The sequence below is a fragment of the Electrophorus electricus genome, chromosome 4 (genome assembly GCF_013358815.1).
Source record: "Electrophorus electricus isolate fEleEle1 chromosome 4, fEleEle1.pri, whole genome shotgun sequence".
Classification (NCBI taxonomy): domain Eukaryota; kingdom Metazoa; phylum Chordata; class Actinopteri; order Gymnotiformes; family Gymnotidae; genus Electrophorus; species Electrophorus electricus.
In genome coordinates, this window is record NC_049538.1 from 16,940,237 (window position 1) to 17,012,325 (window position 72,089).

Below are 72,089 nucleotides of genomic sequence, written 5' to 3' on the forward strand. Positions count from 1 at the left end.
TCTAAAGCTAACATTCAGTCCCACAGATTACAGAGATGCAGGACACATTTTGAGGGAGGCCCCTCTTTAAAACTAGCATGACATAAGACATTTGGCTTGGACCCAGTATAGACCCCTGCCACACATCTGGATTTGCACTAAGCCCCTAAAAATGAACAACACTGGTTAAGTCCAACTTTATCCTTTATGATATGTAAAATAGGCCGGAAAAGCCTTATCCTCAAGTTGATATACATTTCTTGTGACCATTTTAACATTTGCATGAATGAGTGCAGGAAACATTGATGTGCTTCACAGTGTGTGGTCCAGGTACCAGTCATCATAAGTTTAATAATATTAACTAGAGTGGAAGTGAACAGAGTAGAATTTTTTTATTGTGTCATAAAGCATGTGACTGTGGTGAAGAAAAGTTGCAGTGATGCTAGTGGCCTTGAAGATACTAAAGCGGAATGACTTGTGTGAAAAGGAAATCTGTCCATGTGTTACTAACAGCATAAATATTTGTAAGTCACATCCAATTTATTTTTAAAAGGCTTAATAATGTGTTATCTCTAAGTCACATAATGTTTCTTCAACACAGGTGGAGTTTCAAGTTTGCAGCTTTAACTGACCTCTTTTACATATTACAGCATTTAGCTCATGCTTTTATCCAAAGTGATTTACAATTATGACAGAGTACAACTGGCGCTATTGAGGGTTAAGGGCCTTGCTCAGGGGTCCACCAGCAGCAACTTGGCAGTGGTGGGGCTTGAACCAGCAACCTTCTGAGTACAACTCAAATACCTTAACCACTGAGCTACCACTGCCCAAAACTTCAAGTGGATAAAGATCTCATTCACACTACGGATGTGTTATGAGATTGGAAAAATGCAGTCATTCAATACGAGTGTGAATGTGCTGCTCTGGCCCTTCAGCTAGATGCCTGCTAGTAAATACAAACTGCCCTTTCACTGGTCCATTGTGAGAAGGTGGTCTCCATATCACCAAGATGTTCCTTCATGAGGTTAAAGCAGTGGAACAGGGCACTCACTGAACCTAAGCATGCAACTCAAACCATTTGAAATAATGTGACCTGATCTGCCTCATTCAGAAACATACAAATCTCTCATGCTGACAGTCAGATCTACCACAAACACTGCCTTTAATACCAGTAACCCGATAACGAGACACTAGATCACCAGATTTCCATAAACATTCCACTACCAGAAGTGAGGTAAAGAATGACACTCACACTAAGAACATAATGACAGACGTATGTTCCACACTGTGAAAATACAAACTTTAAGAATACACCTTTTAAGTCCATAAGTGTAGGTCAGTATACACATTATTTGTTTAAAGAGAGTCATGACTCCTAGCGGTTCTAGACAAGCGTTTCACTGTTCAACTTTTGCTGCATTCCCTTCATGGCAGGTGAATCTGTGGCCTGTTGAAGTCAAATGAGACAGTTCTGTAATACTGTGTCCAGGTACACTGGACAGAGATTACAGAACCATGACCATGCTCTTATAGCTTAATGGAGAAGGAGGAGTGTGTGTGTGCAAGAAGTCAATGGGAGTAACTGAGATTGGAGCCAGAGAGAAGGGATACAGAGAAAGCAGTAGAGGGAAAGATTAAAAAGAGCGATAGAGAGAGAGAGAGAGACAGAGAGAGATGAGCTTCAAGATTTGATAGCAGGCACAGATTTAAAAAAAAAAAAGTTTTAAATATCAAAGCTCTCACCATAGATTTCCAGAGGTCAGTATCCCATTATCTTCAAAAATATAATGCTTTAGTAATACAAATCCAGCTGTTCAGAAAAAAATTAATCTTAAAATATATTTCATTGAATTTTAGTAAAATAATTTTTTTGAATTTTTATTATGTATTTACCAGTCTCTAAATGCAATAGAAAGGCAAAAGAATTCAGTGGAATTCAGTGACAAAAGAATTCAGTGGAATTACAGAGAATTCTGTTTTCATTTCAGAATAGATATGCTGTGTGAGGAATCTAAAAGGTCTCTGAAGTAGGTACATGTGTGCGCACACAAACATCTACAGAAACATGCACGCACATCCATACACACACACGCACACACGCACTTCTCCGTCCAGTGCCTGCCTGGCTTTAAACAACTGTACTGAAGTGTATACAAATAATACAGTAGACTTGTATGGAATAGGAGTGCCATCTATAGACAAGGTCTGGTAGTACAATATTGTACAGTCATTTAAGGAGAAGCCTGCAGCAACTAAAAGAACTCAGGGTTCCATAAATATAACCCAGGTCACCTACAGAGAAGCAGTCACCAAAGCCTAAACAAAACACTGCAAATCTCAGTTCCTTTTTCTAATATTATATATGCAAATCATGAATGAAAAAGCAAAATTACAACACCTCACCTAGGAGGCTGCCAGTGTAGCGCGAGCCCTTTCCTGAACTTGGACACGGAGCTGGCAGCTTTGCACATTCGCACCAAGTAGGTTGGGGTGCTGCTCCAAATGCCTACCATGGTAGGGGAGGGTGGTGCATTCGTAACAGGTGCAGATATTGTGGCAGGTGGAGTGGTGGCCTGAGACGACTGAGGCCACAGCCAGGTATGTGGGGTTGGCATGACACTGGCATGTTCACAGCGATTGCCATGGAAACCTGGATGACACTGACATATGTTGGGCTGCTTGCACACTGCTCTGTTATGGCAATGAGGAAGACACCTCGCTGAGAGAGAACGACAGAGAGAGACAGACAGAAAGGCAAAAAAGAGGAGAAAGAGAGGGAGGGAAAAGGGAAGAAGAGGCAGGCAAAGAGAGAGAAAAAGAGTGAGACACAGAAAGAGAGAGGGATGGTCAGACAATAACGGACAGTCAATATAAACATAACAGAAAGGGAAAAAGAAAAGTAAAAATGACTGATCATACACAAAATATTCCAAAATGGCATATAATTTATAACAATTATAAGAGTCATTTGACTTGTACACAGCTTTTCACAATGACAATGCAAAATGACATTGGAGAGGTCCAGGCTTGTAACCCTCAATGAGTGAGCCAGAGGTGGCAGTAGCAAAAGCTCCATTAAGACATCCAACACTGAAAACCTAACCTCTTCCGGACAGCAACTAAAAACCTAATTTGTGTTTCAAATGCAAAAATCTTATTTCTGCTGCTACCAAACACCAAATTCTTTGCACAGTTGCACTTTTCACTTCCTGTCATTTCAAAATATGGACTGAAAACAAGTTCTTTAGTGAATTTAACAAGGATCTTGGAGTGAGTTTAACTGCTTTCATGTTAAATAGGCATTTTTACACAGTGTATAGAGCAATTTTAACATCAGATTTCTCATACACAGTGGCAATGCATGTTAAAGCCTTCTTCACGTTTTTTTTCCTGTCAAGACACTAAATGTCCAGTCTATTTCCCTCCCCACTTGGAACCATGCTGGGATGTTTTAAATATTGCAGGCATGCCTAAAACATCCTGCAGTCATGTGCATGATGCTACGGTGGTTCGCACAAGCTAAACAGGAATTTAGAAAATGTGCAGATTATGACCATGAAATATCATAGATGTGATATAAATCTTGGTCTCGCTACATCAGATAGATGTTTGTCCTGTAGTAAAGCATGGAAAAGCACTGTGAATTACCTGGGTTGCCCAAGGAAGATGGGTTCCCATTTAAGACTTTCCCCTTCCAGGGATTCTTCCTGAATTCCATACAGAGAGAGTTTTTCCTTGCCATTGTCACCTCTGGTTTACTCAAAAGGGATCTGGACCCATACATTTGTAAAGCTGCTTTATGAGAACTTATATTGCAAAGAGCACCATATAAATACATTTGACAACTTTGACTTGGCTTGGGGGGATTTTACAGAAGGGAAATACCATTGCCCCTCAAAGAAGTAAATATGTAAGACACAACAAATATGACTTTCATATGAGAGGAGTTAAACATTTTGTCAAATGAAAAGATTCTCAGCAAAAGAGTTACATTCTTTATCCAGACATGCCTTATATTCAAAACAACTTATGTAATACTTTTGAAGACATGAAACCATGTTTTATAAAGGCCTGTGGGCAAAAGATGGTTTGTTATTGGTCTTCTAAACAGCTCTAAAATATTTGGCAAAGTGTGAGGAAACAGGAGACAGAGCTCATGGTGTGGTCCATTAAGTCAGCCCACACAGATGGCCTCCCATCACTGAACACTTGATTCCTATAAACAATAGCTTGGACTAAAGCCTGCAGTGCTGCTCTACCCACTCAACACTGATCTGTTACCTAAAGCTTGTTTAATTCAGTCCTCTGGTGTCCTGGAATATTTCAGTTGTCATCTATAGAGCAGCACTGAAATAAATAGAGACATGATTAACATGTTTCTGACTTTTGGCATCTTTAATGGGGTAAAAAAAAAAAACCTCCATAGACTTCCCTGATGCAAAGTATGAGATGGCATCTTCTCAGATTACACCACCACACTGCATTGAGGAGCATCAAAACCTGTTCGGAGAAGGTGGCTAGTATTTTAGTCTGCCATACAGGCGTGCAGATGGGGCAGTGGATCATACGTAACATGTTGCACACCTGCGACCACAGAACATGTTCAACACATGATATATTTACAACTCAAACCATCACAGATGCAGAATGAATCTCTACAAAGGTAAGCAGGGGTGGAAGATGCAGGAATCCACTGTGGGTTTGGGTTTGCTCTGAAATACAGACTGGGTTCAGTTTGGCAATGGTGACATTTCTGGTTTGGCAAGCAACTCCATTTTTGCTCACTTTAATTTATTCCAGATCCACTGAGAGATTTAAGATGCAGTGCCCTGACTAAGTATGTAACACAATGATCACAACAGTGCAGTGGCCAGATAAATAAATGTAAATGTAAAAACAACAATCTAAAAGAAGGATTTAATGAGTAGCAAACATACTAAAAACCATTTGTTGTAGTTTTCATTTATTTATTTACTGTTGATTAGATTATCAGGAACCTTCAGATGTTAAAATGCAATATAAGAATGATATATGAACAATTATACAAAACAACAACAACAGCTAAATGCGTTTTTAATCCAATTTCAGTTACTCACGTTTTGTGCATTGTTTTGTCTTGAGTTGAACAATCCATCCATGGCAGCACCTAGTACCACACACATTAGGCCTGCAAGTGGAGGGTAACGGAAACAATGTGAGTGAATGGAGCAGACAACACTGACCCCTTCATATAATTTTAGCTGTACTTTTCTTTTGAAGTTGGTCTGTTATGTAGAACTCATTTTTGTTCTTGCTTGATTTGGCTGGCAAGTGACCCTCCTCATGCACCCATTAAATGAGAAACACAGTTCAAATTGGCATCTTTGTTCATTCTTGTGTATACAGTGCAAGTCTGACCTCTACCCTCACTCTAAATTAATTGCACCCTTATACAGGCTGTACCAATTTAAACAGCACAATTTTCAAGCAAGCTGTTATGAATGCAAGAATAACCCAGGGTGGTAACTGTCCTTTCTTCCTGAGTTGAATTCATGTGGAGTAGAAAGGCACCAATGATTGAAAATAAGGGGGCCACAGCTCAGAAGCCCCTCTCAGCAGGCCTCTGTCCTGCCTGCCTCTATCCACATGAGATATTGGTTTTCCCACCCTGGATTTGGCAGGCTTGGTCTTGATCCACATCGTGTGAGTAAACACTGAGGGATTAAAGAGTCCTCGCCATCTCCTTGGCCAGCTTCTGTTTGCTTAGTGACTTCAGGAAGAAGGAGCAATTAGCACTCGAACAGAAACTTAGGTGACAATCGCTTAGTTCCAGGGAAAAATAAATAAATAAAAGCCTACTACTGGTGTGTATGAACCAGGGCTTTTTTTCCAGCTTCAGAAGGGATTTGCTAATTAGTTACAGTTTAGTGGCTTTATTGAGGTTTGGCTTTCATGAGGCACACAAGCCTTTCCAGCATGCAATAGGACAGAGAAAGACAACTGATGTAAGCTGTAGTAACCTACTGTGCCCACTCCAAGACCACCAGAGGTACCGTGAGTGATCCAAGTATATGTGTATTTATTATGCAGACACATTTTTTTAAAGAATGCATTTATGGCAGATTTTTAGAAATTACAACAGGACGTCCTTTGGGTTGGTTCTCTAAGGAAGTAGAATTCAAAGTAAGTGCTGCTGAAGCTGTATGTGAGAATCTTCATTGCCACCAAACTGTTGTGCAAACATTAGTGTTAGTTCAGGTGTGCAGTCACCTGAAAGGCTTTGAGCTGTCCTGAGATGTTGGCATTACAAAAGGGAGTATCCTCTCAAATTCCAGAATGCAGAGCTGTGACCCTCCTCTTAGGTTTATAATGTGGGACTGACACCTAAACTATACATTCCAATCTCACACAAGCAGTGTTTACATATTTTACAATTAATGCATAACTTCACTGTTATAAACTCAAAGGCATCAGGAGTTTCCTATAACTAGCTCATCTTTAGAAACCTTTGCTCATATAATGTTCAAATAATTAAGGAAAAAAAACCAAAAACAAACCATTCAGATAATAAAAGAGCCATTGTTTCGGAATTGCTTTCCTTTCTACATCCACCCTATGTTCTTTGCCCTCAAATGAACAGTTGATTTCTCTGTTCTTTTCTGTGGCAACAAGTCAGCAATAACATTTTTCAGGCATCAAAATCAAAAACAGTGAGCTCTGCCCCAGATAAAGCAGCACACAGCAATTATCCATAAATCACCCCGATTCTGTTCCAAGGATATAGCAGAGGTCCCATTACAATATGTAAAAAACAATAAATCCTGTACTGCTCATGCTCCAATCTGATCCATGAGACACAAACATAGAATAAGATAAAAGCTGGTCTGTCCATGCTTTTGGAAGGAGGAAACTATAACATGTCAGACTCTCTTTGAAGCTTGGGAAGTCTCTTGACTGTATTTAAAATAAGGCCAGTTTCAAAGTGTGTTGTTATCTGAACTACTGATGCACTACTAGGCTGGTTAGCATGGCCACACTGTGTAGTGATTCCCTCACTCTTCAGTGACTGTGAAAGAAGTAGCCATGATTAGCCAACTCCACGTTTCCAGAATAGATCACATGCAGATGTACTGACTTTGGACAATGTCCAGCGCTGAGCGATTGAGAATCAGTGTAGGTTTGAAGAGGTTAGGCTGTTTCATAAGACCAGTGATGCACTGACAATGAACTTTCACAAGAGTTTAGTAACAGCTCAACCCTGTCCTCAACTCAACATGGAATCAAATCTAAAAACCACAATTAATCTAAACAGGAGGGCGAAGCCATTTCCTGGATTTTATGACAATAGCAGAGCAGTCAGTAGCAGTGAGACATTTCACCAGTTCGATAATCAGGAATTCTTTTCATTGCTTGAAGGATTAGCATTTCCAGTGTGAGTTTAGAGCAATATATGAACAGATCTTGGGCTCTTTGGTTCAGTCATGCGCAAAAAAAAATAAAATAAATAAATAAAATAATCAAAAAAATAAATAAATTAATTAATTATATATATATATATATATATATATATATATATATATATATATATATATATATATACACTTGGCATACACAAGTCCAGTGCTCAGACTGCTGTGGACCTGCAGAGTCTTTTTAGCATACATTCATTATTTCATCAGATTGAAGCAAAATGATTTTAAAGTAAGGTGACCAGGAGCCTATGCTTAACTGTCTTACATGTGAAAGAATGGCTGTGTGTAAAAACACCAAACAAAAAGGCAAGTGAAGGGTTATCTTATGCACTGGTGGTTAAGTGACCCAATAGCAGTGACAGAACCAAATATGAAACATTTGCAGTTACATTGATAATCTTCTTCTTCACCAAGTTGGATTAATGAATTTCAAAGTCATGTTTTAAAATATTTTGTAGAAAAAGGTTATGGGCCATAAAAAATGATGCCATCTTCAGAAAGCTGATATCACCAACCAATAAATGACAAAATGACAAACATTTAAAATTGTATTTATATTTATTAATTTACTTTAAAAGCCTAATTTTAAAATCTTAATTTTACATTGTATGCTTTAAAACTCAAAATGACTTAAAACTAAAAATTGTATATATGCTTAAATAAAACAAAATAAATAAATGAAAGGCTTTTAATAAAACTTACCCATTTAAATCTATCTCTATGCGTGTTGAATTTTTCCTGTTTCCGTTACTTTTTCCCATCGTCCTACGTCTGAGCTCATATTGGGACAGCCGACGCTGCACTTTGTAAACTGAGTAATTAGCTGCAGGTGACTGGTAACTGAACGCGCTCACCGTACTCGATAGCGGACGCTGAGATCTCTCAGATGGTACTTGTGCTCTGAGTGACAAGGTTGCCCCCGATAGAGTAAAAAAATAAACAAATAAACATCCAAATAAGTAAAAGAATGATTTCCTCGAGTTTGTCATTGTATCCACGTTCAGGCCAGAGTGCATAACTAGATGCTGTTCAGAGATGTACAATTATCAGTTTCAGTTGAAAATGATGTCGTTATTCTTTCAGTATTAATCTTTTAAATCTTTTTTCTACAAGTTTTTGTTTTAAACAAGAAATCGTAGCAATTAAACAGGCCACACTAAGCGATGCACTAAACTTGGTAACGCTCCAAAGAGTCCCAGTACGAGCGGCGAATTCTCATCGGTGGGTGTCGTGGTCTTTGAGCCAATAGGAGCGATTCTGGCTTGAACGCTACGGACAACCAATCAGATTTTAGATTGACGTGGGCGACCGAAACTTCATCACAGTCTTCGAACCCAACGTATAAATTTGATGTGATTTCTGTAGGATATTTCCTTAGTTTTTCAAATTCGATTACCGTATAATCGAATTTCTGTAATGTTTTAATATATCTTCTAAGCATTGTAGTGACCATAACAATCGAATAGCTAAGGAATAAAAAGAGGACACAGATCCTAACACGTTCCTTTTTAATTTTATTTTAATAGTGCCAGCACCACAACTAAAAGAAAAAAAAGACTCGTTTCTAGTGTGAGTCAGAGTTACTCTAGAAATTACACTTATATATGCTTTTGTTAAAGCTTATATCTCTTCCTTTCAAAACATTTTCTTCACATGTCCATTACTAGAGGTGCACTGTAAAACCTTTGTGTATTGCTTACCCTTCTTGTAATCTAGTGCACAATCCACAAAGAAATTAGGATTAGAGGAAACAGGGTGCCAACATTTGATAAATATTATGTAATATGCACCATTTTGATATTATGAAAATTAACTAAGGGGGATAAATTATAACTTATATTATACAAATGATACTCCAGTGCTTCCAGTGCACAAGAAATGCATTAGGGAGGAAGTAACATGTTTTATTCTTTTCAAACCATAGACTTTAAACAGCTCTTAAATATGGTTAAAAACAACCACTTAGCATCTTAAAGAGCCTCTTTATCTCAGATTTCAAACTCAACTTTGAGCTGTTTTGCTTCTGGTGTTAAAGTGCAGACACTGAAAAAAAGGAACTGTAATGCATGCAAACTCTCATTATAAACAATGTATTTGAGTTATGAAAAGGCACTACATGTTGGCTTTTAAAACAAGGTAAATCAAGGAAAAATGGATTGATGTTATTCTGTTATTTATCTATTATTTTCACCATTATCCATATTTATTCTGTACAGTCAGGTGTGTTAGAGTAGGATAAACTTCTCTTGCTACTTTCTTGGGCTCTGCTGATTAAAGCTGGTGCTTGTCATTTCATATATGGCCCTTTTATGCCCACTAGGGTCAAAATTAGTTGAACTTTAGATGTAAGGTATAAATCATTGTAATATCAATATCATCAATATGATATGTCCCCATGGTTCTTAAAGATTAAACAGCTTTAACCTTTAAAAAGGTGCAACATCTGTCTCACCCTTTTGTTCCCACAGTGATTCCTGATACTCCTGTTCTAATCCTGCCCACCTTGCATTCAGAGCCGTTGCTCCCTGCCCCTGAGCATCTATGCTGGTGAGGCAGGAGGTTGTAGGGGGTTCCTCCTTCAATGCTCATTGGCTTTCAAGCAGCAGTTATCCCAGTTCCCCACATAACATGCAAAGGTGGTGTACATCATCTCCCGTCTGACTGGGTGGGCTCTGGCATGGGCCACCCCGATCTGGGAGCACCAAACTGATGTAGGCTCCACTGCAGCAGAATTTGCTGCGGCCCTTAAGCGGACTTTCGACCTTTTCTCTGGAGGGGATGATTTCCCGTCTCCTTAATATGTCAGGGGAGAAAAGCAGTGGCTGATTATGCGATTGAATTCTGCACCGAGGCGGCCGAGAGCGGATGGAGCCCCAGAGCGCCGATGGCTGCTTTCCACCAGGGCATCAGCGAGGACCTTAAAGATGAACTGGTCCACCGTGATACTCCCGCCTCTCTCGACAACCTGATCGATCTGGTCTTGCGTATTGACAATCATTCGCGGCAGAGGCATCGAACATGGGGACGAGAGATCAGTCAAGGCTGTCCTGAAGCTCTGTGCACCCTTAGTCCTGTTCATGTGCATGACAAGCAGGAGGAGTCCGGATCCCAGCCAATGCAGCTAGGACACACCCGCCTTTCCTGAAGTGAACGTGATGCTTGGTTGCTGGAGCGGAGGTGTCTGTACTGCGGAAGCGTGGGTCATCTCCGCCCAGGTTGTCCTGAGCTCCAGGGAGAAGACAAACATCCATCAGGGGAGGGAGGACCTCTGAGGGACTCAACCAGTCCTCCCTGAGCTCAGGGGTTGTTTCTCAGGACCACAATTGTTGGGGAACGTCTGAAACACGTCTCCAGGCATTTGTGGACTCTGAGGCAGTGGGCAACTTTCTTGATGCTGGGCTGGCCAACAAGTTTGCCCTGCCACTGGTCCTACTGGATGAACCCCTAGCCATTGCTGCCATTGTTGGCCGGGCCCTTGAGCCAGGGGTTGTTAATCATTATACCCATCCAGTCAGGTTCGAGTCGGAGCACACACTGAACACATTGTACTGTTCATTATCCATGTTCCCAACTTGCAACTGATTTTGGGGTACCCCTGGCTTCAGTGACATAATCCTCAGGTAGACTGGCTGAGCTGGTTGGTGCTGTCATGGGGTTCGATGTGTCAGACCTCCTGCCTGCAGCCAGCCAAACCCTGCTCTGGGGCTGGTCGCAACCCAGACGGTCTGGATCTGTCTTGAGTCCCCCAGTAATACTGGGACCTTGGGGAGGCATTTAGCAGACAGAAAGCCCAACTATTGCCCCCCCCCTCCGGTCATACGACATGGCCATACACCTCCTCCCGGGCTCCAGTACCCCTAGAGGCCACTTGTTCTCCCTTTTGGGTCCTGAATGTCAAGCAATGGAGGAATATATCCAAGAGCACTTAGCCCTAGGATTCATCCGACCATCTGCTTCCCCGGCTGGTGTGGGTTTTTTTTTTTGTCGGGAAGAAAGACGGTGGGTTACGCCCCTGTATAGGCTACCAGGGCCTTAACAAGGTGACTGTCAAGGACCATTATCCTTTGCCCCTCATGACCTCAGCATTTGAGGCGCTGCAACAAGCCTCCATTTTTACCAAATTGGACCTGCGTAGTGCCTACAACCTGTTGAGAATCCGAGAGGGAGACCAACGGAAGATTGCGTTCGTCACCCCCTCTGGGCACTATGAATACCTGGTTATGCCATTTGGGTTGATGAATGCACCTGCCGTCTTCCAACGGTACATCAACGAGGTCTTAAGGGAGGCCCCTGACACATACATGTTTGTCTACTTGGACGACATCCTAGTATACAGCCAAACGGTAGACGAACATGTCACCCATGTTAGCCGGGTCCTCCAGCTTCTGCTCGAGAACCACTTCTTTGTCAAGATGGAGAAGTCAGTGTTCATGCCCGTACCATCTCCTTTTTGGGATTTGTCGTCTCCCACAATAAATTGTGCATAGACCCCGGACCCCGCCAAGGTGCGGGCTGTAGAGAACTGGCCTAGACCCACCTCGGTGCGTCTGGTCCAATGCTTCCCGGGCTTCACGAACTTCTACCACAGGTTTGTGAAGAACTTTAGCGCAGTTGCAGCCCCACTGATCATGTTGACTAGGAAGGCGTTGGGTCAGTTCTACTGGTCCACCGAGGCCCAGCAGGTGTTTGATGAACTGAAACACCGTATGATCAAGGCCCCTATTCTGCAGCTCCCTGATGCCAAGCTTCCGTTTGTCATTGAGGTGGACACATCTGAGGAGGGCGTTGGTGCAGTTCTGTCCCAACGGTTCAGAGAGGATGACAAACTGCATCCCTGTGCCTACTTCTCTCAATGGCTGTCCCCAGCAGAATGGAACTACGACGTGGGTGACCATGAATTGCTGGTGATCAAGCTTGCACTCGAGGAGTGGAGGCACTGGCTGGAGGGGAAAAAACACCCCTTTCTGGTCTGTATGGACCATAAAAACTTGGCCTACATACAGCAGGCCAAGCAACTTAATCCACACCAGGCCAGATGGGGACTGTTCTTTGCTCGGGTTGATTTTACCATATCTTACTGGCCGGGCACTAAAAACATTAAACCAGATGCCCTCTCTCGGCAGTGGGAATCCTTGCCGCCTTCTGCTCCACCCTCGACCATTATCCCTGGGGTCTGCATCGTAGCGCCAATCCAGTGGGGGGTTGAGAAGGCAGTACGTCAGGCCCTCCTTACTGAACCAGACCCGGGTGAAGGCCCGCCAGTAGGGCTTTATGTCCATAAGGTGGCTAGAGCTCAGGTCCTCAAGTGGGGACATGCATCCCCCTTTTCTGTGCACCCAGGAGTCACATGGACGCTTGAGTTTCTCTATTGGTGGTTTTGGTGGCCCCGCATGGAACCCGACGTCCGAGCGTTTGTGAACTCCTGTCGCAACTGCGCTCAGTGCAAGGACCCCAGGACAAGGCCTGCTGGTCTGTTGCACCCACTAGCTGAGCCTTCGTGCCCTTGGTCTTACTTGTTGCTCGAATTGATTACAGGGCTGCCCCCATCAAGGGGCAACACGGTGATTTTGGTGGTCGTAGATAGGTTCTCCAAGGCTGGCCACTTCTTTGCACTGCCTAAACTGCCATTGGTGAAGGACACAGCTAAGTTATTTCTTACCCAGGTGGTCCGTCTTCATGGGCTGTTTAGCGACATCGTGTCAGACCGCTGGCCTCAATTCACCAGCTGGTTCTGAGGGCCTCCTGTCGGTTGTTGGGGGCGGAAGCTAGCTTGTCCTCCGGCTTCCGCCCCCAATCCAACGGCCAGACAGAAAGGGTTAATCAGGACTTGGAGCGCACCCTCCGCTGTCTGGCCTCTTCCTGTCCATTCTCTTGATCTGAGCACCTATTATGGGCAGAATTTGCCCACAACACCCTGTGGCACTCCTCCTTAGGCATATCACCATTTGAGTGCTAGTACGGTTATGATCCACCCATGTTTCCCGACCAAGAGGCTGACGTGGGTGTTTGATCTGCTGAGCAGACGGTCAGGCGCTGCCACTTCACCTGGTGACAGGCACGCAGGGCTCTTTTGTCTGCCGTGCTGCTCAAAAACATTATGCCAACAAGAGACAGCAACCAGCACCGACTTATCGGCCAGGGAAACGGGTTTGGCTATCAGCCAAGGACCTGCCTTTGCGTGGTTATACCCGCAAACTCACCCCTCGCTACATCGGGCCATTCAAGGTTCTTCACCACATAAACCCTGTTTCTTATCGCCTTGCCCTTCCCCCATCATTGCGTGTTCACCCCACTTTCCACGTGTCTCGCCTTAGGCCCGTGTTGTGTTCAGTGGGCCCCTCCAACCCGCTGGGTTCAAGCATGGTGGACGATGCACCGGCGTATATGGTACAGCGTCTGTTGGACGTCCGGCGGATTCATGGTGGAGTCCAGTATTTAGTGGACTGGGAGGGATACGGGCCCGAGGAGCGCTCCTGGGTCCCCTCCCGTCACATCCTGGACCGTGAACTCATTCGGGCTTTTTGGCGGGATCGTGTGGCTGGCCTTGGGACGTCAGGAGCCGCCCCTTCCAGGTGGGGGGGTACTGTAAGGGTTGGCACCAGGCCGAGGCCCCCTTCGGCCACCAGAGGGAGGCCTCGAGTCAACCATACCACTAATCAGGTTTAACACCCAACAGCTGGTCTAGAGCTTATATAAGCCCAGTAACCAAGTCATTCAGTGCTGGGTCTTTGCTAAAGTTTTGAGCCAAGCTCCTAGCCAGTAACTTCAGGTATTGAGGTCTGTGAGCCCTCGTGCTACACCTCACTTCTTGTCTGTGAGGGTGTTTGTATTTGTACACATCCCCTATCCAGTTTTCCCTCTTGAGTCAGTCTGTCTCTCTCCTGAGGCTTTCCTTAGCCATTCAAGTTCCTCCCTGTCTTCTGGTTTTGTTTGGGAAGTTTTAGTTTGGTTTTCCCCAGTGCATCGGGGTTTCCATTTCTTCCCATGGTGTCCTTTGTTCTCCCCTTTTCCATGCTTGGTGTGGTGTTTAGTTCTTTCCTTTTGTTTTACCTGTTTACCAAGATCTAACTGTTCTGCACACAGGCCCACCATTATTAGAGTGTGGCATACCTGGGTTTAAGCCCACCTTACACATTCTTCTTTTGCCCCAACATTATATATTACTGGGGCAGCAGTGGTGTGTGCTGCAACTCTGCGCTCATTTCTATGTGTTGTTCTGGAATAAAGTGAGGAAAGATGGAATAAACTAAGGAACCGTTTCCTCCTTAGTTTACTTCATGACATACGATGAAACAAGTTTTTGTAAACCACATGTCACGCCCAGGGAATGTACATAGCACAAGCTTCGCGCATGCGTCCGAAATGTTTGCCCACCTGACAAAGATGGTTTACTGGGGCAAATAGGGATAACAGAATATCTCGGAATTTCACCATATTTGCAGTCATGTAAAATAAAATATTTTGCGGCAAAATATAGTTAGCGACCTATGACACTAAAAAGCTGGTAAGCGCCAATGAAATTTATCGTCGTACGATTTCATTATGTAGTGTCTGTTTCAACTGCTGGCACTTTAGCCAGCTAGCTTGCTACTGGAGGGCTAGATGACTAACTGGTTTCTTTAGTGTAGCCTTGCAGCTATTTCGCTGGCTGTTAACTTAGTTACTAGCTAGCTGGTTAGCTAACTAGCCCACTTTCGAGCAAAGGCGGATCGAAATGTAAGGTAACTTAACTAATACCTAACTGTTTTTTTCACATAGTTTGCCAAGATAGCTAGGTAGCTAACTAGCTACTGATAAGAACCCATTTTTCGGCAGTTAGCGTCTTGTTTGTACATTTGCTTGCTTGCTTGCTAGCTAGCTAAGCTAACGCTACCTAACGAGATAACTTGCATCGAATTGTCAACCTAACTGTTATATTAGCTATTTACATTTGGGTAAATGTATACAATCAGTGCTAATTAGTAGCAACTAGGCACTTTGTTATAAGCATTGCCGCGAGGGATGTTACTTGTAAGTTAACATACCTAAGATCAGTCGCTAGCTAGGCTGCTTGTATATGGAAAGTAGCTTTATAACCTAAGATATTTGGTTCGCTGTGTCATTTTGGTTTTCGATATATCGATATATCTGGCTGCTAGTTAATCAGCTATCTGTCTGGGATTTCGGGCTTGGTTTGTTAGTTTACAGTTATTTGTTGTCGTAATGAGCAGTCTGAAGTTTTAGAGGCTAAATATGATGTAGGATTACTGCGTAAAATGTCCGCTGGCAAAGCAAACGTTGCTGGAATAAGCACCTTGGCCAACAGGTTTGGTGCGAATGACTTACGTGGGAAGGCCAAAGCCGGTTTGTCCAGATCATCTTTCCCTGTCACACGTTTATGCTGGACAGAAATAACTTTACATTCAAATGGCGTTTGTATGTTATAGCAGTCTCACTCGAGCCTCTATTTATATGTTATAAGGCTGAATATCAAGTTCACCTCAGCAGTGTTCTTGCAGTGTTGCTAAGAAGGTTGAAGTCCTCTCACTATTGCAATTGTCAGATCCAGATATTTGTTTGGTAGATGGGTTTAAAGATCTCTCACTTCTTATATATATTGTGTGTATGTATATGTATATATGTGTGCATATAAAGGCCACTTAAAATGTCAAAAAGGGAAACAAAAACTACACAGTATTCTTTTGCCAGGACACTTGGTTGACAGTAATGTTAAAGCATCCTATATGTAATATTCATATGTCCATAACATTGTCTCATAATGGCTAATCATTGTTGATGTATGATGGTCACATGGATGCATGGTTATTTTCAGACCCATTTGACCCATGAATATAAAATAATGCATTCTTTTGGAAATCTGGAGGTGTTTTGGGTGAGGGACAATTTTAGATACACATCCTGAGCTTGAAAAACCCAACAGGGTTTCACATCTTTATATAAATATCTCAGTGTTACATACTTTTATACCATTTTCAAATGCATTTGCCCATTCTGCCTTAAATAATCCATTAAGGTTTCAGTTGTAATTCATTAAAATAGGTTCACTTGGGCATTTTTAGTGCATTTTTAGTGTCAAGGAAACAGCAGTCGTTTGTTCCTACTGTTTAGCACAATTTTCTAAGTCAGACATGTTTTTAAGGACTGCTGAATATTGTTATTATTACATTTGGTGGATGCATGCACAGACTTGCATGTGGGAGGTTTGCCACCATGTTACCATCCGCTCATCATTAATATTTGAATACTGACCTGAAAAACTGACTGCCAGTCAGAGCTTTTTACACAGGCTGATTGTTGCAGCCCTCTTTGAGAAACACAAGGCTGCCGGTACATCATCCTCTCTATCCAGTTAACGTTCCTATGCTGACTGAAAACAAGCAGCATAGGCAAGCCAGTGCTAATACAAAGAGGTACTGTTGAGTCACTTGGAAAGGTTGAGTCACCCTGCCCATCTTATTGGAGAAGGCAGAACTGCATTAAGTTACTGTATAGTATTCATAGTATTAATGGGAAAAATAAATAAATCTATATATATACACACACATATATACACATACATATATAATGTGTGTGTATGTGTATATATATGTATGTATAGGTATACGTGTGTGTGTGTGTGTGTGTGTGTGTGTGTGTGTGTGTGTGTATATATGTATGTATGTGTATCTATATATATATATATATATATATATATATATATATATATATACATATACATACCTATATGTGTGTGTGTGTGTGTGTGTGTGTGTATATATATATATATATATATATATATATATATATATATATATATATATATACACACACACACATATATATACACACATATATATATATATATATACATATTTTTATATATATATATATATATATATATATATAACACACACTATATATATGTTTTTATATATATATATATATATATATATATATATATATTTATTTATTTATTTTTATTTTTTTTTCTTCTTTTCGCAGGCTTGTCATCTAAACCATGCTGAAGTGGTTTTCCACCGATGAGGGTGGCTCTACCCAGGGGGTAAGTAGGACATTCGGAATGTTTTTAGTGTGCACGTCTAGATGTTATGTGATTATATGATTTTTAAAAAATGATTATTATTAATATTACCTAAACAAAGGTATTCTTGTTAGCCGTTCATCTTGACTGCATGGCATAATTGGATAATTTTGTTTGCAGTCAGATTTTAAGATTTTAAGATGTCTTAAAGCTTTTAAACAGTTCATTATTGCATTGACTAGCCTTGGACAATCGAGGCTTGTGAAGTTTGCTGCAGTTAGTGGTACCAAAGTTTCGACCATCCTGCCATACTCATGGTACCAGCAAATTGTGAAGCAGCACTGGTTAGCAGACAAGTTTAAGGCCCCATAAGGGGGTTTAGCCAGTGAATGTTTAAGGTGAGTGCTGATGTCACTGCTTTGACTCTGTTGGTCTGCCTTACTGATAAGGTCTTTCGCTTCTTGTGGTACAGTCTTTTGTATTCTAAACCACTATGGAATGTGTGTCTCCTGTACTGACAGAGTTGGGCTGGCTATGTGCTGCTGTGCTTACCAAGAGTGCTGTCTGATCCGTGTGCTTCTATGACTAATAATCCCTCAGCTGTCCACTGGGTCATTTTCTGTTTAACTTTCAATCAGGTATTCAGGTGATCAGGCATTCAGTCTTTTGGTAAAACCCCCAGATCAAATATTAGGTTCTTCATTGTTTGGCATGTGAATATGGCTGAATACAACAATGATAGTGAACTAAGATGGGTGAACTAAGATGGGTCACTAATGCTAAGCATAGTGTTAAAAGACATACAGTTTTCAAAAGCTGTTAACAAATGACTTATAATAAAATATGATATTTCTGTCCATTTTTCCTTTTAGACTTAAGACATCTTTCAGGTGTGGAACCTATTTTAGGTTCCCCAATGGAAAGCTATCATTATAAGCACAGACCGAACATTTGGAATAAAGGGACTACCACACCTAATTAACCCTTTCACCCTCCATGTGCTATTCCTTTTCTCTTGCCCTCTCTCTCAGGCCCCTGGGTCCCCACAGGAAGGTGCTGGTGGTGGTGGTGGTCCCCCTCTGTCTGAGGTAACTGAGCGATTGGCTCATCTGGAGCAACTGGTAGCCCAGTTAAAGGAGATGATCAGGGAGAAAGATGCAGCTCTCCACACTAAAGATGAACAACTCAAGGTAATTAGTCTCTTCCACAGAAAAAGGCAGAATAGGGCTGCAGAATGTTTAATTGCTATATCTGTACTGGGTTCTGCAGTATTACTCTTTCCTCAATATGGAATTGAATCATTAGGAAATTTTATTTTCTTCTGACCAATTTAACACTTTCCAAATGAGTCAGATAAAAATATTAATTTGATCTAGTATTTATTCTAAAAAACTTTAGCTTTAATGTCACATTAGTGTCACATTAATTGTTCTGTTGCTTATGAACATATTTTTCAGTAATATTTTGTATCGTTGTAAGAATGAACAATACATCAGTGTCGTTTATGGGATGTTTATCTGTGCATGGTGTGGATGTTCCTTTGGCCTGGCGGCTGGAATACAATGAGCGGCTTTATGCTTCTGATTACAAGATTAACCATTGTGGAGAGACTCCCTACAGTGTGTATTGGTACAGAGCAAAGTACAATCTAAGGGCAGGAACAATCGCGTTTCAGTGTTATCTGCACACATGGTGTCTTAGAAAGATTAATTGAAGTGTATTATGCACATACAACATCCATTCACTCAGGCAGTCAGGGTTAATAAGCAGATTCTTGCATATTAAAATCACAAAGTATGGGCATGTGCCTGGTTATGCTGTTTAGCTCAGAGCTTTAATTCATCGTGGTGTTCCACTTTCAGTGTTTTAATTGTAGACTTATTAAAATTCTAGTGCTTACACCATTTGTGCATTTGTCACAGAGATGCAGGAAATGTGTAGTGGAGTGATTGCAACTTCTTACCATGGTGCTGCTTTATAAATCCCCCAGGCTGAAAAGGAGTCATGCGAGGCCAGACTGTCTAAGATGCGCCTCCAGAACAAGGCAAAAGTCACCTCTCTGAACTCTCAACTGGAGGAGCTCCGGAAACAGCAGAGTGTGGCTGCGGGCAAGGCTGCGCCTCTCCAGGTTAAACGGGTAAGAGAGCGCTCTGGTAAACCGGCAGGGGCTCGTGCCTACTTCCTGCTTGGCTGCATTCACTTTTTTTTTTCTTTCCACCTGGAGTGGTGAATATAATTCCACATAGTATTTGTGCATGTGTGCGCGCACGTTCTGGCTGATAAGGTCTTCCCTCTTCAGAGTAGTAGTGGTGAGGCGGGAGAGGCCGAGCTGGTCGGAGCCAGCAGGGGAAAAATGCTCCTGCTTAAGAAGAAACTGGAGGAATTGGAGCAGCAGCTGGCCCAGCGAGACCAGCAACTTCACCTGAAGGTAACTACTGCAGTCCCAGCCAAAAAGAACACTGTGGGTTTTTTTTGTTTTTTTTTAAATATACAGTTTTGGGATGCTGTGTGTGTGTGTGTGTGTGTGTGTGTGTGTGTGTGTGTGTGTGTGTGTGTGTGTGTGTGTGTGTGTGTGTGTGTGTGTGTGTGTGTGTGTGTGTGTGTGTGTGTGAATGTCGGTGAAGTACACAATGGGAAGTGTCTTGCTTCAGCAGCTGATGAAGGACATTTGTCTGACGTGTGCTGTTATTTTGGAAACCTCGTGTACTTCACCTCCATTTTGCATACATCTGATCTTTAAATAAATTACACTACAGTTATTCCCTGGAACCTTGTTGGTTTGGCACTGTATGGATCTGGGGGTCCCATAGGATCTTAGCCTTCTTGTTCTTCACCTCTCCCTGGGGTTCGTCCCATTTGGACCTGGGTGTGTCCAATTCATTCCTTGCATATGTTTCTGTATATGATCCCTGACACTTGGTTGTATCTCTCATTGTATGCTTTCCTTGCCAGTGTCTTGCATCCTTCGTTTAGGTGCTGGATTGTCTCAGTCTGCATATATGGTCTTGTCTGGTGTGATACACCCCTGCTTCAATCAACTTGGTGCTCAGTGCTTGATGTGCTGCCATGATTAGTGACTCTGGGGTTTTCTTCGGTCCAGTCTTATCCAGCCATTGTTGGGATTGTCTTATGTTAGCTACCTCTGCTACTTGACAGTTGTACATTCCATGAAGGGGCTTATCCTGCCATGGCACCTCTTTCTTCTATAGTGACCACTTCTCCCATCTGACTGAGACATTCTGCCATGAGCTCATCCTTGAGGGTCATTGCTTTGATGTATTTATGAATGTTTTGTCTCACCTTGGACAGTGGATTTTTAGGCCCCTTTCTTAAGGCTGGTGTTCAGTGTTTGGATGTTGGATCATGGGTGAAGTGCCCCATGCATTATGAGCAGTTTTTTGGTTGTATAGGTGTGTTGGTGTATGTGTGCGCATTGTGTAAAATTATTATTTTAAAAAATCTCCATTGTCTAATGCAAGAAAGAAGGCAATGAAATGAACAACATTGTGATTGTCAGTATGAACCGCTGCAATACAGAGAATTGCAATTAATACACAGACAGGAAGAAAAAAAAAAGACTCAGTAAATATATCTCAAGTGTGTTTCAGACACAGGAACTGGAAGCCCAGAGAGAGCGTGGCATCGAGATGGATGCCATGTTGGTGGAGAGAGACAAGCGTCTTGTGGAGAAGGAGGCCTACATTGTTCACCTGCAGATGGCAGTATCTGGAGAGTATACCGTTACTGCAGCACAGCCAGTACCTCAGGACTGCAGGGTAAGGAACTCTAAACAGGCTTCACGTGGGGCAAAACTGTGCTTTCCCAGGGCTCATTGCTGACTGGTGCAGCCACTCTGACAGTTCTTCTGTGGCAGGTTATTCCTCCCATGCTTTAAGTAGTGGGTATGTGACTGCAGGAGCGTCCGGTGGATGGTGGTGACTCTGTGCAGGAACTGCAGATGTTGGTGCAGAGCCTGACCAAGAAAGTGGGAGTTGGAGAAGAGCGCTACAGCCTCTTGAAGGAGCAGAGTGACAGCCTCAAAGAGCTGCTGGTAAACGAGCGAGCACAGTTTGAGAAGAAGGAGAATATGTACAAGCAAAATGTGAGTTTTAATCATTCCTGTCTTCATTCGTTCATTCACTCAGTCTTTTAAACTTCTACTCCATTTTGGATTAAATGATTTTGCTGTTGTGCATTTTAAAAACCACAGATCCAGACGTTCAAAGACATAATTTTGGAAAAAGACAGCAAATTAATGGAGATTAACCAGATGCACGAGCAGGAGCTCTTCAGGCTTGCAGCCAAGTCAGATGCAAGCTCAGATCTTGAGCAGGTAAGAGAGTTTTGGGGATTCTGGGAAGAGAGATTTTATTAGGTGAAATTGTAACCTGATGCATTGAGACCTGAAATATGTAGGGATGGTTGGTTGTAATGCAGGTTACCTGTAACAATAGTTACCTTTTAATGCTGCTTATGCACTCAGCTCCTGAAGGCTCTTAAACAGAAGCTACATGAGAAGGAGGAAGTGCTACTGGGCAAAGCTCAGGTGATTGATGTCCTGCAGGGAGAGGTGGATGGCAGAGACCAGCAGATCAAGGTGACAAATAGCAAATTATACCTCTGCTATAGAAAAGAACTGTTCTTCCCTCTTCTTCCCATCCCTCTTCTTGTTTCAGTTTCATTATTTTAGTCTTATCCTCAATCCATTAGTAATAGATACCACCATGAATACAGTGTTTTTATTTATTTATTTATTTATTTACTTATTTATTTATTTTGATGTATTGAAATCCACGTGCACAGGAGTCTAAAGCTGATGAACAGCATAATCAGGAGATGATTAAACACAGGATTTTTACTAATTTTATTACTAATAGTAATAATTACCAATATTTAAAACTAATGATTATGAATTGAGGGAAGTATAACTCCAAAATATTTTGAAAAATAACTAATGTTTTATTGCCTAATTTTGCCTTGAATCATAAACTGTATTATAAAATCTTGTGTTTTACTTATAATATGTATGTCTGCCTTTTTATGGCATGAGATGGATCTACACTTCCTTGTGGTCCCTGTGTTTCTTGCCACCCGTGTGCGTGTGCAGGAGCTTCACGAGCAATTGCTGCGGCTGCAGAGCGAGCGGGAGAATATGCAGTCCAAGCTGGAGGCCGAAAAGCACATCATGCGTGCTCAAGTCCGTGACCTCATGGAGAAGCACCAGGAGGACGTGCGCAGGGTGGCAGAGAAGCATGAGAAGGAGATGTCAGAAAAGGTGCAGGCTCTGCATGAGCAGCTGGAGGTAGGGAGGCTGTCCTCAGCTCAGCAAGCGCCTGATGGCCCACTCCCTGACATGGCAATGACCCAGAGACTCGAGGAACTACAAGGTATTCATTGTGGGCATGTGTGATTGACTTAAAGATATGTCTTATTTACTGGATTGTTTGTTTTAGACTGTTTGTGTGCATGGGTAGACCATCTTAAGAATTGAGTGTTATGGAACTGAAGAGACTGAAGTGGGTGGGACAGAGGGGCAAGCACTCTGACTATGTAGCTAAATGTAGCTACTCCTATGTAGCTACTCATACCAGTACAACGCTTACTACCATCCTACTAGCATGTCAGTGTCACTGCTGTGTTAAAAATGGTCCCTCCACTCTATTAATATCCTGTTAGCAGTGACCCTGTGGTGAAAAACTGGCAACTGGTGAATGGGGCTAAATTAGACAATGAAATGTTTGTGGCAACAGAAACGCTACAGACTGAAACTACACCTATGAAATGTACCTATTAAATGCATGTACCTAATACACTGTTATTGACTGCAAGTGTTTCTAGTAAAGTATCTGCAATGTTGTGTGCAAGAAATATAGTTTGTTCCGGTTAGAGAAATATGTTTGGATAGTTTGGTGTTTCTTTTTCATGTATTCAAGGAATTGCATGTTAACATGAACTTTACATGAAGTGCTTTTTTGGGAACGGGTAGTTTTAAATAAAAAGGAAAGCGGAAGTGCTGAGAGAAACCCCTCTGTTGTTTTATGTTGTTGATTCCCCTCTTTTTATGTGGGTGATCAGCCCAAGCTAAACTAAAGGCAGATGAGGCCAGCAGGTCAGAAGCCAAGTTCCTAAAGATAAAAGCTTGGTCCAAGTCTCGCATCAGACAATTTGAAGATGAGCTGAAGAAAGCTCAGGTGAGACATAGAGAGCATTTTCAGTGCAGAAGAAAGAGTACTACAAATATACAAGATGGTCACCTTTAGGAATAGTTTATAAGAAGTAAAGTTCATAGTTTGTTTAGTGTTAACAACATAGATACTGTGACTTTAACATCTTACTGTTGAACCCCAGTCTGGTAGTGTCGGCACTGATCTGACCACCCTGCACAGCCGAGTTAAGGAGCTTGAGGAGGAGAGAGAGGAAATGTTGTGTAAACGTTTACAATACGATGAGCTCAAGGCCAAAAATGGTGAGGAAAGAAACAAAAACAAAAACCAACCCTATATTGCTGTTCTTTTTGTATTATAGAATGAAATGCATTGCACATTTGTTATAGTTTTGGATTTTGAGTTGTTTCTTTTTGAACCAATGTGTGTAGATATTCTCGAGGCTAAACTGATTGTGTATGAGGAACAGCAGAGAAAGATGCAGGCAGACCTGGAACAAGTTACCAAGAGGGCTGCATCCCAGGTAGGGCGAAGCTCACCGCATTCCCTCACATATAATGCTGATTACACTTCAGCGCTGGGGGTTAAGAAACTGGACAATTTTGGTGTTTCCCCTCTCTAAGATACTGGCATTGGCTCTCAAAAGGCTTGACAATCTTTTCTTGAGTTACTTTATTAATATGTATTAATGAAGGGGAAATTATGGGCCCACCAGTGACTGGGACAGAAAACCGCTGGCTTGGATGAAACCGACTTTTCACAGAGCAGTGTGGTGTAAAAGTGTATCTTCTCTCTCTGTGTGCTGTGTGTCCTGCAGACAAGTGAGTCTGGCAGCGTGGATGATGGGCAGAGCCAGGTGCTGGAGTGGCAGGACATGGTGACCATGGTAGCCGAATCTGAGGCAGCACGGGACCAGGCTCGGGAGGAGAAGAACGCCTTGGCACTCCGTATGAGCCACATGGAGGAGGAGAGAGAGGGTGAGGAGAGGGAGGGGGAATGTTTATATTACCTGATCAGAAAGCCATGTATCTGCTAGACAGTTATCACAAGAAGCTGCATATCGCTTCTCACCAACCAAATCCTACAGTGGGCAGTACACTTCAGCAATACACAAATTGAAATACAAGATACTTTGGTGTGTGTGCATAGCAAGAGGTTCAGTATCACTGTTCCTTCTCAGTGCATGGTGTTAATTTTCAGAGTTATGCAAATTGTCCTTTTAACTGACAGCCAGTTGCATGGGTGAAAATGTTATGTTCATTTATTCTAGCAAGGTGGAGTAAAGACTAAAGGAGGAAACCCAGTTTGGTAAGATCAGTCAAGAGATCTCCAAATTGCGCTCTAGCACTGCAACTCTAGTAGTGTCGTAGAGAACGGCTGGTTTGATTAAGTGGCAGCCGATAAAACTCTTAGATAGAGAAGTGTACTGCTAAACTCGCACTTGTAACTGGTAACTGATGTGGCATTTGATATGGAAGCACTTTCAGGGCCCTGCAGTTTTAAACCACCATTAGTAGGGCAAATGTTGCTTGTGCTGCCTTTGTAAATAACAAAATTCATTAAGTAATATGTCATGCACAGGTAAAATAACTTGAAAATTATGATTCTGGAGTGTTCGTGTGGTTGTATTAAACTGAATATTTAAGGATTAACATGAGCTAGAATGTAACTGAGAGAGAAAAAAAAGATAGAAAACCATGTCCTTTTGGTATTTTTAGTTTATTCCCAGACTATAGTCCCTGCCATTTGTTTGGCCAAAGTTAAACTGTTGGGACAGCAGCATATAAACTACATAACTCCCTTGTTGATTTATTTTATTTGTGCTTTAGCATTTTTGTCTACAATTTTATGATGACAGATTATCATCTTTGTGTAAAATAATATTGGCTTTAGTGTGATAAATAACTTGTATCAGGCAAATCCTGGAACATTTTCTTCTTTTAATGTATTTTTCCTAAGTGACCAGTTGGTCTCAAATCTTCCCAAAACCCCAGCACCCTTCATAACTCATTCTTTGTGGGTGCGATGGAGTCATGGTCATTTCTGTTTTATGCCCAGTTTCTAATTCATGCTACATTTCTCAGTAAACAAGTGTCCAAAATAGTGAAGTCAGGGGTGTTTTATTGGGGAGAACATGATGAACATTTTGTAATGATTCATTTTGCATACCCCCATGAAAAGTCGATCCAGATTCAGCATGACTCTTTTTGGTTTTTGTTTTGTTCTTTTCTCCCATCTGTGAGACAAGCCCTGGCTCCAACCTCAAGCCTCCCTCCCTCCACCTGTCATCCTGCTCTTTGTGATTGGTGCAGCCACAGAGAACAGTTTCCCGTCAGTTTTGTGCATGCAGGCTCTTCTTGCTCCAGTGTCCGTCTTCCTGCTGTACTGCCCGCTGATTCCCAGAAGCCCTTTCCCTGCGGAATCTCTTGGTAGTACAGTGGCGGCTGATATCTGGCTTCATCTCCTTTATTTCTTTTTGCCCTGTCCTTTCTGTTTTCTTCCATTTCCACTGTTTTGTTTGTTCCCTCGACCTGATGTCCCCTTCACGAGGCCCAGCTCTAAACTGACCTGCTGCATTAACAAGTGTCAGATGTCTGGTGTTGGGTGTTTTAATATTGTGGTCTGATAATAAAGGCTTAGTAACTGTGAGCCCATCTTTGAAAGCTTATTACCAGTGATTAACCAGTTATTTCTCATCTTTTAATTCTGGGCACACTTTGTAAATCCAATCAAAACTAAACCCCAATTTTCAAGTAAATAAATGATTTACTTGGCATGGCAAACCTTAATTCCTGGAGGCTCCCTTCAGAAATATGTCCAATTAGCTCTTTAGATCCTCTGTTTTGGATTAGTTAGTTGGTGAAGATATAGATAACTGTTCACCTCTTCAGGTTCAGGGTTTGCCATGGTTGAATTTGCCTTGGTTAAAATGCTATACAGGTTAATGGTTAGGACTTTTTACTTGATTTGAGAAAAGTGCCTGTGCTGAGGTCTGGGGCTGTTTCTTTCACATCATTTAACAAACACAAGTGACACTCGACACTGCACAAATCCTAACTTCAGTGTAGATAAATTTCTTCTTTAAATAGATGCAGGGCTGTTTAATCTTCCTGAGGACACTTGCATCTATTATTCAGGTGGATGTGTTGTGTCAATCTGTTTTATTACCAGTTTCTAGAAGCTGTAATATTTATTGCTTGGGAGCAAAAAGTCCTCTTTCTGATAAATAGCCCTGCATAGTGTTCCATATTGTTTTGTGAGCTGTTGATTAGCTACTTTTGCTTTTAGTATATTCTAATAACACCATTATTGTATCAAAACTCTTAAAAACATCGCAAGCACCCTGAGGCATTTAGTTCTTTGTATATAGTTTTAAGTCATTATTTCTTGTTTTATTTATATGTTTATTATTTTTTAAGGTCATTACAAAACAATAATCTGTTAATAATCAATAATCTCATCAATGGTTCTCTTTGATTTCACACTTCACCCTGTATAATTAATTATACAGGTGTCTTTAAAGGAATACTCCAACCTAACCTATCTACCCCGTGTATGGTTATCATGAACAATAATTTTTAACACTTTCACTTCTACTTGGGCTTTGAATTGGGTTATCTCCTATTTTCTAAGGGCAGTTAATGAGAGAACCATTAACATCTGCCCTTTTATTATTATTTTATTATTATAAGTGTGACTTGTGTGAACAGGTTCTTTTCTACCTACAAGGAAATGTGTCAAAATTGTCTGTGGTAACCATTTACACACAACAGATACGATTGGGTGTGTGGGTAATTTCTTTTAAGCATAGTTTTGACTTAATTGATCATAACCGAATCAGTTCTTTCAGTTTCTTTTCCACCAAATCCTTCCATTAATCTTTCACTGTTCTTTTGACCAGTACTTCCTGATGCCACAAAACAGATGGGAATATGTTTTGTGCAGGTTATTGGTAATGCCATGGCACATTACACATTAGACTCTGATGTGGTTGTGCTTCCTGAATTTCTCTTCATCATCCAGCACACAAAATGCTTAGCTTTGCCCTTATTCAAAGCAGACAAGAATTCCTCTTTTCCGAGTGTGTGAGGAGAAAAATGGAATCAAAACACGTTCTCTTGCTGATTTTGTTGCTTTTTGAGAATGCTGATTGCCCTGCTTCTCACGTCTGCCTTTTTTGTTAACTGAAGTCTGATTATGATGCCTGTGAAGAAAATGTGCATGGTAATATACATCATCACACTGACCCATTCGTCACTGTTTTACACAAAGGAATACATGTCCTCATATACTCCTTTCACTCGGGTGTGACAGCATTTAGCCTTGTATGAAATCTAGTTTTCTTGGTCCTGGCTGTGAGTGTCAAGTCCTTAAGAGTCTAGTGTGGGTGTGTGCGAATGAATGAATGTGGATATTGGAACGTCTCCTTTCCCCCCCTCACTCTCCTCTATTTTTTTCAAAATTGTAAGTGTTTTCTTTGTTTAAAAAAAAAACAAAAAAAACGTTCTGCCTAAAAATCCCCCTTGCTATAACTTGCTTCTTTCAGTCTCCCCTTTCTTGTCGTGTGTCTGTGTGTGTGTGTGCATGTTTGGTTTTTTTTGTTTTGTTTTGTTTTTTTCTTCCTTCCTCCTGCCCCCCTACTTTTCTCCTGTCCTTGGTCTGAGTATATATCCCTCATACCTTCCTGTGGCACAAAACTGATTGAGGATGACTGGTTCTTTCCTGGCTGCTCCGATCCAGCACTGGCCAATCGGCAGCAGGAGTTGGAGGAGGAGCTGGCCCAGGTCAGAGGGCTCCGTCCACTAAAGGACAAGAAGCTTGGGGACTCCGCCCCCCACAGCCTGCAGGTATGAGCAAGGTGTCGCCATCACTCTTAACCAAAAGGTTGACGGAGATCTAGCTGCTAAAATTGAGAAATGGGAATGTATAAGAACGCTAAGCTATAGTTTGACAATTATTTTAGTACATGACCCATCCAATGGAGCTTGGCACCTGTGCATGGTATTCCATGCAATGCATTTTAGCTCTAACCCACCTGACCCAGCTCATAAGGGACTTGAAAATGATCTGATCAGGTGTATTGGAAGCGTTAGAATCAGGAACCTCCAAAAGAGTGCTTGTGGTCTTCAGAGCTGGGTATTTTAATATGGCTGGCATAACACATTTCATCACATTGCTGCATTCAAATGTTGTAGATCTCCTTTTATCCATGCATTTTGTGGATTTATGATGAATTTGGTTTGTTTCACTCTGCATAGCCTCTGATATATTTTTGTCTCTGTAGGAGCACTTTGAGTTTGATGGCAGACAGTCTTTTCCGGATCCCCGGAGCATTTCCAGTATCACCACTCCCATGGAAGGGGAGAATATGGGAGGTTGGTGGCCCGAGTACAGTGCCCCAGACACAGGTGTGAAACCCACTAGACAGTTGAGACTGGCATGCACATATCCCATTCATTTTCCCCATTGTTAATGTACTTAAATATTGTATTTGTTATTACTTTAAAAATTTCCTTTGGCATTGATGTTTTTTTTAACACCTCACCCAGCCTTATTTAAAAACACTTTTTTGTTCTTAACCAGTCCACCTGGTGGGACCGTTACCTGGTTGGCCTCTGTTTGCAGTTTGCTTTTTTTGTTGTAGAGTTCAGACCATTTGGAGCATGTGCGTGCTGGATGAACTGCCTAGTCTTGGTTGCATAGGCTGTAGTCCAAGTTGAATGCAATGAAGTTTTTGTCAGTGTGTAGTAATGTAGGTGTGCAGTGCCTTCATCTATGGTAAGTGTTGGTGCTTTGTTTTCATCCACTATTGATGAGTTTCTTTAACCATTTTTTTTTTTTGGATAATGTGGATATGTTGAAAGTATGTATGTATGTATGTAAAATATTAAAAACCCTTAATCTAGCATGATGTAAAAGAACTGGAAACTATGCTGTTGATTCATTATAATTCAGCGGGTTCCACAAGTTTTAAGGTACTGAGAAACTAAAGAAATAAGACATCAAATGCATTTAGGATTAATTTATTTTTGGTGATAATCCCATTCCTTCTTCAACAGTATATATTCTGTTGACTGCAGCAGCGGTGTTGATTTGTGAGCATCAGTTTGATTCCGTTTATGTAGTTTTTATTAAGCTACATAAGCTTTAAGTTTTCATTAAACTTTATGTAGATGAATTAGCTTAATGAAGATAATCGTTTGTGCTCTCTGTCACAAACAGAAACAAAATGATTTAACATGTAGTAGGATATTAAAGTATCATGGTGCTTTAGTTTTGCAGCTAAGTATTTATTCATATTGATTTTGAAGCTGTACTGTGTGCCTGATTGGCCAATAGCTTTGATGGACAAATTGGAGGACACATTAGTAGAGTGTGAGTGAAAATAATGCAGTAAATACGTCATTATATTGACATGCTTATTTATCACCACCCCTCAAGCACACATGAAAGCTATACTATAGTAGTATAATTGGCTGTATAGCTGACAGCTGGCACTTGTGGACTTCCCTGGGATTTTATGTGCTATATAATCACTACTATGTGTACTTCATCAACTTAAACCACTTCTCGTTTGCACATGGGGATGCATCTTGACGGGTTCGTCTTCCACTTGGTTAAATGTAAATAACTGTGGGACCAATGCTTTAAATTATTTGTTTACTAGAAAGGGTTTGATTCTACGCATGTGTGTTTAGAGGGTCTGAGGTCTGTTGTGGAAGAATTGGAGCTTGAAAGAAATCAGCTACAGGAACAGATCCTTGGGTTGGAGGAGAGATGCCAGGACCTAGAGGATCGACTGCAACTACAGGCCCGCATTGAGGCACTACAGGTAGAGCTGCTTAATTTCACCAACAGTTTTTAATCCTATAAAATACCTATTGAATACAGTCTGCTTCATCCATGTTCACAGAAGATGTTCAGTCTGGATGTTCCTAGAATTTATAGTTACTGATATTGGAGTTTATGTACAATAGTGGATTATTAAAGGCAGTTTTCAATTAGATGTTTAAGTTTAAGTGGAGAGGTGTTTCAAGTGTTAACACTGGCAGAAATATTTTTGACAGTTGCATTGGTATTGATTCAGAAATTCTAAACAATTAATTAGATGTAGTCATAAAATTATATCTGTATTATGAGAAATTAATATTCAAGAAAATGTTTTATTAGTGTTTTACATACACTGCCTGGCCAAAAAAAGGTTACCACCTGGATTTAACTAAGCAAATAGGTAAGAGCCTCCCATTGGATAATTACTGCATGGGTGATTGTTTCAGATGGCAACAAGTTATTTAACCCTAAGTGATGCAGAGAGTAGCTTCTCATTTGTTAAACAACCATGTCGAAAGACACATCCTGTGGTCGTGGAAAAGATGTTAATCTGTTTCAGAAGGGTCAAATTATTGGCATGCATCAAGCAGAGAAAACTTCTAAGGAGATTGCTGAAACTACTAAAATCGGGTAAAGAACTGTCCAACACAAGGTCCAAAATGCAAACATCATCTGCGATGAAGGAACGTGGTCGGAAAAAAATCTTGAATGATCGTGATCAGCGATCACTGAAACGTGTGGTGAAATCAGTTCGTATATAAACAACAGTAGAACTCAGGGATATGTTTAATAGTGAAAGTAAGAGCATTTCCACATGCACAATGCGAAGGGAATGCAAGGGATTGGGACTAAACGGCTGTGTAACCTTAAGAAACCACTTGTCACTGAGGCTAACTGGCAAAAACGGCTTCAATTTGCTAGGGAGCATAAAGATTGGACTCTGGAGCAATGGAAGAAGGTCATGTGGTCTGATGAATCCAGATTTATGCTGTTCCAGAGTGATGGGAGCATCAGGGTAAGAAGAGAGGCGGCTGAAGTGATGCACCCATCATGCCTAGTGCCTACCGTACAAGCCTGTGGTGGCAGTGCTATGATATGAAGTTGCTGCAGTTGGTCAGGTCTAGGTTCAGCAACATTATGTGCCCAAAGAATGAGGTCAGCTGAATATACTTGAATATACTGAACAACCAGGTTATTCCATCAATAGATTTTTTTCTTCCCTGATGGCACATGCATATTCTAAGATGACAATGCCATGATTCATCGGGCTCAAATTGTGAAAGAGTGGTTCAGGGAGCATGAGAGATAATTTTCACACATGGATTGTCCACCACAGAGTCCAGACCTGAACCCCATTGAGAATCTTTGGGATGTGCTGGAGAAGACTTTGCACAGTGGAATTAATGCAACTCTGAACAGAAATAAATGAGACATTGCAGACGTTTGTGGAAACGATTCCACAGCGAATGTCTGCCGTAATCAAAGCTAAAGGCTTTCTAACGAAATATTAGAGTGTGAGATCTTTTTTTTTTTGGCCAGGCAGTAACGTTTAAGTTGACAGACTGAAAAATACATCATTTGTTCTTTGCCTACATTTGAACTTTACACACAGTCAGAATCAGGGTATCAGGGTTTTATTGTTGACAAACTGATACTGTTATATACTTATAAACTTCATCCCCATCTGGATGGTTTCAGTCATTTTTCTATATTTGGATATATAGTCATTTAAATGTGCCTTTTCCACGAAAAATAGGATTTTGTAATGCATCCCTCTAACACAGGTGACGTTTGATGTAGATGAAGAAAGTCGTCCATTTTGGGTTTCTCAGGTGTGTTTGTGTGGAGGTGGGTGGGTGGGTGCTTCAGAGAACAGATTTTTGGGCTTGTTTGGCTTTGTTGAACTCACTGTCTTGCATCTTTTAATGTGTAGATTGACACTTTATAAAACCATTTCACAGGGGGTGTCTCTCTCACTCTCTCTCTCTCACTCACACACACACACACACACACACACACACACACACACACACACACATTCGTATTGTGACCTGAAAGATCCCCATCCTCTGACCTTCCAGAATGAGTCTGAGAGGCTTCAGTCTCAGGTGGCCAGCCTGCGGAGTCAGCAGACCAGAGATGCTGAGAAACATCAGCTCCTTGTCACCAGTTTGAATGAGCAACTGAAAGGGTAAAAAGCACTAATCATTCTTAAAATGTCATAACTGGTTAAACATTTACCTTATGCTTTTATCCAAAGTGACTTACAATTATGACTGAGTACATACATTTGAGCACAACTTGATCAATTGAGGGTTAAGGGCCTTGCTCAGGGGCCCAACAGTGGCAACCCGGCGGGGGGGTTTGAACCAGCGACCTTCCGATTACAAGTCAAATTACCGATGCTTCCTTTAAAGAACTCCTATACACCACCTCATATTCAGCATACATGGATTGAGTATTACTGTCTTTAAAAGTGTTATTCCAACTGGTTATTTGGGGAATATTTTCAATGTAAAAAGTTAAAAATTTATCTTTGAGTAATTGAAATGGGACCTGTTTCTGTATTTGAAATGTAGTCAAATCTTTTGAAAAAGTCCATGTAAAATGCATCTTAGCAGTCAAATTGTATCACTGAAAACAAAAAATTACATGCGCTCCTCAGATTACGATGGGATTGCATTGTGATAAATCCATCACAAGGGATTGTATTGCAAACCAAGGAATATAATTTATGCGCTGCTGTATATCATAACCCAGTCTGCCTTAAACTTCGTTAAAACACTTACATTAATCTACAGTTGGACAAACGCATTAACACAATGCTTTTTTTTATAAAGGTTTTATAAAAAAGTACTGAATATCAATGTGTGAGGCAGCATTATGAACAATTAGTAAGATTCCTGTATATAACATGCATTTATTTTTTATCATAAAGTCAGAATATCTCAAACTGATATATCATAATCCAAGGAGCATATGTATAACTCCAAAATGTAATTGTTTATTTAAAGAAATTACAGTGGAGCATATTGAGATTTCTATAGCCACCTACGTGATTGGGTAAACATGCGTTGCTGAACAAAACCATGCGCTTGCAGAAAAGTCACTAATTTATTTTATAAATTACAACTGGAGTAGGAAGGTGCATGCGACCTTTTCTTTTTTTTTAACCACAGTTTAATTATTTTAAGTACATTTAACTTCTCACTTAAATGACATATAAACCAATTTCTAAATCAGGCTAAGCAACACACAGGAGTGTCTAGAGTCTTCACTCATGGAGAAAGAACACACACTGGCCAAAACTTCAGAGAAGCTCGAGCTCATTGACAATCTAAGAGACTCACTGAGACAAAAAGAGGAGCAACACAAAGAAGTGTCTGAGAAACTGCTCCAGACTGAACACAAAGTAAGCAACATTGTGTTTTGGAAGCTAATCTTAAACTTAACCTTGTTATTGGTAGTTGTGTAATTTGCATTTGTTTTCTATATCTAGCTGACCGAGGTGACCCAAAGGTGCAGTACCTTTGAAAAGCAGTGCACAGAAATGAAAACAGTTGTTGCAGAACTAACACAGAAGCTGGGTGTGCTAAAAGAGAAGGTGAGCTGTTTGTTTTATTAATTAATTATTTAAGATATGCAGCACTTCATGAAACGGTCTTGGAAATCACTCTATCATACTCTCTCAAGTGAATATTGTCCACAAGTAGCAGCTATAAGCAGTCATCATACGATGTAGCTATATAGTGTGGTGAAAACGCTATGTACTTTGTGTATATTATTTATCTGCATTAAAGTATAAAAATAAATGAATAATATCATAGGAAATAGAATGATTTAATGTGTAGATTAAATAAGTGCATTTACATGCACTTAATCCAATAATTGAAGAAAATCAGATTCTGTCAGGAATCCAGTCAGTGCGTTTACATGCAGTTGGGCATTCAGATAATGGGAAAACTAGTCAAACTGTAATCAGATATCTACTTTGCAACCAGTCAATAATCTCGCAGGATGTCATGTAAACTTCAAACTTCCTGTTATGACTTTTTGTAATCACGAACACACTTTACTGGAAAATATAGATTCTTCATTTCCTTGAGTATGTACTACATTTCAGATTTTCCCCAGAAGTGTTTGATAGCCATTTAATTCTGCTAGCCGCTGCTGGTACACCTCTGGTTACATTTGCATGCAAACGAAGTCATACATCAGTATAATGTAGTTAATTAGTAAGATGTATGTTGTGTATATACCTTTTGGTTATTGACAGCAACATACTGACACTGAAATTAACTCCAAGAAAAACATCACAATAGCAGTGAAAAATGGATAAAGCAAGGGCTTATTGTCAATAGACAGTAGTGTGTATAGGGGTCATGCTGCATGTACAATGTGAGCACCCACATGGCATGTCAATAAGCTCGATTGTGACCCTTGGTCATACACAACAGACTTGTCTGATTTCAAGATACAGTGTACAAAATTTCCAAATTCAGAACAATGTATGCCCAGGTTAATGTCGGTGCATAAAATTAATTACTGTGTGCTCTTGTTAAATAAAATCAAATTCTTATTAGTGTGTGGCAGAAATCAGAAGTCAGTTACTGTTGATGGTAATTGTTTGTTTGTTATAATTTTCCAGACACAGAAACAAGAAGCAACAATAGAATCACTGCAGAGCGATTTGGATCAGACAAATGATGAGTTGGACAAGTTAAACACTACACATTTAGAAGAAAGAGCGCAACTTATTCAAGATCTCCAAAGCTGTGAACGAGAGATCGACAGCCTTAAAGATATTATCACAGACAAGGACACGGAAATTTATGCTCTTTCTGGCAATATGGCAGAGTATTCAGAACAAATCCATGAACTTAAACAGGAGATTAAGCATAAACAGGAGGATCTTGTTCGCATCGAGAGCACCCTGGCTAAAGCAGAACAGGAAGTGCAAATCATTCGAGAATCACAGTCTTGTGATCAGCATATGCTTAATACAAAGATAGCAGAGTTAATGGAGCAGCTGAGGGCTACGGAGGGTGACCTAAATGAGGCCAGAAAACAGCTGGAGTCAAAGGTAGCAGAATTTAAAGAATTGGAAAAGCAGTTGAAAAAAGATAAAATGATAATGCAAAATCTCCAGATGGAGCTACAGAAGTTAAATATGAATCAGCGCAATCATCTTTCAGAATGTGAAACTCAGATGTCATTATTAAAGGAGCAAGTGCTTGCTGCTACTCAAAAACTTAAGGAGTCTGAGGATGCTCTCTTACAGCTCAAAGAGACCAGAAGTTCAAATGAGAAGCTCAAAGAACAGATAATAGACAGGGAGCAAACGTATGAAAAAGAAATGAAGTCGCTCAAAGAGGAACGTAACAAGCTACTGGCAAAGGTCACAAAATATGATCGTGAGCTTCAGGCTTTATCCAGTCAGCTCCAGGTACAATCTGACTGCCAAGAACAGGTGAAGGAGAAGCAGAAGACCATATCATCACTGGAACAAAGACTTCAGAATGAACAGGAAAAAGCAGAAAGAGAAATAGAGATGCTAAATTCAAAGCTCAAGGCAAGAGATGATTGTAAGGAAAGTCTAGAAAAGGAACTGGCTGAAAAATCTGAGAGCATTTCAAAGTTAGAAGTCTGTTTAGAATCATTGAAAAGTGAAAACCTAACTCTTCAGAAATCTTTGAAGGAGAATTCTGAGGAGTTTAATATTCAACAGCAGCGGTTGTTTGAAGTTAATGAAAACATAGATGTCTTGCAAAATGAGAACATCAATTTACAGTCACAAGTGAAGACTCTCACTAATGAGAATCATAATGTTAAACAAGAACTTGAGATCAAGCTACAGTCCCTGATACAAATTTCTGAGGAAAAACACTCATTGATGAGTAAAATATCTGGCCTTGAAATTCAGCATTTAGAAAATCACAAAATAATAGAGGAATTAATTAAATATAAGAATGAGCTAAATATTAGAACCACAGAACTTAACATCCTTGAGCAAAACCAAAAGTCCCTCTCTGAAACCCTTCTGGGAAAGACAAGTGAGTGTAGTCATCTCAGTAAGTTGCTAAAAGAGAGTGAAGAAGCATTCAGTTGTTTACAAAACCAAAATGAGGCCTTAAACTCTCAGGTGGACCAATTCAAATGTAGAATATTAGAGAAAGAAAAAACTGTAAGTGAGAACAATGCACAAATAGATGCCCAACAGAACCAAGTTATGCAACTTCAAGAGACTGTGACTCTACTTCAAGAACATGAGGCTACTTTGAAATCAGAACTACTGGAGAAACATACCCTATTGCAGGACCAAATGTCTCAGCTCACTTTTTTACAGGGTGAGCTCACACAGCAAAACGATCTTCTCTCCAACCTTCAGAGCAAGTATGTCTCACTCAGTGGAGAATGTACACAACTTAGTCAGAGCCTTCAAGAAAGAGAAACAGCCCTCCAAGAGAAAACTCAAGAGTGTCAAGTACACATGCGTGAACTGAATAAGAGCAACGAATCTGTTGCTTCCCTCAGCAGTCAGTTGGGGAGTATGAATGAGCTTAATGTGAGGTTGGAGACTGAAAATGCTGACATGAAAAAGTCTCTGGCAGACCTGATGACAAATAAGACTAAACTTACAGATGAAATAACTGGACTTCATAACCATATTCAGGCACTGAGTGGGCAGAACCAGCAGTTACGAGCTATGTATGAAAATAAGGAGAAAGAATTGGTTGAAATAAGGCAGGCAGAGTCTGAAATTGATAAAAAGGTAGCAACAACACTGGAAGATAATCAAAACCTTGCTTCTCAAATCTCTCATCTTTTTGAGCAAAATGGCTATCTTCAAACAGAAAACGCTGACATTGTTAAATCATTGTCAGAACTAACAGCAGAAAGAAGCTCTTTATTTGACAAAATATCTAGGCTTGAGATGCAGCATGCTGAAAGTTGTAATACCATAGAGTGCTTGCTTAAAGACAAAAAAGAGTTGTCTTTGAGGTCAGAAGAGCTTAGCCAAATAATTGAGCAGAACCAAAAGTGTTCTGAAGAAGGTTTACTTAAAAAAAATGCTGAATGTGCTTCTTTCTCAAAACAGCTAAAAGAGAGTGAGGAGGCAGTGAAACATTTAAAAGAACAGGCTGAGACCTCCAATTCTCAGTTTACCAACAGCATTGCTCAGAAAGAGGAGTTCATTGCAGAACAACACATACAGATTGAGAAATATCAGAGCCAGCTTGCTCAGCTGCAAGAAACACTCTCAATACTTCAGGAGCAGACTAGTGCACTTAAGTCAGGACTGATGGAGAAAGACAGTGTCCTACAACAGCAATCAAAGGAATGTATTTCTTTGCAAGGAGAACTTGATAAACAGAGAGAGCTCTGTACAAGCATCCAGACTGACAATGAGACACTGAAAGGAGAATGTTCAACATTGTGTAAGCTTTTGAAAGAAAAAGAAAGTACTCTGGAGCAGAAGTCTCTGGAATGCCACAGTCACACTTTTGAACTTAACAAAAGCAATGAGTCTGTTGTTTCACTTACGAGTGACTTGGGTGCCTTAAATGGAAAAATTGTAAAGCTCAAAATGGATAATGCAGATCTAAAAATCTCTTTGGAGAGTAACTTAGCAGAAAATGCTATACTGAGAGAGGAACTTGCTCTGAAACAAGCTGAGTTAACGAATCTCAAAGATAGTATTCAGGCACTAAATGAGAAAAATGATCAAGCAAAAGCTGAACTCCAAATTTCTGTGACAGAAATATCCAAAACGTTTGAAGAGGTAGCTGCCCTTCATCGTCAGTTGGCCAACAGGGATGTACAAATAACCTCTTTGACACAACAGCTAGCAACTGAGTGCTCCAAAACAGACAGCTTACAGCTTGAGTTGCAACAAAGAGAAGAATCTATCAGGCAACAGGAGACATTCTTGAATCAGTTACATGTCAAATCTACCGAGAGTGAAGATCAGATCAGCAAGAAAATGGAAGCCATTGCCAAACTAAAGAAAGAGGCTCAGAACTTACAAAGAATAATGCAGAAGAAGGATGTTGTGTTGCTTAAGAAAGATCAAGAGATCACTCTGCTCAGTGAAAAAAACGTGGCGGAACTGGAGGCATCTAAAGCTCGAATGAACTCTGACATGGATGTGATTTGTAAATTACAGGGGGAATTGCAGGTATTACTCGAAAAGAATGATTGTCTGATGGGTTTGGTGGCTAAAAAGGATTCTCTGTTTAAGGAGGAAGTGGATAAGTATCTAAGCATAAAGACTAGTGCAGCCAAACTTGAAGAGACAGTTTTACAACTGAATTCTGAAGTCCAGAAGTTAACCTCAGAGACTGAACAGCTCAGGACAACAGTAACTGAAAAAGAGCAGGGGATTCTTGATATTAGAACTGTATCCTCAGAAGAGATTAACAGCTTAAATGAAACACTGAAAGCCAAAGATTTAGAGTGTGAAGCACTGAGACAACAATTGTCAGACCTCAACAAATCAGTTTTGGCTTTGAATGCTAACCTTAGTGCCCAGTCTGCAGAAATAACTAGACTAAAAGCAGCTCTGGAAGGAAGTGGGTGTATTGTGGTGGGCCAAAATAAAGCTCTTCAGGATCTTCAGAGAAAGGCTGATGAGGCTGCCTTGATCAAAAATCAGTTCATGGAAAGTACAGAGCTAGTGTCCCAGCTGCAAGGCCAGATTCAGGAGCTCAAAGAGGGGTCTACTGGGCTTTCCAGAGCAATAGAAGAGAAGCAAAGTGCCTTAACCAATCTTCAGGATAAATTTGCCTCCCAAGTAGAAGAACTACAGAAGGCAAAGAATCTGCTTTCAACAAAAAAAGAAGAAATAATGAACCTCAACCAGGCTATCACTGAGCGTGATGGAAAAATTCACATTGCAGAGAATAGTATCATGACTCTTAAGCAAGAGTCATTGTTGTTGCAGAATGAAATTCAGCAGTTGCAAGTACTGAATGCTAATGTCTCCATTCAAAAGGATGAGGCATTAGCTGCTCAAAAAATGAATGCTGACTCTTTAACTATTGAGATTGAAAGATTAAAATCACAGCACCTTCAAGTTGCAGCCCAGGTTGATTCTCTAACTGAGAACCTTGAGCAAAGGGAATTGGCTCTACGTGCTATTGATACTCAGTATACTGCTCAGGTAAAACATACAGAACATGTAGTGTCTGAGATGCAGCAACTAGATGAATTGTGCAAGAAGCTTCAAGAGGAGTTAGATAAAGTGAGCAGTGAAAGCTCACTAAAGGAAGAGGAGGTCAACAGACTGGTTCTGGAAAAAGAGGAGCTGAGTAAGAGTTATAGCTACCAGATTCAGAGGATGCAAGAACAACTTCAAAGTCAGCTGCAGTCCAGTAACATGAATGAAGTGATGGAGAAAACAAAGGCAGAGATGGAGCAACTCCAGGCTCAGGTTAGTGCCAAAGATGATGTAATCATGGGACTGAAATCTAAATTTCAGAGAATTGAACAAACTCTTCAGGAGTCTGAAAAGGGGTGGCTGTCAGTTCTTGATAGGGAAACTCAGGCTAAGAATGTCCTTGCTGGACAGATCCAAAAAATTGAGAATGAATTGATGTCAAAAGATAGTAAAGTGCATGCTCTGAAACAGGACCTAGATTACTTAAATGAAAAGTTGGCACAAGCAACGTTGGCCATTAAACAAGGCTCAGAGAAGCTGAAGGAGAAAGAATTGGATGCTTTAGCAAGTAAAACCAAATTGGAGGAGATTTTATCCACAGTTCAGGTTAAAGAACATGAGAATTTTGAATTGAGACAAGCCTTACATGATATGAAAACAGAGTTTAAGAAATTGAAAGGTAGTCAGGAGTCCTTGTCAGATAAAGTATTGGCTTTTGAGGAAGAGAAGGTCTCTCTGCTAACCACAATTAAACAGTTGCAAGAAAATAGTCAGTCATCAGCATGTTTCCTTAGACAGCAATTAGATGAGCTAAGTAGAGAGCTAGAACAAAAGAAAGCTGAGTGCCTACAAAATCAACAGAGGAGTAAGGATGACTGTAAAAAAACTATTTTATTGTCTGAAAGTGTAAACAGTCTTCAAGAAAAACTCAGGGTAGAAACTGAGAAACTCAGAGAGACTAATGTGAAACATGATGCACTTCTTTCTGAAATTCAAATGAGAAATGAGCAGATAAGTTGTATGAGCATTCAGATCAGTCAGCAAAAAGAACTGTTAACTGGACTCAGCCAACAGTTGAAAGAGGGGAATGCCTCAATAACTCAGACAGTTGCATCTGCTGCTAATGAAAGGATGAGACATGAGGAACAAAAAAACAGTCTTGTTTTACAGCTGGAGGAGGCCAAAACAAGTCTGTCTGTCTCTCAAAGTGAAATGAAAAATATGGAGAAGGAAAACAAGGCATTGGTCCAAGATCGTGATTATCTTAATTCTGAAATCAGTAAATTAGCTAAAGAAAAAGAGGCCATTAAGAAAAAGCTTCATGCTGCACTCATTGCCAGAAAAGAATTGTTAAAGAAAATAGAGGAACATGAGAATCAAAATGCACAGCATGTTAAGAATGGCATAGAAATTTCAGCCATGCAGGAGAAACTGGAAGAATTAATGACTCAAAGAACCTCTGTGATAAAAGAGCATGATGCAACTGTTTCTGACCTTAATCAGCAACTTAAACAGAAAGACAGTAAAATTAATGAGTTAGTTCTGCTCATGTCAGAAAAAGAGAAAAACATTGTACAAATGGAGGAAGGTGCTTGTTACTTAAAAGACAGACTAAATGAACGGGAGACATATTTGTCTTCCACACTTCAGAAACTAGATGAACAGAGGCACTTAATTGACCAGCTTCAACTTATTATTAAAGAAAAAAATGCTGCATTTGACCAGGAGAAGCAGGAAATGATGGTGAAATTGGAGCAACTTAAAAACGATGTCATTATGACAGATGAAAATATAAGAATTGAAACATCAAGTCGTATTAGAGAACTAGAAAATGAGTTTGCCAAGTTAAAGCAAGAGAAAACAATGCTTCAGAAGAAAGCTCATGCAGCATTGTTAGCCCGCAAAGAAAGTATAAAAAAATCCCAGGAGGCTGAGAAAAAATATACTGAAGAGCTTTGTGAAATCAAGGAAAATTACAAAGCTCTTCAGGAGCAGCACAATCAGCAAACACGTGAGCTCCATACTGCCCAGTTAAGTTATGATTGCAAGGTTCAAGAGCTAGAAAGTGCCCTACAGAGCTCAACAACTCTAAAAGAAGAGATAGAGACCCTAAAGAGAAATAATGAGGAAAAACAGAGAACTCTGCAAGATTTAAGAATGTCCTTAACTGAACAAGAAACAAAAGCATTAATTGTTGAGGAGTTGGAGCATCTTAAATATAACTTTGAAAAAACAACCTCTGAATTGACCCGAAAAGATGAATTATTAGTTGAGGTAGAAGCCCGAGCCAAAGAATTTGCTGATCAGATTGTGGCCATACAATGTGAACTTGACTCTGCTGTTAGTGAGATCAGTGAGAAGAATGAAGAAATTGCAAGGCAGAAGGTGTATATACAGTTGGCTGAGCAACAGCTTGAACAGCTACAAAAAGACATGATGCACCTACAGTCTGAGCATCAAAATCAGATGGATATACTTCGTTCATCTGTCAGAGAGCTTAAATCTAGTTTGATGGCGGGAGAAAATGAGGAGTACAAGATGAGTGATATTCAAAATGAAATTGAAAGACTTGTAGAAGAAAGAAACCGTGTAAAAACTGAGCTGGAGTCTGCATTAGCAGAGGTCGCTCAGAAGTCAGACAAATTACTTGCTTTGCAGAACGAGTTAACTGTAACTCAACAACAGGTTTCTCAGGAACATTCCCAATGGCAAGACACAAGATCTGAAATTGATCAGTTGAAAGTGCAAGTGGAAGTACTACAGAAAGAAAAAGAAAGTTGCATATTGCAGTTTGAAAGGTCCAAACATAATGTTACGCTTCTTGAGTCAATGATAAAGCAGCTTGAATCACAAAATGAAGAGTTGCTTTTAAAGGTTGAATTAACAAATAAGACAGTCTCAGATCATGAGCCATCTATACAGTATCGTGAGTCAGTGAGTCTGTCTTCTCAGTTAACCTGTGAGCAAAAAGAGAGTAATAGTCTGTTACAGTTTCAGATTCTGCTCACAGAGAAGGAAGAGCTAATATCTGCCCTAGAACAACAACTACAAAGGCAGATGCATCTCCATGAGGTTGAAATGGAAAAAATGAGAATTGAAGTTAGTGAGGTTCAACAAAAACCACCAGTTAGGGATGTTGGGGAAAATAAATCTGTAGATCAGCTGACAAAGAAACTTCAAGCAGCCTTAATTTCTCGTAAAGAGCTAATGAAGGAGAATTGGGCCATCAAAGAACAAATGCAGAAAGTATCATCACAGAATGAACAGATACAGACTGAGATGTTAACACTTCAAAGCATAGTTTCTGAATTGAAAAGAAGGAGAAACGATCTGGAAAGTAGCATATCTACCTTAAGTGTTGAGAAGCAGAATCTTGCTGCAGATGTGGATCGAATTTTGAGTGATAATCACAACCTGTCAGCAGCCTGTGAAAGCCTTAAACTCACTATAGAGAACATCACCCAACAGAAGCAAGCATTTTCATGCCAGCTGGAGTCCCTGAAAGACTCACAGACAGAGGAGCTATCTGAATGGAAATCCAAGCATGCAGATTTGAAACAGGAGTATGAATCTCTTTTGCAAGCATATGAGAATGTAAGCACAGAAATGGATAAAATGAGGCAACTTCTTGAAGGGGCAAAGAGTGAAAGACAGCAATCTCTTTTAAAGGCTCACAAATATGAATCAGAAAAGGACAACCTTGGAAAGCAAGTTGCTGAACTAGAGAAAGAAAATGACAAAGTTAAAGAAAAAATGAGAAAGTTTGCCAAGTTAAAGCAACAAAAGATCGAGGAGCTTGAGCAGGAAAATGCAAAGATTAGAAAGGACTTGATCTCATTTGATGACCAACAGAAACGCACTGTTGATGAATTAACAGTGAGAAATAAGCAATTGGAGAGTGAAATGAGGTCCCTGCAAGAATCATCAGAGGAGCTCCGAGGGAAAATGTGTGACCTTCAGCAGGATAACCAGAACTTGGCACAGGAACTGAAAGAAACCAGCTTCTCCCTTGAGAAGTGGCACAAGGAGTCAAAAGCTACTGAAAATAATCTGCAGCTCAAATTAAATGAAGCCCTTAATTTGAATAACACCTTCACATCCCAAATTGAGGCTCAAAAAGAAGATTTAGCTACACAGATTGAATTGGTTGAGTTAATACAAAGGGAGAAGTTGAATCTTTCTGAGAAATTGAAACAAGCACAAAATGACCATGAAGTTGAACTAATTGAGAGGAACAAAACCATAGTGGAACTTCAACATATGATTGAAGGAAACAGTCAAGAAACCCTAAGTCTGAATGAAAAGGTTAAGATTTTGGAAGATGACAAATGTCTGTTGCAGGAAGAACTTGAAAATGTTCAAGAAACATCTGATAAGGTGAAAAATGAAAATGAATATTTAGAGACTGTTCTACTCAAAAATTCCGAAAAAATTGATGAGATGACTGAGGCTATAAATATCTTGCAAACACAAAATATGCAGCTTTCAACCCAGCTACTAGAAGTCAAGGAAGAGAAGGCAAAGGTTTGCCAAGAAAAGGAGGACCAGCACCTAAACCTTGTTAAAGAATTTGAGGTCAAACTAAAAGCACTACAAAGAGGCACAGAGGGTTCAAAAAATATGAAGAAGGAACTTCAAGAGCTGCTGAAAGAGAAGCATCAAGAGATCAATCATTTACAACATGACTGTATAAAATACCAGGAGCTAATTCTGAATCTTGAAAGATCCTTAAAGCACTCTCGGGCAGAGCAGGAAAGAATGGAGAAAGAGCACAGAGTAATGACTGAAAAGCTCAATAATTTGCAGATAGAGAACAAGAGTCTTGAACATGAATTAAAGTCACACAAAAATGCCCTTAATGAAGCCACAAAGGAATTGGCCAAAATAACTTCTGAAAAAGATGGACTTCAGCAGGAACTGACCAAAAGACAACAACAGTCTGAAATGGAGTCAGTGGAGAAGGAGAAAATGATGGGAAAACTGGCTGAAGAACAACAAGCAGTTCTCATAGAACAGAGAAACGAGTTGCAGAAACAGCTCAATGCTTTACAAGAGAGGAATGACAAGGAAGCCGAAGTTATTGTATCATTACAAAAAAAGTTAGAATCCAGAGAGTTGCAGATTAAAACTCTGCAGAGAGAAGCAGAGACTAATTCAGCCAAACTAGCTGTGTTCAGTGTAGATCCAATCAATAGTGATGCTGCAAAGCAGTGGGACAGCGTGTTCCAAAAAGTTTTACATGACAAGGATAGCCAGCTTCTTGAACAAGGCTTTGTTATTACTCGGCTTTTGGAGGACATCAGGGGAAAAGTCAGAGCACTAAATGATCTGCAGATTGCCAGAAAGAAATTAGAGAGGACATTGAGTGAGTATTCAGTAGCAGCTGCAGCACATCAGAGGCAGCTCTTTATTATGGGTACAAGCAATACTGAACTCGAACAAAAAGTTGAAATACTTAACAAACAGTTATTAGAACAGAATGCGTTCATTGAGAAGTTAGAGATTGAGAAAAGCACACATGTCAAACAACTTAATGAGCAAATATGTTCAGTCTCCCAACTACAATCCAGCCTTGAGCATTCAGAAAAGGTGTTGGCAGACACAGAGTCTCAGCTCCTCACAGCCAATTCTCAGTTTAGTAAGATAATGGTTGATTTTGAAAGACAAGAAGCCATTTCGTTGCACTTGAAATCTCTCCTTCAGAACAAAGATACAGAGATATCCTCTCTGTTATCTTCAAAAGATGGGCAGATGTCTGACTACCTAGGGCATCTTCAGGCTAATCATCGTGCTCAGGTGGCAGGGTATGAGGACAGGTTAACTGTCCTCTATGCCAAGCAAGAGAGCACAGAGAAAGAATTGAGTACATTGGAAAGCAAAGTAAGAAGTCTTCAGGCCAGATTAGACAGATCTGCTCAGGAAAAAGGGCAGATGGCAACAAATATAAACACTTTACAGAACTCACTTGTGTCTTTGCAAGCTGAGAAGGAACATTTGGTATCAGAGGTAAAACAAAGCAGGACAAGTGGCAGAGAAAAGATAGCTGAGGGCAGCTTGAGTGTAACCAAGAACATAAAACAAGAGATCAAGACTCTGCTCCATCAGATGGATGATCTCAATTCAGAGAACGCCATGCTCAAAGCACAGCTCATTAGATACAGGGAGGATTTAAATCAGGTGTTATCTCTTAAAGACAACCAGCTGAAGGATCTTCTCAAAAAGCAACAGGATTCAATTAAAAACCTTGAAAACCAAAAACAAACCGTTGAAATGCAGCATCGTGATACCCTACTAGAAGTGGAGAAGGAAGGGGAGGAAATCAAAGCCTTAAAAGTTCAGAATTTTAAACTACAGTCTCAGGTACAAGAACTTGAAGACAGTATATTGGCCTTGCATAAAGAGAGGCTGGATACAAATGAGAGCAAAGTGATTACTGATTTGCAACAGGCTGTGGCAGCCAAAGCTGCTGAATGTAATGAACTTCAGCAAAAATTGTTTGCTCAAAAAGTAGCTACTGATGACTTGAATAAGAGTATGAAGGAAACGATGAAGGAGTCAGAGAGGAAATTAGCAGAGGCTGAAGAGAAGTACATTAAAGAACTGAAAGTTGTTGAACGTGAAGTTGACCTGATGAGAAACGAGAGAGAGACTGCAGAACAGAGAGTTGCGGATTTGGCCACGGACTTGATGCAGACAGAGCAGCAATTGTCTGAGGCTACAATTCACAACAAAACTCTGAAGTCGCAAAATGTATCACTTGGCAAAGCAATGGCAGCACTCCAAAATGACCGGGATCAGCTCATTGATGATTTTAAGATTTTACGCAGCAGGTACGATGAAGAACTCAGGGAAACTACAGCATCCATGAATACATTTGAGAGACAGCTAAATGATGCCACCTCAGAGATGTCTGCTCTTACCACAGAGAGGAATGTATTGGTCCAAAAGCTTTTGGCATTGGAAAGCACTGACCCTCACTCCCAGTTGTTGGGGCTGGTGAATGACCTTTCAAGAGCCATATCTGAAAAAGAAGCAGAACTTAAACATGTCTCATTGGAGAACAGCTCCTTTAGCAGGCAGGTTACTGCCTTCTCCAAAGCCATGGCCAGTCTGCAGACTGACCGAGACAGGCTGTCGGAGGAACTCAGAAAGGTCAAGAGGGAACTTGAGTACAGACAGCAGCAATCGAGTGCCGGCACACTTACTTCTATCAAAGCAGAAGAGTCGAGTAGCCTTAGCGTCAGTGTTGATGCCCTTCAGACTGAGAGGGATGGCCTGGTGAGTTTTAGGCTGTGGCTCTGAATAGATTCAGTAATGTTTGTGGCATGTGGGCTTCTGCTCATGGCATGTGGTATTTGGTTGGTGTGCTTTCACATTGCTTGGCTTTGACATGCTCAAGCATGGAATTCTGTGCTTTTAAACTTTATAATGAAAATTCTGCTTTCTGCCATATTAAGTGCCTCTGCTCTTTTTTCCACTTTCCAGTTTAAGGAGGTTGTAACCTTGAGGTCTCAGAACACAGAGCTTGTGGGCTTGAAGCAGGAATATGATGACCAGCAGAGGGAGCTCCAGCAGGCACAGGTTTACAAGCTACAGTGTGAGAGAGAGTTTGGTGGATGTAAGTCAGAACTGGCAGAGCTGAGGTAAGTCTTGTTTGGTTGAACTGATGAGATATAACCAGTTGTCAGCACTCGCCAGTATATGTTTAATGTTTAGGGGCACCAAGTATATGTTTATGCTCCTCTCAACACCTCTCAGCGGAGTAAAAAAAAAAAAAAAGTCATATGTCATCACAAGATGTAGTGCTTTTAGAAAGTGGCCATATGTTATGCTTCCCTGTCTAATGCAGGGAAGGGTCCATATGGGTATTGTGTTTCTGGGAGTGACACAGGTCCTCTTGAATAGCTAAGCAAATCTGACAGTTTCTGGTGACAGATGTGGCATGACGGATATGTCCGCAGTGACCCTCACTGACAAGCTTACCCTCTTATCTACTCTTCCCTCCCTTCTGCTGCCTACTCCATATAGTTGTGGTTCTAGTGGTTAGCCACACATGGTATGAATCAGAATACTTTAATAGTGCAACTTGTGGGGTTCCCAAAACCTCTGTTTGGTTAACCTCACTAGAAATATGACTAAGAGAGTTTCCTTCCTCAGAGCCTGGTCATACTAAGACTGTGTTTAGGTAGGGCTTGAGGACTGGATTGCACTGACAGAGAAGAAGCTTTTAGGCAGGGCTTTGGCATGTTATCTGGGAAATTCTAAGCCATATGCTTGTCTTGGTGCACAGTCCAGATGCACTGCTGGAACATGCTAGTACCAGGAAACCTTGTATGTATCATTTCATGGAAATAGTGAGTGTGTTAGATGTCATAGTGAATCTGCACCTCCACTTCAGGTCTGAGAAAAGCCGACTGCAGACTGAATGTTATGACCTCAAACAGGCCAGCAAGGTAGGATAGCACGGAATACATGGACACTCAAGTCACTTTCTCTGCATGCACAAAACTGCAAGGCTTGGATGTTTTTAGATTATGTTTATTAGGTGTGTGTGTCTCCAGGAATCAGTAGCTCTTGTAGGTAAAGATGTATCTTCAGAGCAGCTGGTGCAGATGCAGGCAGAGAGAGCTCAACTGCAAACTCATGTACAGCGCTGCCTAGTGGAGCTCCAGCAGCGAGATCTGAGCTTCCAGCAGCTCAACAACAAGGTATGCCCTTACTCTGCAGCAACAGATATTACTGCTTTAGTATTGTTAAAACCAGGTTCTTGAAAACTGTTAAATGTTTACAAAAGCATTGCTGTCTAATCAGATGATATGTTTATTTTCTGTGTTTCGTTTGTGTGTTGCAGCTGCAGCAGGCAGTAGAAGAGAAGGCTGCAGTGTCTGCCCAGTTGAGAGCAGTGTCTCAGACACTCCGAGACACACAGCTGAGTCTCAATGACCTGCAGAACCGCTGCTATTGGCTGGAGAACCAGCATCAGACCAACCATGCTCCTACTCTGGTAAACTCACTGGCTTTTGTTGTTAGACAATGGCTTTTTAAAATTGTTTTAAGGTAAAGCTTTGTAGCTCCCAAGTGGTGAAATCAGGTATGAAGGTTGCGTCCAATCACTGGTCCCAGAGTTTGATTGACAACTAGGCTGCAGGGTAGCAAAGATGACTTAAGTTTTCTCTCCTTGTGGATATAGTGATGCTAGCCAGTCACAATTGTGTGTCGTTTAAGTGCATAGAAGTAAGAAGTTAAAGCTCTCCTGCAAGGATATTCATTTTGTGATTTGCAGACATCAGCTCTTAAAGATGCAGCAATTGGAAGGAGATTAAGATTGGGGAGAAAAATGGGTTAAATAAAAATGGTTTATAAATGCTTTCATGTGTATATGCAGATATAAAAGGTACATTAATTGACTCTTGCAGTGTTTGGATTTAGGAGGAATATGATTGCTTTTTTTGATTTGTGCTTTGTGATTGCAGGACTCTGTACGTATGGAGGTCGCACCTGGAGCTCCTCAGGAAAAGAGCAGTGCTGTGGGAGATCTGGATGGCCTGGACATCAGAGAGCTCAGGAGCAGGTGGGTGTTTGACATTCAAACATCACTGTTAATGCAGAATAAATATGTACATTTTCATTGCAGTATGTCCAAAAACCTGAATTCTTCTATTTATATATGAATGTATGTGTTTGTTTTATGTTTCTTGGATGAAGACTGACAGATGCAGAGCTCCAGCTTGACGCTGCCCAACAGAATGTATCTCAGCTCAATGATAGGCTGGAAGACGAGAGGGCTAGGAGAGAAGCGGTTGAAGAAGCGCTGGGATTGGCTAAGGAAAGGACTAAGAGGTGCACGGCAGTCTGCATTACTAGAAGGCCATAGCACTGTGGGATTTGGTGTTCTTTCTGTTTTAACACACATTATGTAGCTTTGAATAAGCTCAGTCAGGGGTTTTTCTTAGCAGTTAAACTTGGAATTGGCTAAGCTTATGTAAAGTTATTTTGTCAGTTGTCTTTAATTTACTGTGGTGCCTGTCTCTGCATCTCTCTCTCTCTCACTCTCTCGCTCTCTCCCTCTTAGCATGGTAGCCAGTCCCTCCCGGTCTTCTGAAAGAGATTTTAGTATCCAACTGGAGACTGATGATGAGTGGGAAGCTCTGATTTTAGATCCCAACCAGCATGTTCTCATGCGCAAGGTAGGCATGGGCTTACCCACAGCCTCAGCACACACACTGACCCAGCATTCATCCTACAGTTGATGCTTCATCCCCACTCAAAACTTCAGCCCTCATAAATACCTAGCTCTAGTTAGATAGCTTGCATAGTGTTAGGCCTGAAGTTGTGCTGTCTGCTAGAGCTACACCAACAACTAGAAACACTCAGATAATCCACACTTTATAACACTCAGTTTATAATCATGGAAGAGTCATTTATCACCCTTTGACCTGTTGCGAGCCTTTTCTTCAGTGTTGTTGCTCTGTGTCTATCCTCCAGATGAAGACAGGAGTTCACTCATGCAGGCGCTGGTTAAGAGGCCGGAGTATATACTGCTCCAAGTTGCTGACGTCCAGGGCCAAGTCCCGCTACCTGTTCCTGACATATCTGCTTGCTCTACACATACTAGTCTTCATGTGCTTGAGTGGCACTCTCTAGAGGACTAATGACAACCAGCAGTCACTCACAACCACAAAGACTACAGTGTGAGGTCTGTTCCATAGCAGAATGGTCAGTGGCCCATCAAAGCATGAGCTCTTAAATTTCTCTTGTGTAGCAACTGCACTGGACGTGGTGCAACTTAATTAATAGTGATGGTTACTGAATTCTGGATGGATGTTCCAACTGCATATAGCAGGTTACATGTGGTGGAAGACCACACACAGGAGTCTTCAACAACAATAAAAAACACCCAGGAGTACAGTGTAATACCCTGTTATGACAGCCTCCCTCTTACCCTGTAATTTGGCGTCCATTTTACTGTGACTGTCATTGGTTAAATGTGTCCATAAGAGATTTGCACAATGCACACCCAGTCTGTGTCTTACTCTGGGTTTGTTTGTGCTGCTTCTTCTCTTCAACCCTTTACCAATCTCAGAGACAGTGAAAACAAACATGTGCACGCACACAGACACGAACACGTTTAGGTATCCTGTGAATTTTACATGTAACATGAAGCTAGGAGTCTGTATCATTTTTGCTGCTTATGAGGTTATGCACTGAACTCTCTATTTATAGATTCAATTTCCAAATAATTCAGGAGGGCTTTCTTTCACCCTTACCATAGGGTGAAGAGTGTGTGTGAGTGTGCATGTGTGTATGACCAAGAGGGACTGATGAAGATGGTTGGTTTTACTACAGATAAACAAGAGAGAATTATACCTTAGAAGTGAGATATTTAAATAAATTAATATTTATTGCACTAGATGTATGAATTCTGAAATATATTTTGATTTTGTGCCTGATACCTTTGCATTTCTATTGTAGTTACTTCAATACTGTGTAATTTCCCTATACTGAACGGTACTGCAGCTTTAGCGTAGCCCTTTCTGAACCTTTGCATCTCCAAACCCTACAAAAGGAAGAATGCTGTGCACCATGCTTAGCTGGTACCTTTCCCAAGAGTAACTACTGTTTAACTACATGGGTATTAGGGCACATTGTGTAGGAGTATGTTTCTGATGTAAGCTTAAGAAGGGTGTATGCACGATGCACGAGTGGCAGTCTTCCCTGCTCCTGCTCCTGGACCCCTGCATTGCACATGTTCCTGTTTTCTTTGCTCTAACACACCTGACTCAACTGTTCAGGCAAACACAAGTTCTTAATGACTTTGTAATGACCAAGTGCAGTGCAGGCTCGCTCCAGGACCAAGGCTGAGAATGCACTGCTCCATGGTGTAATGCTTTGTTGCTGTGTACATATTCTTAATATGTAATGTTCGGTTCATAGCTGTTGTATCTACTATGATCTTCTCTGATTGTTTACATGCTGAATTACTGTATAATGCTGTTGCACACAGTGGACCTGCTCCCTGGAATCTATGTTCCTCATCTGTAAATATATTCTGATAAAGAGATTAATGGAACTTTATGGACATAAAAGCTGAGTGAATTCACATTGTCCTATTTTATACATAGGGTCTATTTTTGAGGACAATCCCTAGACTTGGATGATGTCTTCTTGAAGACAAACTGCATCTGTCCTTAGTCAGTAGGCTGAAAAGTGTGTGCAATACCTTGGAGTTATGCGGTTTTTGAATGTGTGGTTGTTTTGTCAAAGCGAAAAAATAATTTTAATAAAATTGTTTGAAAACGTGATCTTCCAGCACTACCTTAAAGCAGTCTTTTTTTCCCCTATGGTGCTCCCTACGTTCTATAGCGCATACCTTTTTTTATATGTTTTGTTTGTTTGTTTGTTTTGTATAATGAAATACATTTAAACATTTTAAAAATCAATTTCATTAGGGCTAATGGAGGAAGTTACACATTCTACCCCTCTCTGCTGGAGTGAGAATGTACTCACTGTGTCTGCTCTTCTCATCCACTCCCATGTTTAAATGTTAATGGTAGCCTCCCTCTTACCCTAGTTGGAGTGAAGCTTACTACATGTTTCCTTTGAAGGCAGTGTGGTTCGCAATTTCTTTTGTGGCAGAATGCCCCACTGTCCTCCCCTCGCTGGGTATGATTGACACCGTAAGGCAGAGGAGACAAGGCCATTCTTTCCCCATCCTAACTCCCCTGGGTCTTGTTTATTTATAGTCGTGTTAGCAAACGTTTGTCTTTTGGTGTGTGTGTTGTGGGGGTACTGCCTGCCTGTGTGTACTGCCTGTCTTTTTCTTTCAAGCTTCACCTTGAGTCCTATTAACTGGGACTGCTGCTTTGAACCACCCACCTGCCACATCACCCTGCGTCCTGCTTGAAAAGCAACATCAGTTGAGTGCAAGTAAATTGACCCAATTAGGCATGTGGTTTCAAAATCCCAACGCTGTCAGTAGCCTGGAGTGGGGAGCCTTGCGTCCTGCCCGCAAACGTTTAACCCTGAGGCCATGCCCTATCGTCTGTCAACCTCATAATAAATTACTGTCTAATATTAACCTCAGTCATTGTCCACATAGATGAACCTGTTGTGTGGGAATGAATTCCAAAAAAGGCTCGCGGTGTGAGGTGGCGTTGGTCAGAGGGGTGGAGAGTGGGACATGGGTTTGATGAAGGTGGTAGTATATATTTGTGCTGGGCAGGTGACCACCATGTCCACTCTCTAAAGGGCGCAACAGCACGACAGCCTCTTCTCTCCTCTCTGGGTGAGTCCCACTGAGTTTAATTTTCCTGCGTTGTTCAATTAAAGCTGTTCAAAGCCCTGCCTTTTCAATTAAGATCATGAGTGATGCAGCAATTGCTGCTAGACAAGTTCATATTTAACTCTGAGATCATTTGTTCAGGATGGAATAGCTTTCCAAAGCCCTAAGTGACTGAGTGACTCACACTCTCTGCCTTGTTATAATTCAGACAATTCAGCAAATTGCTCCAAGGCTTTAGTATTAATCACAAATAATCTTCCAGAGTCCAGGCTATTAGTGGGAAGGCATTAACAGCAAGACTCTGGAGTTACCACAGTGGATGGACCATGGAGATTTATGTCTCTGAGATAACCATCACTGTACTAGATTTCAGGTGTGGGCCTTGTTGATATAGCAACATTGAATAGTGAGACATTTAGGTGTAACCCAATCTTAGATCTCACAGTCTGTGGCATTGTGTTTGGTTGCCTTTAATTCCTAAATGCTTTGGGGAACAGTGAAATGTTTTGACCTGACATGGTAATTCATGTCATCATCTTGCTGCCTCATGTCTGTGGTTTTAAAATAAAATATGAGTAATTGTCCCATGTATAAAAAGGTATGCACTATTTTTCCCATCAGCAAATAACCTTAATGCAATTGTTTCTTTGTTTTTCCTTAATTCCTATACATGTTGCATCTTTTGGTGGGGCTGGGGCTGGGGGTGTGTGTGTTCTGCTAAGGTCTGTTCAGGTCAGCTGTGTGAGTGAAGATGTGTGACGAGGAAGAGACTACAGCTTTGGTGTGTGATAATGGCTCAGGCCTGGTGAAGGCTGGCTTCGCCGGTGATGACGCTCCCCGAGCTGTATTCCCCTCCATCGTTGGTAGACCCCGCCACCAGGTCTGTTGTCCTGTGTGCTGTTAAATAATGATTCCACAGCTCTCTGTCTTGTCAGGTTTGCTATGGGGTCTATGGGATATGAGAATCTTAAAAAATGCCATGGAGCCTGTTCGGAATTATCATATATTAAACTGATATTCTGCCTAATTTATCAAATTAGGCAGAATGTGAATTTTCAGCCTTTTTTCACTGGCGTCTTTTTGTGCAGCTGTAACATACTACACACTGCTCTAGTGTGGACTTATCTTCAGGCCATCTGTGGCTTTCTGCTCTAAGTACTTGGCATTAACTCCAAGTCCCACAGTGCTCTGGGGGATGTGGGCTCAAGCTGAGGCATGGTGTTTATGGGGTGAGCATATTATGGGGTGAGCACAGATTGCTTAGGAGTCAAGAAGAATGATTTTTGGAGACTCTGGCAAAGACTTACAGAAACTGTATTAAAGTTGACTAGATACCTATTAAAATTCTTGCAGTTAGAAAATTGTTTGTGTTTAATACATGAAATGTTTTAGATTTCTTTGTGTTGAATGTGTTGGCTGAAATGCACAGCTAGCCCTGATGAAATATGCACTGAGACCTTTTGGTCATTGATTTGTAGACTGACAGTGTGCATTGCTCTGCTCATGTCTCAGGGTGTGATGGTGGGTATGGGTCAGAAGGACAGCTATGTAGGGGATGAGGCCCAGAGCAAGAGAGGAATCCTGACCCTGAAGTATCCCATTGAGCATGGCATTATCACCAACTGGGATGACATGGAGAAGGTACGGTCAAGTGCTGATGAAGACTAGTAGACCAATAGCTTGTTTGTTTTGTTTTTGTTTTTTTATTTGATGTGCTAACTTCGTCATCTCTTCTTTGCTCAGATCTGGCATCATACCTTCTACAATGAGCTGCGTGTAGCCCCTGAGGAGCATCCAGTGCTCTTGACTGAAGCTCCTCTGAATCCCAAAGCCAACAGGGAGAAGATGACCCAGGTCAGCATGGGCCCTCTTAAATTAACACATTTACACTGAAAATAACAGCACACACTGTTTCTAATTCTACACATCAATGCCATTCTATTGGAGAGCTACCCTCTCAGAGTAGTTTTGTAATAATTGGACTAGAGTTTTCAGTGAAAAGTAATCATCCTCAACTTCAGCAGTGGTCAAAGGATTCAGGCATTTTCACTGGGCCCAAGATTTCACCATGACTGTGGTCATAATAACAGAATTGTCTGATGCTTAGTGTTGCCTTCTCACTTGTCTGTAGATCATGTTTGAGACTTTTAACGTCCCTGCCATGTATGTGGCAATCCAGGCAGTGCTGTCCCTGTATGCTTCTGGCCGTACCACTGGTGCGAAAAACACACACAACCACCCACTTATCCACCCTCAGAAACTTACTGTCATACAGATAGGGTTAAGTAAGGCCATTTTGCCATTTTGACATAGTAATGCACAAATCCCCAAACATGAACTCTGATTTGTTTCATAGAGGGCTTATTCCTCTGTGCATGTTTGAATGTAGGTATCGTGCTGGATGCTGGTGATGGTGTAACCCACAACGTGCCTGTATATGAAGGCTACGCTCTGCCCCATGCCATAATGAGGCTGGATCTGGCTGGCCGAGACCTGACTGACTACCTCATGAAGATCCTCACAGAGCGAGGCTACAGCTTCGTAACGACTGGTGAGGCAAATGCAGCGCCTTTTTTCCAGCCTCACAACCACCACCCTCCAGCCTCCCACACCTGCAGAAACATGTGTGGCTTTGTTTTGTATTGGAGGATGTTTCCATGTCCTGTGATTATTTTGGTAGTGTTTGTATCTCTGTATGTGTAGACCAGAAATAGTGGGCATAGCATTCACCAGAATGGGAGTAAGTAAGGGGAAGGTTGGTCAGGGCAGGTGGTTAAGAAATGTTAATCCCCTACCCAGTAGCAAGGGGGGTGGTAGGGCTGTGTGAGTGTGCTCATTGGCCTGGTATTAATAGCACAGCCTAGTGGAACCATGCGAGCACTGCATGTGCACATGCTACAGAGGAATGTACAAACACGTGTGAGCTAGAGTATGTGCCTGTATCTGTGCTATTCTGAATGTGTGTACACCAGCATGGTCTGGCTGACCACTGAGAGAAGAATGCAAGACACCGCTGTGTCTCTTTGTATTAGCCGAACGTGAGATCGTGAGGGACATTAAGGAGAAGCTTTGCTATGTGGCTCTGGACTTTGAGAACGAGATGGCCACTGCTGCCTCCTCCTCTTCTCTGGAGAAGTCATACGAGCTGCCCGATGGCCAAGTGATCACCATTGGCAACGAGCGTTTCCGCTGCCCAGAGACCCTCTTCCAGCCCTCCTTTATTGGTCAGTCAGAACATTGAATCTTGCCATTCCTTTCTGATAGGCTCAACCACATGTCATTCACCCAGTAGACATGGGTTCAGGGTTCAAATTATGTCTTGGAAAATAAGAATATATTTAGTAGTGACTTTGATTGGCTTCAAAGCAACTAAGAATGCTGTTTATCTAGTTTGTACCTAGTAATTAGTAAGATTTTTTTTACTTTTGGATTAGAACACTGCAACATAAATTGCAACAACAGGCTTAACTTGCAGTCTTAAATATGTAGTTGGTACCTTCACTTGCTCCTACCTGTCCACTTCTCTAAACCCTTTCTTAGGTATGGAGTCTGCTGGTATCCACGAGACCACATACAATGGCATCATGAAGTGTGACATCGACATCCGTAAAGACCTATATGCCAACAATGTCCTCTCTGGAGGCACTACCATGTACCCAGGTATCGGTGACAGGATGCAGAAGGAGATCACAGCCTTGGCACCCAGCACCATGAAGATCAAGGTAACAGGCAGCTGTGCAGGCAGCCCCTCAGGCCAAATGCCCTTTGCTTAGGGCTGTAGGACAGCTGCCGCTGTTCAGAATAGAAACAGTGTGTCAGTGTAGCCCTGGCTGTCTAACTGCTTAGACAACTCCCGTCTTTCCCTCCTGCACTGCAGATGATTGCTCCCCCTGAGCGTAAATACTCCGTCTGGATCGGTGGCTCCATCCTGGCCTCTCTCTCCACCTTCCAGCAGATGTGGATCAGCAAGGATGAGTATGAAGAGGCTGGACCCTCCATCGTCCACCGAAAGTGCTTCTAAACGCACGCATGCACACACACACACACATACACACACACAAAAAAATGTGTGCATATACACACACACCACTCATGTTCCTCCTCAGTCCCTTGTGAGGATCTGAAAATACACTCCTGGCTCCTTTCTGTCAGATGGCCTCCTTGATGCACTTTGGTTCAAAGCAGTGCAGCCTGTATTGTCCTGTTATGTCTGAGTAGTCCTTTGCAGTATGCCACTGACTGAATCTGTGCCTGCTATATATGGGATTCATTTTACGCTGATAAGGCCAACAGTAAATTAACTCATCACTTGCTCAGATTTATTGGGTTTTGATTCCAAAAGCAATAAACGTTGGTACTTGTCCACAAACTGTGTCTTGGTGTTCTTAGAAGCAAAGTGGCCAAAGGGGTTGTATCTGATTGCTAAATGCATTCCCAATACTAGAGAAGTGCAAATATAGTCTTGTATCATATTCAACAAATTTCATTAATGCCAGGTTCACACTAAACAATATTTTTGTCTTTCACGATGGTCACTTTGTCAGAAAAGGCAATCGTAGTGGCTTAAATTCTTGCCGTGTCTTGCTCAATAGATAACACCACACATTTGACGCTGAACAATCATCATTCATGTCCTTGTTCAATTTTGTAGGTCAGGAGGGTTAAGAATTGTCAAACATGGCTACAGAAGCTCTATGTGTGATGACAGACATTATAAGCCTAATACGGTCAATGGTGGAGGAAAATGAATATACAAAGATATGTTTTAATATCACATTAGTTTCAAAATCACTAACTGAAGTCAACAATAGAAGAATCCCTCTTTTTATTCACTTTGTTACATATGTGTGCCATAGAGCATGCTGTCATGCTCTTAAGAAACATGTACAATTTGTCAGACTATGCAAGAAAATACAAAAATTCTGACACATGCTAGACTTTTCGTGGGGCGTCCCAGACCCTACATCACTGTTCTTCGATTATGTCACACATTAAGTCCAGTTCTTTCTTCCCAATGTTCATAATCAGACCCAATGGTGGAAATTTGTTGGCTACGACAAAATTATGTCAAATCGGCCTGCGTTCGTGTAGTCTTAACCCAGGGTAATGTCAAAAGTATAAGATTATGACTAAAATGAGGTAACATCTCAATCAAGCTGTATGATTGAGCTAGGACAAACTGAAGATTTGTTCCATCAAGAAATCAAATTATATTATTAGAATATATAGAGAGTTATTAGAACCCTACCATGGTGCTATAGGCTAATACTGATAAAACTTGTCTAATGTCAGGCTCTATTTATTTAGTATGGCTGTCTATTTGAAGGATAGACTGTCCCTTTACTGTCCTTTTTGAGACACCCAGGAATGGCTCCGTTTTTTCTGTTTTTCTCTTCTTTTCTGAACACAAAACCACCCGTCTCACACACAGTGCTTCTGTAGTCATCACTGACGATTTCTTGACCCTCCTCCCCAATAACCTGTGAACTCTGAAGGACGTGAATGCTGATTGTTCGATTTCTAACGTATAGTGTCGCCAGTGTCTAAGCATAAGTTCAAATTGCACTATCGTAGCATTAAACTGAACTGAGCAGGACCATTGAAAGGGATTCTACAGATCTGCAGCATGTCGGACAGATTTTAGGCATAATTTTAAATCTTGTTAGCAACAGCTCTAGTGATGGTGCAAGAGAAAAAGTGATTAAGATAAGCCTGAGTTCATCTGTGAGCTGCTACAGCACCCCATATGCTGGTCTGGGGACAGGCAGACATAAATAAGCAGACCACAATTGAAGAAATGACTGAATGTGAAAGTTGTGCAAATGCCTTTTAATTTGATTACATTTGTAGTTAATTAGTCACCACTAAGTGGCAGTATTGCTCCACCCTAATCACAACTAATTCTTTGTTGTAGAAAAAACAAACAAACAGCAGGGCTACAGCAAAGTGCCAGCATTTAGAGCTTAAATTGGTGACTACATTTACTCAATATTATCTTTTAGGAATTAAGTTCTTTCACTGCCCCCCCACCCACCCACCCACCCACCCCAAAAAAGTACTGTCATGTTACAACTATGTAATTTAGATCTTTGGTATCTAAAATAGTCTTATACTCCTCCCTTACCATCCCACAATACTTTCACTATTCTGTAGGTTTTTTGTTTGTTCTGATTAAACTTTTAACTCAAATGTAGTCATAGCTACTGGTGTTACTCTTGTGGTTTATTTATGGTTTCAGCTCAGTGTCCTTTACAAAGGTTATTTCATTTTTTTGTAATAGGGTTTAGACACCCCATGAATTATTCCTGAATCCCCTGGAGATCCATGTTATACTGAACAACAGAGGAGAGCCACTGCTGTCTAATGGCTGAGAGAATGAAAGTGACTGATATTCCTTGCAGTTGGGTATGTTTAGTGTGATGTAATACACACAGAGACAGAGAGATGTGAACTAAAGATTAACCTGATGCTTAAAGAAACAGAGAAACTTCTGTTTGACAGAAATAGTGAAGGTTTTAATAATGCTCATAAAGATGAAACAACTGCAGACTTTTGATGGATGATTGGTGTAGACTTGAAAAGTTCACCCTAATATATAAAATATATATTCAATTATAACCTTTTATAAATGATCTCAATCAGTTATCACTGGTTATTACTGAGGGAGACTGGTTTGTTTTGTATTACACCTTTCTTTGCTAGTGATTTTGAGAGCAGTGCAGAATTCCTGATTGTTCTGTTCTCTTTTATTTTTTCTGGAGATTGAGTGTGCCCACTTTCTAACCTCAGCATCTTGCTCTTGACATTTTAACAAAGGAAGCCAGTGAGCCTAGAATCACAGAACATCAGGGGTCTCTCTCTCTCTCTTTCTTTTTCTTTGTCTGTCTGTCTGTGTATGTGCATGTGTGTTCTTGTAATGTCTCGAGCTAAAAAAAAAAAAAAAAAAAAGAATTCTGCCTTAAATTTACTCCGCTACAGAGATGGACCCTACACTGAGGTTCTGCAAAGGCACATGCATCACAGCTCGATATTTAACCCCCTGTAGCATTTGTCCTTGTTTCTGCCACTGTGATGTATGATTTTTGCCAGAGGAAAGAGCTGATAATGATGTGGGACATATGTGTGAGAGGTAGGCTGACTGTGAGAAATAACCCCAAATCCTCCAAAACAGTGAACTGCAATTTTATGCACCAGGAAACATAAACCAAGCGTCTATCTCACTCTAGTGCATGATGGAATATTATTGTAATAGATCCTGATGTAAGTGGAATGGAGCTAAGCTGCATGCATATTGTCTCCCCCTAGTATGATCCTAAGTTCTTAAGCCCTGTTAGGTACCAGATCGTTTACCATGCATGTTACAATGCAGGACGATGAAAACTACATGCATATCTTATCAACATAAGATATAAACAAAGTTTAAGTAAGCACTACACTACAAAGATATACAATTTAAAATGCTTTTTTTTCCCTTTAGCATAAATCATTTTAATGTAATTCTATTGTGAGATCAAAAATAACTATATAACTGTGCAGTTTGGCCCTAAGATTAAATGATACCATTGAAATCATGCCAGCCATCAAGTGTCAAGTACTGCAATTCTCAGGAGGGGTCTTACACTGTATTGAAACAACACCTTTCATTTAACTGGCATATTGTGCATTGTTGTGCTGTATTACTGATGAGCCACCTCTCCTGCCCCATTATGGCCAAGTGCCACAGACAGTTTCCCTGAGTGAAGACAGTGTTTGGTTCTGTTTCCTGAGTATACGTGTCACCCTTAAAGGTTTCACAAAAGGGATTTTTCTCACTTGCACTGACTGGATCCCATGATCTTTAATCACAAACAAAAGCCCATTTATTCATGCTTCTCCTCCTCATGCTGCAGTTGTAGTGGGTACCAGTGGCCCATTTTTCATCCAAAGGCGAGTGAAGGTGAAGGCAGTAGAGAGGATGAGTGTTCAGTCAGGCCTCTCTCTCTCTCTCTCCTCTCTCTCTCTCTCTCTCTCTCTCTCTCTCTCTCTTCCCCCCCCCCCCCCCCATCTCTCTCCCCCTCCCCCCTTGCTGCTAATATACATAGAGTGCAGGTGGCAGAGCTGAAGTGACACTGAAGTGTATTTAAAATATGCAGCTCTAATGAGAATGGAAGAGACCGTAGAAATACACACAGTCAAAATCATTCAAACCTGCTGCTTGCATTTTGCAGATACCATTAATCACCTGTATGAATAACTCTGCCCTTCTCTCAGGCCCTAGTGTGTCTATGAGAGACAGACAGAAAGAGAGAGAGATGACAATTAGGGCCTCTTTTCTGACTGGTGCACGAATGCATTTGTGTTCAGCATGATTTTTATTTTTTTTTTGTAATGGCCTATATAGTGGCCTAGTTCGTAATTAGGTCTGTCTCCAGTTAGGAGGGGCATAGTGACATACACATTTAACTTTGTCCTGTAAAAATTAAGAATGTTACCCTTACCATTGGCTGGTACTACAGAATACTCACTGAGTGATTCAAAAAGTAGGTAGACCTGATGGGAAATTGAGTTTCCTGGTACAATTGAATCTGTATTGAAGTCCCAGTTAGTACACCTCTAATTGGATAACTGTAAAAGGTTCAACTGAGGAGGCAGACACACCATGCAGACACACACCCTACTTTGAACCAGGTAACCTCACTTCTGACCCTTATGACTGACCTCTTGCATTCTCTGAACATTTCTTGCTCAAACAAAAATTGGCAAGTCTCTACTCTCACAATCAACTCACTTCCTCTCTCACTTGCCATCTCTCTTAGTACCTTTCACACACTTGTTTTCTATCTTTCTTGTACTCACAGACACACTTTCTCTACTACTTTCTTACTTCAGTGATTCTCACTCCTCTTTTAGTTTTCCTGGTAAACCGACACAGTGGATAATGCATATGATATACACACTAAACACACATATTAAAAAGGTGCAAGTTTCCACATTATGGACCACTGGAGACCCAGTTCCTTTGACACACAGCAGTCCTCTAATCCCACATTAACACAATACTTTGCCTTTAAGCATTTTAGCCCAGGAAAGGCTTTATGTTTCTAAATTACATTATTATAGTGTGACTTCCCTTTGAAATGTGACCTGATGGCCAGTGTCCGGTCATCCTTAGAAACAAAACAAGTGTTTCAAAAGAAGACAAATCTTTTGATGTCAGCCTCACCTGTTTACAAAAACAGGCACAGATGTTCTACATATATTATCACTGCAGTGAGTTGCCCCTTTTCAGAAGGGAGAGAGCAGAGATGAAAGATATATCAGGAAAAAGAAAGTGCACCCATACCAGATAGCTTTTTTAGCTACTTTATTTTGGTGCTAATGCATTTCAATTGCAGCATTTGAACAGTCTCTTAATGAAGTCTCAGAATGAGTGGCTCTTATCGAGATGCAGTCCCATCTGCCACAGCTTCTTTCTGACCCAGTGCACCAAGGATCATGTTGATTGCTCGCTTGCTCTTTTTTTCATTTACAGTCTTCCCCAATCGGTGTCAGAACAGAAGTGCAGAAGTGTTGCACCAGGGCAAGGCTTTCGATGTTGATATCTTGCTTCCTCAGTTAACATCACTTTACCCTCAAAGCTTCTTTAAAAAGCCAAATGGCTCTGAAAGGGAAGTTAATGATATTGCCTTTGGCGTGTGTTTGACTGATTGCCTTCAGCTCTCTTTTGGATGTGAACTATTCGATTTTAGGTTTATTTTTTCCTGATTCCTTTTTTCCCACTTGCCCTTGCTCAATAACATCTCAGCAAAGTTTACATTAAATTCATTCAAGGCATGCATAGACTCACCTGCAAAAAATCTGATTGTTTTCATGAAAATTAGGCCCCTTTGCAGTGCCATAAATAAATTATAAGTCTGCTTCACAAGTACATGTTCAATCAAGGTATTATGATATTTGGTGGTTATTGCTGATTATTCAGTGTGGATACACATCTGTTCCTCCACCATTACCATGGGTAGCAGCATCTGCAAAGATGCCCCACCTTGCTGCCTGACTCATCTCACAACCATCTGTTGGACTGGAGTGGCTGTTATAGGTTCTCTTATGCCACAGAAACAAGCCAGCATCTCATACAAGCCATCAATTCAGACTCCCAGTGAGTTCTCACTGCAGACTAGGGTGACCACTGTAATAACCCCTAAAAGGAGTACATATGAGGGACAGAGATATGACATTACAACACACAAAACAAAAACCATGACCTATCTAGGTTACCTAACAGAGCTGACCAATTTGATCTAGAAATCTATAATGTAAATTAATTTTTACTCATCAAACTTGGCACCTCTGGCAATATTTAAGTCTGGCAACATATATGAAATTCAGCTTTCCTAAACTTCAAAAGGGAAGGATGTACTGAGCACTGAGAACTGAAGTCATTTTTCTTTTTGGAATTTTCACACTATTTCAAGCCAGTAGGTGAGGTATGTGGTGATCTTTTAAACCAGTGAAACATGGTATTTGATTTGACATTGATTCCCTAAAATAATATTGATCAATGGAAAGCAACTGCCATCTCACTCTAGAAGGAGGATGAATAGGTGTTCAGGCATTCTGCCGAACAGAGGAAGGGAGCTGAAAAATCAGTCTGATGTCTGGCTATCCTACTGCAGACTAACCTTTACTCCTGTTCGGTTCTCTTCTCCTAATTGGCATGGAATGAATGTTATGTAAGATCACTGGGGATCTTCTGAATGCACTGCATTGGCCTTACATGTATACTCATAAGATACCCAAACAGAGAAAGGGAAGAAAAGGTGTTGTAGATGCATTGTTGCTGCATGTGGAATTCATTTTGTTTGAAAATGAAAAGTTTGAAGAGTTTGACTGGATAGCCAAAAAATAATTCTCTTGATATCATTATGTCACTTGTCACGTTTCCAAGTGATTTTGTAATTTTATAAAATATACATATTTTTACCAAAATTGCTTTAGCACCAAAAATGTTTGCTGATATATGAAATGGAAATTGTCAGTAAAAAAACAAACATTGTCTTAAAACATTACAAACATAGTTCATATCGACAAACATTATTATGTGCTAAAACAATTTTCGTAAAAAAAAAATCACTTGTATGGAAACATTGTAGTTTACGTGAGTAGAAAAAAGAGCTATTGTAGCAGCAGCATAAAGCTCCAGTCATGCAGAGTTCAGGCTTTTCCTGTTTTTGAGCTACGAGGGTGGACAAAATAAACACCAATGGTAAACATTGGTTTCTCTGAAGAAACCAAATCACAATTCCAAAGGCAGCTACCCAGGTGAGTCATGTGAGAATTAATACAAATTAGCAGTATGTGTCAGCTATTTTTAAAAAAAGCCTTGATAATCGGCACTCTGATGTGAGAGTCGGATGTTTTCAAGGCAACTGGAGGAAACTAACATGGTCATAAAAAGACTCAAGTAATCCATGTCAGAATTGCTGAAACAAAAACTGTTTAACCCTCTGAGATCTACCACAATTCTGGTTCTGTAAAAAACATGATACTATGGTAATTCAAATAAAACATATCATAATGTACAGCGAGAACTATATGTTAATTACAACAACTCTGAAACCTAGAATATTAAGTGACATGGAGAACAGTCTTGATTACCACATATACCCAACATGCTTAAACCACATGATTAAGATCACTATCTGGAATAAACATCTTATTGACAGAACTGCTAAATAGAACAAAATTACACCTTTAAATTATGACAGTATTGAATCAGCATATCTGTATGCTGTGATAAAAAAAATGATTAAAAAATACTATACATTTGTCAAATTCAAAAGCTGGATATGAAGACAGATTGCATAAGGATACATAATCTGGTGCAAGGAGCATGGAGGGAGGGTGTAGAAAGTGAGTCGGTTTGGGATCAGGGGCAGAGCAGAAAGGCAGCCCAGGTGAACCCACAGATGATTAATGTGGGCTGCACCTGGGTGTCACTGATGGTAACCTATTTAAACTGACTTCTTTTGCAGATAAAGAAGAAAAAGATAGAGAAGAAAAAGCCAGAGTGAATCTGTTTCTTAGTTTTTTTGTTTTTTGTTTTAATTAATTAATTATTTTTTTTAAAATGTAAGAATAAAGGAATAGCTCTGTGTCCATTCCTTCCTCCCTCCTCGACCCAGATTATTTTCACAGTCATTTTTACAATTTTTCCCCCCAAAAAAGAAAGAAAAAAAGATCTTTTTAAACACCTGCTGTCAGTCTGCAGCTGTTAAAGCTATGGGTCAATCCATGCAGGGCAGGTAAGACAGCCAGTTTTGTGGGAATTCATGGTCATATAATGAACAGGGAATATGAGGCTATTTTACAGAACCAGCTGCACCCTGTAACAGCAACTTTTCCCTTGTTATTTTATTAACTTGTTATTTTTTCCAATTTGAAGATGATAATAGGCCTTTACTGCTAAACAAATTGGTTTCATGAACACCAGGGTTATTATGATGAAACACAGCAGACAAAATTGACCATGTTTGGTTCTGAGATTTAGTTTTCAATTAGAATTCCTCTTTAACACACCTTTTCTTAAACTGTAAACATAATAATTAAAATGTCATTAAAATGTTATTTATGAACATTGTTTAGTTTTCATATGTGTCGTTTACTGTCATTTACTCACGTTTACTCGTTTATTCCAATTATGTTTAATTCCATTTTGTGGATCTGCTTATTCTTTTTTGATGAAAAAAGTCCCAATTCTCACGTAATTACATTGGTTAATGCGGTTTTGAGGTTGTCTGTTAAGAGCACTTTATATACTCTTTTTTTTCACCTGTTTTAGAATCTGGGGAATGTGTACTGGATTGCAAAAAGCAGGTTGATTCACATCCGCTAGCTACAAGAATACATTACGTGGTGATATGTCACTGGCCAGAGAGAGAGCGAGAGATTGGGTGGGGGGGCATGGTGAGTGCTGTGCACCTCCGTACAACCTGCAACTTGTTACCTCCCCCTTTCCCCCTTCAAGTTTCAGTCCTTCATTGTTCTGTTTAATTTGTTTTGCTGGCAATAATAAAGTGTAAAGCTGTGATGTCTTCTGACACCTCTTTCAACAGGCCGGCATTACATCGGTGCCGGAAGAGGGATGCCGTAGAGTGGCACATCAACAAACTTGAAGGTGGGCGGCAAAGAAGACCGAGCCTGAGGAAAGGGGGTACCGAGCATTATTCCTGCGCTGTGTTGAATTGGTCCAGCAAACCGAGAGCAAGATGGACGGCTAGAGAAGACAATGAGAAGAGCAAAATGGCAAGACTGAGCAGCAAAGCCTGTCTGGCGCCCGGTGAGTGAGACGAGCTGCATCTGGTGCTGGAGAGGAAAGCACTACAGGCACAGAGAGATCTACTGCCAGACCAGCATGATGACCTCACATCGTTGACTGCAAACAACACAGGGCTACACAGTGGAGGAGCTTCATGAGGAGACAATGTGCCGCAGGGCCCCCGAGGGAATGCCGGTGAGGCAACAGTGCTGCTGCTGCTGACAGTGCAGAAAGAAAGGAAACAACAGCCATCAATGCTGCAAACCTGAACCAGCAGGGAAACATAAGATGGCTAAGCGGTAAGGGGCAAGGAGCCATTGGAAGGAACAGTCCTCTTCTGGGAAGTCCAGCTGTCACTGCAGATTGTGGGTTGAATACAGCTTAGGTGGAGGGCATCTCACTGCCCTCATTGACACAGGCTTGTCTTTGTCACTGCCATGAGCAGGTGTGCTGCCTTACGCTGCAAACAGCACACCAGAAGGCTGGGGAGTGGCAACGGTCCAACTCAAGAACCACACCAGCAGCTGAGACGGCATGAGAGGAGGAAGTCTCATGGCAATTACAACTCTTCTTAATTTTCAGCAATGCTATATTATAAATTAGTCCTTAAAGGAGTCAAAACACTCAGCTCCTCTGTCTTAAGAACTAGCCTGATCACCTATTAGCAATATCCTTTATAACACTGAGCTTTCAGACTTCGGGCGTCTGTTTGTTGTTAAAAGGATCCAGTGGGTTATTGTTGATAAGGGATTAAATTAGTAGCTAAACCTTATACCTCGATAAATAGGACTAGTTAGCTAGCAACTAACAATCAATTTGACAATTAAGCATTTTTGTTTATGACCTTCCAAACACATTCTGAAATCCTGAAATCATGCTGGAACAGAAAAGCACCTTCCCCAAACTGTTCCCCCAAACTGATGCGTGCAATTGTCCAAAATTTCTTGGTATGCTGAAGCATTAAGATTTTCCTTCACTAAGGGGGCCTAGGCCAACCCCTGAAAAATAAACCCCATAGCATTATCCCTCTGCCACCAAACTTTACAGTTGGCACAGTGTAGTCAGGTAGGTAACGTTCTCAGACTGCCAGATGGAGAAATATGATTCCACACTACTCAGAACACGTTTTCAGTATGTGCTTCATACCCCTCCATCCAACGCTAGGCATTGTGATTGGTGATGTAAGGCTTGCATACAGCTGCTCAGCCATGGAAACCCATGCCATGAAGCTCTCAGCACAGTTTTTATGCTGATATTAATGCCATAGGAGGTTTGGAACTCTGCAGTTATTGAGTCAACAAAGCATTGGTGACTTTTAGGCACTGTGCGCCTCGGCACTCTGCAACCCCACTCCATAACTTTATGTGGTCTACTACTTCATAGCTGAGTTGCTGTGGTTCCTAAACGCTTCCAATTTTCAATAATACCACTCAGAGTTGATCGTGGAATATCTAGAAGGGAAGAAATTTCAGAAACAGTGCCATCCTATTACAGTATCACACTCAAATTAGGTGAGCTCTTTAGAATGTTTGTAAAGGCAAACTGCATGGCTAGGTGCTTGATTTTATACACCTGAATGAAACATATATATTCAATGATTAAGGGGTGCCTAGCTAGTTATCTAATAAAGCTGACCAATTTGTTCTATAAAGATCGAATATAAATCTATTTTTTACTCATCAAACTTCCACCTAATTGCAGTATTTGTCAAGCAAAATATGCAGAAGATATTATGTGAGACTTTCCTACATTCTGAAAAGAAAGGATGACCACAAAGAAATGAAGTAATTTTTCTTTTTGGTATTTTCAAACTTTTGTAAACATCCTAACTGACTAGCATTTAGAACACTGTCTTTTATGTTTAGCCAGTAGGTGAGGTAAAAAGGCAAACCAAACCAATGAAAAATTAGATGTTTGCTTTGACATGTATGTGACTCAGTGACATGCTAAAATAATATTGATTAATGGAAAACAACAACCAGTTCACCTCAGAAGAATGATAAATAGATGCCATCCAGGCATTTTGCCAGACCGAGGACAGGGAGCTGAAAAATTGGACTGCCGAAAACCACACGTCTGGCCACATGGATTTTAACTGGACTATATGCATTTTATCTGGGCATGGGTTTAGCATGAGCATTTTGATGGGTAGTATTTATGCCTCAGTTGGCTTATATTTGCATGCCCCATTTGGGTTACAGTTGCAGTTTCTGGCCCAAATGGGCTGTAGTTGCATGTCCCAGCCAGTTATGGATTTAGACTCCAGTCTCTGTGTGGGGCCCTATTTTGGATAGCTGGTGTTGCAGATGTTTTCATTGAATTTGGGAAAATATAGTTTTATTCACTGTGCACATGTAAACTGGAATAACAACGCAAAAACATCCTAAAGTTTATTTCATTTTTTTCTTTTTAAAATCTTATTTCACTTTGATGTGTTGTTTTATTTGATGCACTTTTATTTTATAGATGGAGCATTTTTTATTTTTGCATTTGTATTTGTTTTATTATTCTACTAATTTAATTGTATTCTTTTATTGTTTTACTATTCCAATTTTTATCATTTTTTAATACAAAAAATAGAAGAGAGGATGAAGAGACTGGTGTGTGATGAGATTGCTGTGTGAAGAAGAGAGTGGTGTGTGATGAAGAGACTGGTGTGTGATGAAGAGAGTAGTGTGTGATGAAGAGACTGGTGTGTGATGAAGAGAGTGGTGTGTGAAGGCTGTTGCCTCTAGAGGGGACTACATATGCTACCTTCATCCAACCTTCATGAACTGTTGATAAAAGAGATGGCATAGCTTGTTTCTGCCATAAACCATATACACCATATTTTTATACATCATGTACACATCACTCATTGTCACTCTGCACATCATATCACACATTGTCTTGGCCTATAACCATACATTTCTCAAAAGGTGTGTGTGTGTGTGTTTGTGTGTGTGTGTGTGTGTTTGTGTGTTTGTGTGTGTGTGTGTTTGTGTGTGTGTGTGTGTGTGTGTGTGTGTGTGTGTGTGTGTGTGCGTGCACGCGTGCGTGCATGCGTGCGTCTTTACAGTTAAGGTTAGAAACGTCTTACATAAGTAGGTACATGTATAATACATATAATAACATACAAAGACAAATGTCTATATAATGATGACTGTGTATAAAGATAAATGTCTGTGTATGTGTACTTTGAGGATATTTGCCACTTCAGTGAATGGAAAATATACATATTTGCATGTTTTCCAAAGTGATTTTTTATTTGTATTTTTTTGGTTTCTGAGCACTGTCTAACATATACCTGTCTCTCTCTCTCTCTCTCTCTCTCTCTCTCTCGCTCTCTCTGTTTAAAGTTGGTCCTTCATTTGGGAAACAATTCAAGCTCAGTAAGCTTCATCTAGATACTCTAGGTATCAGAGGGATGTCGAGACTATTCCTTCTCCATCTGTACTGCTTTAACACAACCATCCAGTCTGTGAAAGCCAGAAAGTTCTTTCACACGTTTCATTGTGTGCGGTTCTATTATGGTGCTATTTTTAAAGACATTCAGTAGTCTACATTGATCCTCAAATTGTCCCACTTAGTTCACAAAGCAGGGTTAGACAGGTCTGTAGCTGCATGCGGTCTTATTGAACATAGAAATGGATTTTGTACAAATTCAATATCTAGAACACAATAATCAAAAGTTATTTTATAAAATCACAAAAAATGCAGGAGTCTCTCACCAACTAATATAAAATTGTGTATAATATATATAATAATTGTCATGTTTTCCTTATAATACAAAATCTGATCAAAATAAAACATGTCATTATTACTATTATTCCATAATGCCATTGACTTGTATTGATCTGTTTTAACTGTTTATCTGTTTATCTGTTTCATAAAGAACAAAACCAATAAAAAATCTATTTTACACATTTGGCAGATACTCTTATCCAGAGCGATTTACCATTTCTCAATCGTGTTACAGAGGTAGGCAAGAGTAGTGTTAGAAGTCTTGCCCAAGAACTCATATTGATATAGCATAGAGCACCTTTCTGGATTCATCCCTGGTCCCCCACAGGAGATCCTGATAATAATGTAATGTTTTTTCATGAACAGGATTTAGTTTGTTGGGTCTTTGTGTGTGTGTGTGTGTGTGTGTGTGTGTGTGTGTGTGTGTGTGTGTGTGTGTGTGTGTGTGTGTGTGTGTGTGTGTGTGTGTGTGTGTGTGTGTGTGTGGGCGAGGTGGGGGGGGGGGGGCGGTATTCCAGTGCATGTGTGCATGTTTAAATTTCACTGATGTTCCTTATGATAACTGTTTATTTACATTTTTGTGTTACACTGAATCAAACAGAGTTTACCAGTACTTTAGAAGCATAGCAACAGAACGTAGAAATGGAGGAGATACGGCCATAATTACATTATAATTACAGTACCTATCAGCCTTTATCAGGGCTAAACCTTCAGATGTGTTCTGTTCCACAGATAAACTAAATATTGCAGTATATTCTAATTAAAATAAAACATTTTCTTATTTATTTTATTGGTTACTTGTTAAAATATATACAATTGTCAGGTAATTCCTTAAACCTACACTATATTAATTCAGAGTTTGTTTCTTATTTTAAGACATGCTGCATCCTTTTGGTCCTCATATAACAGGGAAAGAGATCTTCGGGAAAGATTTTATCTAAAGCACAATCTTGTGGGCTGGATTCTTGAACATGTATTCATATGTCACAGCAAATATGAATATATTTTTAAACGATTTTAAAGACATTTTTTAAAAGCCTTGCTGCTAAATACAAAGACATGACTATACATAAAGGACTTTCAGGTCTCCCAATTAAACCTCATTCTTCATAGTGATCTGCACTGAAGACAACTAGCAACCTAACAGCTTGTAAGCCACTTGGAACCAGTCACCAGTTGCCCTACCAAACTGTACTCTGCGTGATTTGAAATTCCGTCTACTTTCACACACTTGATTCAAATCATCAGATAATTGTCAAGCCATTTAGGAGCTGGTTAGACTAGGGAAAATACAGAAAAATGCAAATCACGAGGTCCTAAAGTTACACTTTAATAATGTATCTAACGTATAATAACCAGATAATCAGATTCTTTTTTTTTTCTTTCCAACTAGGACATTAAGTCAAATTAAAATTAAGTCAAAAGGGCCTGGCAGACCTTTTTCTTTGATAGTGAGTGCTCTTTGCCAGTGACCTACCTCAGTCCTCCGTTGTCATGGAGAGGAACTGTCCTGCACAATCGCAGCAGACTGAAATATTGCAGCTTTCTCTGTGTGTCTTCACATCTCTCTTTTTCTATTATTACTATTACTTTGCCTCTTTCCTCAGTTATCATATAGCACCACAGCGTCTGAGCCCAGTGTCAATTTGGTATGTGCACAACTAACAATATTTTTTTCATTGTTAAAATTCATTGATTGCACTCACCAGTCTGCCTAGGCAGTCAGATTTTTTGCTCTGTGTATACTATACTTTGGTTTGTTGGATTTGTTTTTCTCCTGTGCAAATTACTTTTACATTTATTAATTATTTTACATGTACATTTATGGCATCTGGCCTTTTTTTAAAAAATCCAAAGTGACTTACAATTCTGACAGAACACAACATAAGTAAATGAGGGTTACATATTTTGGATTCTTGAGGACCTGCTTCTCATTTCTGCCTCATAGTACCCTTGTGATTGGAGAATCCCCAGATATTTGCAGCTCTCCTCCAGGTCTGTTATATCAGCAAACCACACTTTTCAACCCTATGTCCTTGCTGTAGATCCTGGTCATTGAGTCAATGTTCCTTTCCATTTTGGCATACATCTGTATGTCATGCTTCCTAGCAGTTGATCCAGGCAACACTTAGATTGCTCTGTCTGGTCTGCCTGGTGGACCACTCTATCAGTGAGTAAAGGTAA

The 72,089-nt window shown here is 40.6% G+C and overlaps 2 protein-coding genes across 4 annotated transcripts; both read left to right on the top strand.

Moving 5' to 3' along the window:
- The first annotated feature begins 14,814 nt into the window (after positions 1–14,814).
- Positions 14,815–51,908, top strand: LOC113580116 (golgin subfamily B member 1-like). Its single transcript, XM_035525644.1, has 29 exons — positions 14,815–14,934; positions 17,412–17,472; positions 18,483–18,641; positions 19,442–19,588; positions 19,751–19,879; positions 21,060–21,227; positions 21,368–21,553; positions 21,662–21,784; positions 21,935–22,048; positions 22,559–22,838; positions 23,527–23,642; positions 23,800–23,917; positions 24,047–24,138; positions 24,433–24,592; positions 28,356–28,462; positions 28,900–29,023; positions 30,314–30,447; positions 32,528–32,637; positions 33,690–33,858; positions 33,946–34,050; positions 35,095–46,884; positions 47,092–47,249; positions 48,005–48,059; positions 48,168–48,314; positions 48,458–48,610; positions 49,080–49,177; positions 49,312–49,446; positions 49,679–49,793; positions 50,092–51,908. Exons 2-29 carry the CDS (start codon positions 17,428–17,430, stop codon positions 50,248–50,250), a joined length of 15,396 nt encoding a protein of 5,131 aa, XP_035381537.1. The 5' UTR covers positions 14,815–14,934; positions 17,412–17,427; the 3' UTR covers positions 50,251–51,908.
- Positions 51,909–52,828: 920 nt separating this feature from the next.
- LOC113580113 (actin, alpha cardiac muscle 1-like) lies at positions 52,829–57,257 on the top strand. Of its 3 annotated transcripts, none has more exons than XM_027014448.2 (9): positions 52,829–52,891; positions 53,621–53,768; positions 54,401–54,529; positions 54,632–54,742; positions 55,020–55,104; positions 55,278–55,439; positions 55,921–56,112; positions 56,429–56,610; positions 56,766–57,257. In XM_027014448.2, exons 2-9 carry the CDS (start codon positions 53,640–53,642, stop codon positions 56,907–56,909), a joined length of 1,134 nt encoding a protein of 377 aa, XP_026870249.1. In that variant the 5' UTR covers positions 52,829–52,891; positions 53,621–53,639; the 3' UTR covers positions 56,910–57,257. The 3 variants fall into 3 exon arrangements, with proteins under 3 accessions (XP_026870249.1, XP_026870248.1, XP_026870250.1); XM_027014447.2 differs by having other exon boundaries at positions 52,832–52,891; positions 53,611–53,768; XM_027014449.2 differs by lacking the exon at positions 52,829–52,891 and adding an exon at positions 52,913–53,261.
- The last annotated feature ends 14,832 nt before the right edge of the window (positions 57,258–72,089 follow it).

Coding starts and splice junctions, on each gene's coding strand:
- LOC113580116 (XM_035525644.1), top strand. CDS start 17,428: ATGCTGAAGTGGTTTTCCACCGATGAGGGTGGCTCTACCCAGGGG. Junction 28,463..28,899: donor CCGCCCCCCACAGCCTGCAG/GTATGAGCAAGG, acceptor TTGTCTCTGTAG/GAGCACTTTGAGTTTGATGG. Junction 34,051..35,094: donor TGGGTGTGCTAAAAGAGAAG/GTGAGCTGTTTG, acceptor ATAATTTTCCAG/ACACAGAAACAAGAAGCAAC.
- LOC113580113 (XM_027014448.2), top strand. CDS start 53,640: ATGTGTGACGAGGAAGAGACTACAGCTTTGGTGTGTGATAATGGCTCA. Junction 54,530..54,631: donor ACTGGGATGACATGGAGAAG/GTACGGTCAAGT, acceptor TTCTTTGCTCAG/ATCTGGCATCATACCTTCTA. Junction 55,440..55,920: donor CTACAGCTTCGTAACGACTG/GTGAGGCAAATG, acceptor TCTTTGTATTAG/CCGAACGTGAGATCGTGAGG.